This window comes from Drosophila kikkawai, chromosome 3R (assembly GCF_030179895.1).
Source record: "Drosophila kikkawai strain 14028-0561.14 chromosome 3R, DkikHiC1v2, whole genome shotgun sequence".
NCBI classification, from domain to species: Eukaryota; Metazoa; Arthropoda; class Insecta; order Diptera; family Drosophilidae; genus Drosophila; species Drosophila kikkawai.
Genome location: NC_091731.1, coordinates 4,787,942 through 4,860,030, shown reverse-complemented (window position 1 = coordinate 4,860,030; position 72,089 = coordinate 4,787,942). Strand labels below are relative to the sequence as shown.

General features: G+C 38.8%; 2 protein-coding genes and 1 long non-coding RNA gene across 3 annotated transcripts; all 3 read right to left on the bottom strand.

The window, feature by feature from the left end:
• Positions 1–31,125: 31,125 nt before the first annotated feature.
• On the bottom strand, positions 31,126–32,034 carry LOC138928695 (uncharacterized). Its single transcript, XM_070286195.1, has one exon. It carries the CDS (start codon positions 32,032–32,034, stop codon positions 31,126–31,128), a length of 909 nt encoding a protein of 302 aa, XP_070142296.1.
• Positions 32,035–35,515: 3,481 nt separating this feature from the next.
• LOC138928810 (uncharacterized) lies at positions 35,516–36,710 on the bottom strand. Its single transcript, XR_011445208.1, has 2 exons — positions 36,218–36,710; positions 35,516–36,138 (listed from the first exon to the last, which is right to left on the bottom strand). It is a non-coding gene; the product is annotated as an uncharacterized lncRNA (long non-coding RNA).
• A 32,970-nt stretch (positions 36,711–69,680) lies between these two features.
• On the bottom strand, positions 69,681–71,215 carry LOC108073979 (uncharacterized). Its single transcript, XM_017165829.3, has 2 exons — positions 69,978–71,215; positions 69,681–69,900 (listed from the first exon to the last, which is right to left on the bottom strand). Exons 1-2 carry the CDS (start codon positions 70,890–70,892, stop codon positions 69,892–69,894), a joined length of 924 nt encoding a protein of 307 aa, XP_017021318.2. The 5' UTR covers positions 70,893–71,215; the 3' UTR covers positions 69,681–69,891.
• Between the last annotated feature and the right edge of the window lie 874 nt (positions 71,216–72,089).

Genomic DNA, 72,089 nt, shown 5'->3' with positions numbered 1-72,089 from the left:
ATATCGCCATTTACTATTTCATTGAAAAAAAATTGTTTCGTCACGCCAATTGACGCCATACAGGTCCAACAATGGAATGAATCCGGCTTGCTTCACAAATGCATTGAGGTGGTTATTTTACAGGCCGGAATTCAGTCACCACAGCACATATTTAAGTCCATCCAAAACTAAATTGGCTAATTTTTTACTTATATGTAAGGATAAAATCATTCCGAAAGAAAATCGAGTGAATTATAACCTTCTATGCAGATTTTAGACGATCCTTGCTGTAATGTTTGCTTATAAATGGCTGTTTTGATACTACTTGACCTCTTAATATGTGATCCTGCAACATAGGGCGCACCTATTTCACACTACATTTGTTACATATTTCGTGCTCAATATAATGCATCTAATTTGGGAACTGAAAGTATCTCCTGTTCCTTTATTATAAGGATAATACAACACAGCTCACTGAAAAATGTATAAGTATTTGTCTATCTCGACCCCAATCTGCCACGAAACTCCTACAAAAAAATGATTTAATTATGTAATGGAATGCAGTAGGGGTTAAGGAAACCATATCGGAAAAATCACGATGATATTTGTCACTTTTAAAGTGATTTTGGAGTAATTTCCTTTGATCACTCATGGTACATGGTACTGCCACAAAGAATTTCTTATATATCCTTAAATATGTAGGGCCAGCATCTAAAACCAATAAAATATGTATTGACTAGTACTTAAAAAAGTAATATAGAAAAAAAATTTCGATTTTAAAGTCTAAAATAGCTGTTTTTTGTTTTTAAAATATTTGCACGAAATAAGCTTGGGTGTGAGAATTGTCACATTTTTTCTATTTATTTAATTTTTTAATTTATTTTAAAGATTAGGAAAATAAAATTTTGTTAGTTAAATAAACAAAGTGTTTCTCCAAAATACTGCGTTTAAATTTTAGAGATATCTTTGCTAGTTATCCGGCAGGGCCGATTTAAAATTGTTAATAATTCTTGCACGAAATAAGCTTGGAGCCACTGTACATATTTCCACTACAGTCCACACTACTGATCTCCTACTACTTCCTCAACTTCTGAGTATACATAAATATATCCACATATTTATAACAAAAAAGTAAAACAAAAAGAAAAACTACTAATACAGTCCACTTCACTCCGAAACATAATATATAAATATATAACCCAATATATGAATATTCCTAAACGTACGACATACCTACATGCTACAATTACTGTCCGCAGCTACTACAATTATAAATTTATTTAATTCGTACATATATTTGTTTATTTCCACCCTTGCTCTATCCTGAGCTGAACTCCACCTAAGTAATATACATATGTACATATATACATAATCGTCTGCAAGTCGACGCTCCAATATTTGGCAATTTTTTTCCGCCTCTCCTTATCTCCGCTATTTTGCACTTGCATACGACAAGTGCACAAATATACACACACACGTATTGGTTCCGAAATACAGCACCGGTCAATCAAATAAGACCAGACAAATAAAATAATTTTAAATTATTTTATATTAAAATTTCAACTAACCGATTAAGTTAGAAATCCAAGTGTGCTTCCATATCCGCATTAGTGTGGCCGTATTTTCGTAATTCCGTATTTAATTCAAACATTCTCGATTTAAATTCCATACGAGAAAAATACAATTTTCCACAAATAATAATTATTTCGAAAATAATTATTACGAGTCCGATTGGTTCCTAAATTCCCAATCCAACTTCGACCTATAAATTATTTTGTAATATATACCTATTTATAGTAAAAATTATAAAGAAATATCCAGAATGGCTCCTTCAATTTTAGACAAATTTACTTTGATCTGTGACCGTCTAAGTCACTTCGAGTCCCGAGTCTGCAATCCAGCAGCGCCCACTCCATCCAAATACTCTTGCCAAATCCATCTCGACCAAGTCCGAGCGCTATGGGATAAGGTCGAGAAAGAGTACGAAGATTGTTCAGAGCTGATTTCAGTTGGGTTAGAGGGCGCGGAGGACACCTTGCCTACTCTTAAGGCAAAATACGACTACTCCTATTTTATTTACGGAAGGTGTGCCGCCCAGCTCATGGAACAGATCGATACGATCTCCTCCAAATCGTCTCCAGTCCAACCTCCTGCGCCCCAAAATTCCTTTCCGTCTAGCTGTCGGCTTCCTCCGTGCGAAACGGAAGTTTTCTCGGGCGATTATCTTCGCTGGCCGACTTTCCGGGACCTTTTCACAGCGGTCTATATCGACAATTCTACGCTGACCTCTGTAGAAAAATTGTTCTATTTAAATGCCAAGACGAGTGGTGAAGCTCATTCCATAGTTTCAAATTCGCCACTCACCAACGACGGTTTCCGCTCAGCATGGAAAAACCTATCTGAGCGTTTCGAAAATAAACGCGCGTTGGTAAACAGCCAACTGAAGAAATTTTTGAACATTCAGTCCATTGAACGTGAGTCCTCGGCAGCCTTAAAGGAGCTGCAGAATACAATTCAAAACTGCCTCACATCCCTAGCTCTGTCCGGCCTTCCTACGGATAATTGGGACTGCCTCCTGGTTTATTTGTGCTCCACGAAGCTTCCAAAGCTGACGCTTTCCTTATGGGAGCAATCCTTAACAAATAAAACCGATATTCCGACGTGGCTAGAACTCGATTCTTTCCTTACTGAGCGCCATAGAACTCTGGAAACCATCGATTCTCTCCAGCCTCCTACGATATGCCTCCGTTCGTCTAAACCGACAATCTCCAACCAGTCGCCACGAGTACTACAATCCTTTAGTACGCGGATTGTTCACTTATCCAAAAGATGCGATTTGTGTTCTGCAGAGAACCATCCAGTGCGTAAATGTCCACGCTTCCTTCAGATGACGATAGTCGATCGATCATCTTATATCCAGAAAAAGCAGTTGTGCTTAAATTGCTTTGCAAGCGGTCATCCACTCCGTAATTGCACAAGCGCCCACAACTGTCTTACTTGTCACGGTGGGCATCACACATTGGTGCATCCAAGCAACACTTCATCCAGTGTTCCGAATCCCCGTGATGACGCACCACAAATTCCTGCACCCATCCAAAGAATTTCCTCGTTCTCCACACGAGTGACCACTTCTGCCGATTCCAATTACTGGGTTCCGTATGACAACAGCAAGAGCAGACGTTCCCGAGGTATTTTATCTTACCAATGCCGAGTCTGCCAAGGGAACCATCCTCTTCGGAAGTGCCACCGTTTTCTCCGGCTTGATGCGAAGAAACGGCTCCAGACAGTCATCGACAGGAAGTACTGCGTCAACTGCCCGGCCCACCACCATTCCGGAGGATCCTGTCGAAGGAGCGACCGATGCCAGTCGTGTGGACAGGATCACCACACCCTTCTACATGCCGACGAACGCTCAGCGTTATCCTACGCTTTCCAGAGCTAATACTTCCTGGTACTTTTGCTGCGTATCCTTGCAAGGGGGGGGGGAGAATGTTCACGCCAGAAAGGCGCTCAATTTCGGGAGGCAGTGTGATCCCGAACGCTTTCCTTTTCTCTCCCTCTTCCTCCGGACTTCCAGTCCTAGAGCTTCCAATCCGCTCTCCCTAGCTTTAGTTTCTTTTGTATTGACCAGTACCAATTTACTCCTACTACAATAAACATATCGACGCACGTCGCGAAAAAACCCGAAAGTTCTACGTGTTATTATTTATCGAGTGCATTTCAGCTTAAAGCCGCCCCCCTCCAACACCAATAATTTAACGTAGAGTAAACAAAAGAAAACATGATGTAATTCTAAAAGCAAATGTTTGATTTAAATACCTTTTATATTTTTTCCTTTCGTCAACTAGATATAAATAAAATTAATTAATAAGTGGTTCGTAAAGTAAATATCGTAAACTCTTAGGTTAAGGTTAGATTAAACAAAATGTATCGTAATATTATCGCCGTCGTTAATTATATGCAGTTAAAGATGAATTAAACTGATGTCTTTTGGGGCACTTTCGGGTATGTAAAGTAGCGGTTGTAAAAGGGTGGAGTTCGGTGGAATTTTACAGGTAGGGTGGGTATAGACTGAGGCCAACAACATCTGGTCCTCATCTTCGATAGGTGCTCTGTTCTGTCCGATTCCCCAACCGAAGGGTTTTTCTATTTGCCGCTATCGTTTCTGTCTACAACTTTAGTTCTGTGACACTCTTGTTCATATTAACACAAACCCACGCCCATGTTCCCTGAGCAAGCCGGTAAAAAGTAGACAGAGTGTGTTAAGGTGGACAACGCTCAGTGAGTGTGTTCGTTACAATAACAACACGTAGGACTTTCGGGTTTTTGCGCGACGTGCGTCGGAGGTCTTTATTAAATCAGAAGTAAATTGGTACTGGACAATACAAAAGAAACTAAAGCTAGGGAGAGCGGATTAGAAGCTCTAGGGACTGGAAGTCCGGAGGAAGAGGGAGAGAAAAGGAGAGCGTACGGGATCACACTGCCTCCCGAAATTAAACGCCTTTCTGGCGTGAATAGATATATACAGTTTGTCAAGAAATTCTTTGCAAAACGAAAAATTCCCACAAAATTTGGTTTTAAACTTAAAATTTATTAACAAAAACGGGAAAATGTTTCATTTTTCTTTCACATAATGTTTAGGATAAGTAATAGTTATTAATATAAGAAACAAAAATTTAATATTTCAACTTAAAATATAACAAAAACATAAACATTGCAATTATTAGGTTGTCAATTAATTGTTTGCAATTTTCGAGCACTTCGTGAATTTATACCTATAACTTAAAAACTATTTAACAAATTTGTTTAATATTTGGTATGGAGTCCTTTTGCATCCATAACAGCATGGAGACGTCGCGACATCGAATTTATAAGACCTTTTAGGTCATAATACTGAGGTATTTTCTCCCATTCCTCCTGAATGGCTTTAATTAAAGCACTCTTATTTGTTGGAGCCCATTTAGCCACCTTCTTCTTCAACAAAGCCCACAAATTTTCAATAGGATTTACGTCCGGGCTTTGGGCAGGAGTATCGATGACCTTGCTGCAGTTGTAAAGCAACCATGTCCTGCACAGAAGCGATTTGTGTTTAGGATCGTTGTCCTGGTACAGCTTGTATTTCAGTTTATTTGGGTTTTGGGGATCAATGAAGCCAAAGTTGTTCGCGCTTTTTGACAATTCATTTTTTAAAATGTCCAAATAAAACTCCTTCGTCATAATTTCGTTAAAAATCCGCAGCTCTCCAACGCCTTGGGATGATATGCAACCCCATACCATAACAGACAGCTTGCCAAATTTCACAGTTGGTATAATATTCTTTTGCTGGAAAGCTGTATTTGGCTTTCTCCAAACTTTTGTGGGTCCGTCATGAGTATAGAGCATTATCTTCGTCTCGTCACAAAAAATTACATTATCCCAATACTCGAAAGGCTGGTTAATGTTGGCAATCGAAAAATTAATACTGTCTTCCCACACAGCGCATCTGTGAGGAACGTTTGGGATTTTTCGCAGATGCGAAACTCGTGTTCCCACAGAGCTGCATCAAAGTGCATCTGCATCCGAACAGCTGATCGATCAGCTGTGGCTCATGAAAACGTAAACAAAGGCTGTCGAATTGGCAGTTGCAAATTTGAAATGAAGCATTTACCAACTATTTTGGCTGTTGTACAACAGCAAAAGGCACAGATTGCGTCAGAATTTATCCGCAATAAATTTAAATGAATTAAATGACAAGGAATTTTAGTTTTTCTAATGATTTTTCTCTAACAAAGAGCAAATTCCCCGAAGAGTGTCTATAGGTGGTATAGGCATCCAAAATCTTTAAAATAAGGTAGAGGTAGGCGGTTTATATTAAATAGTAACAATTCGGGACATATTGGGGCAAGAATATACAGAAAAAACGCCAACATCTATTTTGGGCATGCTTGTAGCTTTGGCGCCACGTTTTAAATTCCATATCTCATTTGTTTCTCGCCAAGTGTGTATACACTTTCGTAGTGATGGTCAAATTTTCAGAGTTGCACCGAAAAACTATCGCCTAACTATCGCCAAACAAACGGTCGTTACATTTAGATGCGCTTTGATGCAGGGCCAATTGAGAAAATTCGGAACGGCAAAACCTTATGGACCGTTTGTTCAACGGATGCCAGATGCGCTTTGACGGTCTGTGGGAAGACCCTATAAGCCGCCTTTCAATATTTATAGCCGAAAGCATAGGCTTCTTTCTGGCTACATGTGATGAGTACTTGTGTGCATTTAAAACTTTTCGCACTGTCTCATGGCTCACAGTTTTACCGCAATCATTTTTAATGTCTTCTGCCAACTGCCTGAGGGTTGTTTGCGGCTTATTTTCAATCGTTTTTAAAATTTTTGATTGGTCGCGTCTGGTAAGCTTTGATGGACGGCCTGTAGAGTTGTTCAAATTGAGTCTATTTTCACGCTCTGCACGATTTATTATATTGTAAACCGTTCTCAGTTTAATATTAAACATTTCAGAAAGTTCCTTGGCCGATTTGCCCTTATAATGGTTGTTCGGCTGGGGGGAAACTTGTTGATTCCGTTCCGTAGGATAAGCACAAAAATTATTATAAAACACTCCCGCGCCGCAGTCGTGGAAAACCAAAGAAATATCACCGCACCAAAGAAAAAGTCACCACCAAACGAAATTAAGTAGTAGGCCGGGGGGGCGTGGTTAATTTCAATATATATATAGAGTGGACGTGATCCGCTTTATTTGATGGCATAAAAGGAATTAAAAGTACAAGCAGGAGTGGGAGATCAAACAACTAGGAGAGCGAGAGCGGCCGCTCAGCGATGCGACGATCGGCCACAGCCGAAGCATCCGCTAGAAGAGCGAGAGCAAGCGGAGGAGCTTTGGACTGGAAGTCCGGAGGGAAAGGGAGAGAAAGAGAGAGCGCACTGCCTCCCGAAATTAAGCGCCTTTCTGGCGTGAACATTCTCCCCCCCTTGCGAGGATACGCAGCAAAATATTAGAAGTCCTTCGCTCGGGAAAGTGTTGGATTCGCTGAGTGGTCGTCGGCATGTAGAAGTGTGTGATGATCCTGTCCACACGACTGGCATCGGTCGTTACTACGGCAAAATCCTGTGCCAAGCTGTTGACGCAGTATTTTCTGTCGATGACTGCCTGGAGCCGTTTCTTTGCATCAAGTCGAAGAAAACGGTGGCACTTCCGAAGAGGATGGTTCCCTTGACAGACTCGGCATTGGTAGGATGAAATACCTCGGGAACGTCTGCTTTTGTTGTCGTTGTATGGAACCCAGTAGTTGAAGGAGTCGTCGGCATTGGTCACTCGCGTAGAGAACGACGAAATCCGCTGGATAGGTGGAGATATTTGTCGGGTGTCATCACGAGGAATCGGAACACTGGAAGATGAGTCGCTTGGATGCAACAAAGTGTGATGTCGACCGTGGCAAGTAAGACAGTTGTGGGCGCTTGTGCAATTACGGAGTGGATGACCGCTTGCAAAGCAATTTAAGCACAACTGCTTTTTCTGGATATAAGATGATCGATCGACTATCGTCATCTGAAGGAAGCGTTGACACAAACGCACTGGATGGTTCTCTGCAGAACACAAACCGCATTTTTTGGACGTATGTAGAATCCTCGTACTAAAGGATTGTAGTACTCGTGGCGATGGGTTGGAAATTGTCGGTTTAGATGAACGAAAGCGTGTCACAGTAGGCTGGAGAGAATCTATGGCTTCCAGAGTTCTATAGCGCTCTGTTAGGAATGAATCAAGTTCCGGCCACGTAGGAATTTCCGTTTTTTGTTCGATGGATTGCTCCCATAATGAAAGCGTCAGCTTTGGAAGTTTTGTGGAGCACAAATAAACAAGGAGGCAATCCCAATTCTCAGTAGAAAGGCCGGAAATTCTCAGCGATGTTAGACAATTTTGGATTGTATTTTGCAACTCCTTCAAGGCTGCCGAGGATTCGCGTTCAATGGACGCCATGTTAAATAATTTCTTAAGCTGATTGTTTACTAACGCGCGTTTATTTTCAAAACGATCGTGAAGCGCTGACCACGCGGATTGGAAGCCATCATTGGTCAGTGGAGATTTAGAAACAATGGCGTGAGCTTCGCCGCTAGTTTTTGCGTTTAAGTGGAAAAGCTTTTCCACTGGAGTTAACCTTGAATTATTTACATAAATGGCCGTAAACAGGTCACGAAAAGTGGGCATGGCGGAAGACTGCAACCCCTCGAGAATGTCTCTGGAGCTGTTCTTGCCTGTGAAGTGGAGGCGGACACACGGTCGATGTCTTCGTTCAGCTTGGAAGCACATCTTTCGTACACCGCATAATAGTGTTCGTATTTATTTTGAAGTAGCGGAAGATTTCCGCTACTTCCCTCGTGAAGAGCTGCTCTGGAAACGGTCTCATACTCCCGTTCAACCTTTTCCCATAAGGACTGGATCTGATCTAGACGGATCTTTAATGTGAATGAATTGGGCTTGGAAGTGGATGCCGCAAAGATCTGGCTCTCAAATTGGATGAGACGGTTGCTAGTTGCTATAAACTCAAGCATAGCAACATCTAGAGGGCAATTTCAAATTTATTTGTAGTGGAACCAATATTAATTGGAGCAAATGCGACGAGAATTTAAATTTATTTGACCAAATAACTAATTGCTGGACGGAAATGCCAAATTGTTTATTATTTTCGTATTTAATAATAACCCAATAAATGCAAAAAAATATATAGATGGAGTACCCTTGACAATTGCTGATATTTAATCGAGTGCAAAAACTTTAAAAGTATTTAGTGATCAATTAATTGATGAATTATTAATTAATAAAAATATTAATTATAAGGAAAAAATAATTCGATCGGACTGGTGGGATCGGAACACCTGACACCTTTCTTCTCAACTCAATGTTCGTTGGGATGCGCTGCCGGCAATGTAAAAGCTCTTTGTTATGTATGTATGTATGTATGTATGTAGATGTCGCGGCGGCAGCGGAACTATGTAAGGCGCACCAATAAAATGCACAAAAAGACGGACACTAGCTTACAAAATTTTGTTTTAATATTTTATTCTTTATTTATTATGTTTTATTTTCTTGGTTTTAAAATGTTGTATGTAAATGTATGTGGATGGGGAAAAAATATAATATGGAATAATATATGTTTTATCTGGAGAATATATAATATGGATTTATAATATAATAATATATGTGTATATATGGATGTTGGCAGCGGACTGTATAATTTTTTATTATCGGAAACTTAATATATATATATTTTTTTTTTATATTGTGTGAAATAAAATCAATGTCTTTATGTAGACCGATGTATGGACATATGTATGTATGAATTTTAATTTTCTGTCGGAACCGTTTTGTACATTGATGTACGGATGAATGCCAATATGTATAGAGGAAAGCGGACGAAAAAGAATATGGCGACGTTTAAAACGGAGACGGATTGAAAAAAATCTGCCAATTTTATGAAATGGAAAATAGGAAATGGAAATTCCTCAACTGCCGTTGTCAGGAAAACTCGCTCTTGGAGTCGACACGGAAAATTAATCTTGCAGCAGAGTGACCGAAATTAATTGTTTGGACTACTGGTGAAGACCGGCAGTGAGGGGGCGACGGAATAATTCGTACTTATCCTGGAAAATAAGAAACGCCGAGAACTGCTGGTGAGGGGTTGAAAAAATCCGGAATCCAAAAATCCAGAAAAAATCCAAAATTCCGGCTCCGTAGGACCAAATGTTCGGCTGGGGGGAAACTTGTTGATTCCGTTCCGTAGGATAAGCACAAAAATTATTATAAAACACTCCCGCGCCGCAGTCGTGGAAAACCAAAGAAATATCACCGCACCAAAGAAAAAGTCACCACCAAACGAAATTAAGTAGTAGGCCAAGGGAGCGTGGTTAATTTCAATATATATATAGAGTGGACGTGATCCGCTTTATTTGATGGCATAAAAGGAATTAAAAGTACAAGCAGGAGTGGGAGATCAAACAACTAGGAGAGCGGGAGCGGCCGCTCAGCGATGCGACGATCGGCCAGAGCCGAAGCATCCGCTAGAAGAGCGAGAGCAAGCGGAGGAGCTTTGGACTGGAAGTCCGGAGGGAGAGGGAGAGAAAGAGAGAGCGCACTGCCTCCCGAAATTAAGCGCCTTTCTGGCGTGAACATTCTCCCCCCCTTGCGAGGATACGCAGCAAAATATTAGAAGTCCTTCGCTCGGGAAAGTGTTGGATTCGCTGAGTGGTCGTCGGCATGTAGAAGTGTGTGATGATCCTGTCCACACGACTGGCATCGGTCGTTACTACGGCAAAATCCTCCAGAATGGTGGTGGGCCAAGCAGTTGACGCAGTATTTTCTGTCGATGACTGCCTGGAGCCGTTTCTTTGCATCAAGTCGAAGAAAACGGTGGCACTTCCGAAGAGGATGGTTCCCTTGACAGACTCGGCATAAGACCTTTTAGGTCATAATACTGAGGTATTTTCTCCCATTCCTCCTGAATGGCTTTAATTAAAGCACTCTTATTTGTTGGAGCCCATTTAGCCACCTTCTTCTTCAACAAAGCCCACAAATTTTTAATAGGATTTAAGTCCGGGCTTTGGGCAGGAGTATCGATGACCTTGCTGCAGTTGTAAAGCAACCATGTCCTGCACAGAAGCGATTTGTGTTTAGGATCGTTGTCCTGGTACAGCTTGTATTTCAGTTTATTTGGGTTTTGGGGATCAATGAAGCCAAAGTTGTTCGCGCTCTTTGACAATTCATTTTTTAAAATGTCCAAATAAAACTCCTTCGTCATAATTTCGTTAAAAATCCGCAGCTCTCCAACGCCTTGGGATGATATGCAACCCCATACCATAACAGACAGCTTGCCAAATTTCACAGTTGGTATAATATTCTTTTGCTGGAAAGCTGTATTTGGCTTTCTCCAAACTTTTGTGGGTCCGTCATGAGTATAGAGCATTATCTTCGTCTCGTCACAAAAAATTACATTATCCCAATACTCGGAAGGCTGGTTAATGTGGGCAATCGAAAAATTAAGCCGCCTTTCAATATTTATAGCCGAAAGCATAGGCTTCTTTCTGGCTACATGTGATGAGTACTTGTGTGCATTTAAAACTTTTCGCACTGTCTCATGGCTCACAGTTTTACCGCAATCATTTTTAATGTCTTCTGCCAACTGCCTGAGGGTTGTTTGCGGCTTATTTTCAATCGTTTTTAAAATTTTTGATTGGTCGCGTCTGGTAAGCTTTGATGGACGGCCTGTAGAGTTGTTCAAATTGAGTCTATTTTCACGCTCTGCACGATTTATTATATTGTAAACCGTTCTCAGTTTAATATTAAACATTTCAGAAAGTTCCTTGGCCGATTTGCCCTTATAATGGTTGTTCGGCTGGGGGGAAACTTGTTGATTCCGTTCCGTAGGATAAGCACAAAAATTATTATAAAACATTCCCGCGCCGCAGTCGTGGAAAACCAAAGAAATATCACCGCACCAAAGAAAAAGTCACCACCAAACGAAATTAAGTAGTAGGCCGGGGGGGCGTGGTTAATTTCAATATATATATAGAGTGGACGTGATCCGCTTTATTTGATGGCATAAAAGGAATTAAAAGTACAAGCAGGAGTGGGAGATCAAACAACTAGGAGAGCGGGAGCGGCCGCTCAGCGATGCGACGATCGGCCAGAGCCGAAGCATCCGCTAGAAGAGCGAGAGCAAGCGGAGGAGCTTTGGACTGGAAGTCCGGAGGGAGAGGGAGAGAAAGAGAGAGCGCACTGCCTCCCGAAATTAAGCGCCTTTCTGGCGTGAACAATGGTTATAGTAAACCAACTGTATTGTGTTTTCATCAACTCGTTTGCCAGGCATGTTGAAAAACGCTCACTCTAATTAACTGCAAAGTTTTCCAAACGAACTTCTTCACGAAAACAAAAGCTAAGATCACTCCGAAGTGGCACGCGTCCATGATGCAGCGTTGCCATATTCTGGGAATCCCCTTAACTTGTGTTTGCATTTTGCAAAGAATTATTTGACAGCGGAATACTGGCGATTATTTTGTTTTTGTTATTTTTTGTGATGATTATGTTACGGAACTGCATATTCCCTGGGCAATGCCGGACTAGCTCAGTGGATGCCCAGGGGGGGGGGGGGGGGTAGGAACCTATGCCCGCAGTCCGCACAACTAAACACCGATTAATCGGACGTCTCACACAAAACTCCTCACTAACAAATAACACATCCCTAACAAAAAAAGGTAAACAAACCAAAAATAGGCGACTTTTGCGGAATGGTGGCATAAATGGAGTCGCCACGACGCTCCCGCCCAACCTGTGGTGCCTCCGGTGTGTCTAGGGGCACCACCCATCTCCGGCGGACCGGAGTCTAATCCAGGCGGCTTGATGGCCGGCCCATCTCCCCAGGTAAATACTTTTTACTCAAAGTTCATGGCGTTTAATACTTTATAAATTTAAGGTACTTAAGGCTAACATTGGCAGAGTACACTTGAGTTCCTAATGGGCTCATTCCCGGCGAAACGTCACCCTAGCCCGGGATGCGCTCGCGCCAAGACTGCGGCAGCGGAGAAGAAGCGATGGTCCGCTTAAGGAAAAAGCCACAAACTGGCTGGAGTGGTACTCTATATTCCCTTATTTCCTACCTACTATCCCTGCTGGAGCTCCAAGAGAAATAAAGGGGATGGGTAAATATATTTTCAGTCAATATCCACTTCTTCTAATGCCCATATGATACACTAATGCAGTTTTCATTAATTAGCTACTTCATTAGAACCTTGAAAGAGACCACTATATGTGTAATTTTGTGTAATTTGGCTTTGATTTTGCTTGGATTATTTTGGTAATACGACTAGGGTCACACCGACCGTTAAAGGTAAACAAAAATAACGGCCGCCATTCGCGGCGTATTATAGGGTCTTCCCACACACCGTCAAAGCGCATCTGGCATCCGTTGAACAAACGGTCCATAAGGTTTTGCCGTTCCGAATTTTCTCAATTGGCCCTGCATCAAAGCGCATCTAAATGTAACGACCGTTTGTTTGGCGATAGTTAGGCGATAGTTTTTCGGTTCAACTCTGAAAATTTGACCATCACTACGAAAGTGTATACACACTTGGCGAGAAACAAATGAGATATGGAATTTAAAACGTGGCGCCAAAGCTACAAGCATGCCCAAAATAGATGTTGGCGTTTTTTCTGTATATTCTTGCCCCAATATGTCCTGAATTGTTACTATTTAATATAAACCGCCTACCTCTACCTTATTTTAAAGATTTTGGATGCCTATACCACCTATAGACACTCTTCGGGGAATTTGCTCTTTGTTAGAGAAAAATCATTAGAAAAACTAAAATTCCTTGTCATTTAATTCATTTAAATTTATTGCGGATATATTCTGACGCAATCTGTGCCTTTTGCTGTTGTACAACAGCCAAAATAGTTGGTAAATGCTCCATTTCAAATTTGCAACTGCCAATTCGACAGCCTTTGTTTACGTTTTCATGAGCCACAGCTGATCGATCAGCTGTTCGGATGCAGATGCACTTTGATGCAGCTCTGTGGGAACACGAGTTTCGCATCTGCGAAAAATCCCAAACGTTCCTCACAGATGCGCTGTGTGGGAAGACAGTATTACTATGAATTTCTGAATTCCTCGTCGAAGTATTCTTGCATAAATAAATGCAGAATCCTTTAAATTTGTGTTTTTAACCTATAATGCTTAAAATTTTTTAAATTATTACAAAAAAAATAATTTTAATTAATTTTACAGCGCAAGAACCTTGCTACCGCAAAACATATTATTTTTGCTAATTTTCTAATATATTTTCAGTTCAAAAAACAAGCGAAATGATATAAAAATAAAATTCTCATTGTGAGACCATACTGTCAATGAGCTGGCTAATACATTTTTCAATTACAATTTTCTTCATTAAACCCGTATTTTGTTATCGAGTATCTAGTATATAATATGTAGATCTATCGATTATCGCGGCAATGAAGTAGCTAATGCATTATTCTAATGCATTAGAGCGCCATATAGTCGTCTTGCTCGCACTTGTGTAAAACGCTATAGCGCTGTCAAATCTTTAATGAAGTCTCTAATTAATGCGGCAGTGTCATGCCAGTATAAGCTGTTCCTCAATTTTGCAGAACTCGTGTTGCACAAATCCCTGACCCAAGTTAAGAGACGCGGAGAAACAAGCACACGGAACCAATTAGAGTAAGACAAATAAATTAGCCTAACCAAAAAACAACAGCACAATAACTAATTAATTCTATTTCAGCAACTAGAAGTCACTCGGCGACCCGCAAATGGCTTCAGTGGCGTGAGTGGCCAGAAATCGCGGCAACTGATGGCGACGGCAAGCCTGAGGAAAGCAGGGACCTTCGCAGCCACGGCCACGTCGTTTTGGAGAAGGGGCAGAGCCAATCAACGTCCCAAATATGGATACGAAAACCTGCCGGTTCCGGACGGCGCTTAACGGAACGGACTCACCGGATTCCCGTTGGCTTGATAGGTGGCTCCGTCAACGGCTGCTAAGAGGCTCGCTTGAAAATGTTTTTTCATCCCTCTCCTCCAGAAACATCCGCCCAAGAACGTCGGCGGCGGGTAAGATTCAATGTATAATTTCACAATTTTCCAATAAAAAATGGCCGTGGCCAGCGATTTATTCACTGCCACGCTGAAATTAAACGTTTATTTAATACCACGCTTTTCACTTTCACCCACGTTCTTCAGGTAATTCCTAGCCGCCCAGGAGATTAGCTGCTTTTACTTCGACTTTCCGTTGCTACTGCCGGCTTCCATGTTGCCTATCCCTCCCTATATAGGCTTCGGCCTGTCACCCGAGTTCAGACCTAGGAACCGTTCTTTTTTCGGTGCAACGGCCGAGGCCAAGGGTAAAAACCCTTTCTCTTAATTCCCTTAATCAAAGCCCGTTACCCATTCCCGGTTCGCTCTTTCAAATCCCTGCCCCCTGGTCCTAAAGATCCTGCCTCTATCGATCTATCGATAATCCTCCAGCCCATTCCGATTGAAAATGCAACAATTAATAAGGATATTTTATTTTTTCTTATGCATATTAATAGCTAAAACATCATTTTATAATAATTAAAAGAAAAACTAAGGAAAAAAATAGTTTTTGTTGATATATTTCAAGTTTAAAAAATAAATTCTGTGTCGTTTATCATTTTGCAAAGAATTTCTTGACAAACTGTAGGTATATAATACAATAAACAATACAAAAAAAATGACTATTAATAACCTAAATATTGAGTATACAAGAAAAGGAATGAACTTTTATTCGATACTTCTAGAGACTGCAAACTAAACTATCGATACATATTACAAGATTCGAGATTACATTGTTCCAATAGTTTTAATACTAAACAGAATAAAAAAACATAAAAAAAATTCGGATTGAAGCCTTAGCTGACTCCCGTTGCCGCCCCTGTGTAGGCGTGTCGGTCCTACGTAGCCTGTACCATAGACCCGGTGACGTTACTGCGAACAGTCGCGGGTTAAAGTATGTTGCCGTTATGTTGTTTTCTTGTGTTTCTTTCCAAAATTTGTTAATATATGTTAGGTAAAATTGGTGGTGACAAACAATAATTTAGCGGCAAACAAAATTAAGCGGCAATAAAAATATTATGCGGCACAAAAAAATATTATGCAGCACCAACAAAAATTAGCGGCAAAAAAATTTTGCGGCACAAAAACAAAATGCGGGAACAACAAAAATTCGCCAAGCCCGGATCTTAGCCTGGCGTTCCTCAACTGGAACCTAGGTTAGGTCGGCTTCTATATTAAAAAATATATATATATTCTCTCCTATCTCTATCTGCCTTGTCCCTGACCACTTACCTTTTGGGCTCGCCGATCTAGCTTCTTACGTCCTTATTTCCGTTTTTTTTCTTCTGTTTAAATATAAACTACGGATCGCCCCTATAGGCTGACGTCGCACAGAACCAATTGGATGAAATACAAAAAGTATGTGAGTTCCCACATTGAGCTAGCCCCCCAGCTCAATACTGAAACCGACATCGACTCCTCCACCTCCGCACTGGAAGAGGTACTTGTGACTGCAGCCAGAATCTCAACACCACAACAGACGGATGTGCAAAAGATCAAATTCAAAACGAACCAGCAAATTGAACAGCTTATCCAAGAAAAGAGGCGTCTGCGACGGGCGTGGCAAACCAATAGATCGCCATGCACAAAGCAACGTCTAAATAAGGCCACACGCAAACTAAGCCGGGCCCTGAAGCAAGATGCCGAAAAAGCACAATTAAGATATATTGAAAAACTCTCGCCAACCAGCACAAAGCATCCCTTATGGAGAGCTCACCCAAATTTAAGCTCACCGGCTGAAACCATCACCCCGATAAGAATGTCATCTGGTTGCTGGGCCCGCAGCGACAAAGACAGAGCCGAAACTTTTGCCTCACATCTCCAGGGCGTTTTCCAGCCGAACCCTGCTGCAAATCCATTTGATCTACCGAAAATCCACACTGAAACGGAATCTACTCCAGCATCATTTCGTCCGAACGAGATAACGAAGGTCATCAGGGAACTGAAGCCGAAAAAGGCTCCCGGCGTTGACCTAATAACTCAAAAAATGATAATTGAACTTCCGAATTGTGCTATTGAGGTCATCTGTAAAATCTTCAATGGGATCATAAGTCTCGGCCATTACCCAACAAAATGGAAAAAATCTATAATTATAATGATACCGAAGCCCGGAAAAGACCACACGATTCCGTCATCTTACCGACCAATAAGTCTACTATCATGCTTGTCCAAATTATTTGAAAAATGCCTACTAAAGCGCATAATCCCTTATCTGGGAGCTCACAACATTATCCCAGCTCATCAATTTGGCTTCAGAGAAAAACATGGAACTATCGAGCAAGTTAACAGAATAACATCAGAAATTCGCACAGCCGTCGAGCATCGAGAATATTGCAGCGCGATATTTCTCGACGTTTCTCAAGCATTCGACCGCGTCTGGCTCAACGGCCTCATGCACAAAATAAAAACACTCTTGCCGGTATACACACACAAATTACTTGAGTCGTATCTCTACAACAGAGTCTTCGCAGTGAGGTGCAACGCAACAACATCCGGCACCTATTCAATCGAAGCTGGAGTCCCACAAGGAAGTGCACTTGGGCCTACCCTATTTGTTCTATACACAGCGGATATCCCCACAAGCGACCAGCTAACATTATCCACTTTCGCTGATGACACTGCGATCCTCAGCCGTTCCAGATGCCCAGTCCGTGCAACAGCCCAGCTCGCCAACCACCTCAAGGTAGTCGAGAAGTGGCTATCTGATTGGCGTATTAAAATAAATGAACAAAAGTGTAAGCACATAACGTTCACCCTCAACAGACAAACATGCCCCCCGCTCTACCTGAACAGCACACTGATCCCCGAAGTCAACGTGGTAACGTACCTGGGCGTCCACCTGGACAGACGCCTAACATGGCGAAGACATATTGAATGCAAGAAACTTCATCTAAAACTAAAAGCCAGCAGCCTCCACTGGCTCATAAACTCCCGATCGCCCCTGTGTCTGGACTACAAGGTCCTGCTCTACAACTCCACACTAAAGCCAATATGGACGTATGGCTCCCAGCTCTGGGGGAACGCGTGCAGTACCAATCTAGACATCATACAGCGCGCCCAATCAAAAATCCTGAGAACTATCACTGGGGCACCATGGTATATTCGCAACGAAAACATCCACAGGGATCTCGGCATTCCTGCAGTTAAGAACGAAATAGAAAAACAAAAAGCGTCCTACAAGGAAAAACTCTCCACCCATCCAAATCCTTTAGCAAGGGACTTGATAAAAGTTTCCAGAAGAAGCCGCCTACTACGTAACGACCATCCAACCCAGCCATAATTATTCAGGGCCATTTACTCTGTACCAGTCTCATGACTGCTAGTTAGGTAGTATTGTAAGATTTGATACACTTATTGTTAGTCTCATAATTGAGAAGATTCAATAAATAAAAGCAAAGCCTAAAAAAAAAAAAAAAAAAAAAAAAATATATATATATATAATTGTTCCACTTGCTTTGACTTTGAATATTAAAAATATATCTTTTTATCTACGGGCCACTCTTGCTCCCGCACACGTTTTCCACTTTTTTTTACGTTTTTTTAACTGTCGCACTGCCGCACTGTCGTGCGCTCGAATTACTTCTCCACTCAGGATTCAAACCAACAGAGGCAGCAAAGCCCGACAACACGCCATTCGAACTCCGTTAGGTTTTTTTCGGGTTCTCTTTTATCGGGTGCCTTCTCACTAGTGCTGCCCATTCCTACCTATCAATTCTTCCGACCCTTAGTTCATAACCTTACTTTCGATCCTTGATAGGTTCGTTAATCGTTCCGTCGGACACAAGAGATATCAGAAAAAGGCATGGATGCAGCAAAAAGGGCACATTTTGCTGTGTCCAATAAAGGCGTCCATTTGACTGATGTTGTATTCAAAAATTTGTCTGAAGAAATTGTACTGAACCAATTTAAATAAATATATCTCATACTTAAAAATCGGTTGTTTATTTTCAAAGATATTCAATGTTAACATACCGACATAAAATATGGCGCACCCTGTACTAGTGAGAATAGTCAGAAGACTATCTGCAAAGTTTTATTGAAATAAGCTTGGGTGTGAGAATTGCACTCTTTTTATACCCTTGCAGGGTATTATAATTTCAGTCAGAAGTTTGCAACGCAGTGAAGGAGACGTTTTCGACCCTATAAAGTATATATATTCTTGATCAGCATCAACAGCCGAGTCGATCTAGCCATGTCCGTCTGTCCGTCTGTCTGTCTGTCCGTCTGTCTGTCTGTCCGTCTGTCTGTCTGTCCGTCTGTCTGTCTGTCTGTTTCTACGCAAACTAGTCCCTCAGTTTTAAAGCTATCTGAATGAAACTTTGCATATAGTCTTCTATATGCTCTCACTGCTATATATGTCGGAACGGGCCGGATCGGACGACTATATCATATAGCTGCCATACAAATGTTCGATATATTTTTCGAAAAAAATTATAACTTTGCTGTTTTTCAATATTTTTGCACCATTTTTTAGATATTGCCACTTTATATTATTTTAGAAAATTGGTAAAAATTTTATGAAAATCGGACGACTATATGATATAGCTGCCATAGGAACGATCGGGAAATTAATAGAAATAAAATTATAGCTTTGTTGTTTTTCAACGCATTTTTATTTACTCTGAGATATAAGCTTTTTTTATTATTCTAGAATTTTGGTATAAATTTCATAAAAATCTGACAACTATATCTTATAGCTGCCATAGAAGAGATCGGTAAATGTATAAAATATATAAAGCTGGGAATGTAAAACTGTAACTGTCAAACTGTAAACATAATAAGTATAGGTAAAATGTAGTTAAACTCAGTTTTGTGAGTGTTTTCAGCATTTAAATCTATAATATAAACATCAAAACCAATCTGCAAGGGTATACAAACTTCGGCGTGCCGAAGTTAGCTTCCTTTCTTGTTTCTATTTATATGGTTTTATTATTTGTTTTAATTATTAGGAAAATAATTTTATGTTAATTAAATTAACAAATGCTTTCTCTAACATACTGCGTTTAAATTTTTAAAATCCTTATCCTTATTAGTTTAGCGGCAGTGCTAATTTGAAGTTGTTGTAAATTCTTGCACGAAATAAGCTTGGAGCCCACTGTAGCTCAAAAACTGAGGTGCAAGTTTGTCTATAAACGGGCAGCCGGACGGAAAGAACCCTTATGTAATTTATCTAAGCGTGTACCTATAAAGATATATAAATCCATTTAAGATATCAACTTATCAACTGAAGGAGTTCGATTCATTTAAGCCCCTTTTGCATTCTTTAGTAATATTTAAATAATTTAAGATGTTGTGCCCCTCTTTTGAGAATGCTTTAGATAAAGAACCCTACAAACTTCTAAAACTTCTTAGAATTATAAAATTGAATAAACTTATAGCTGAAGTTTATTAAATGTTTAGGATTTTAACAAGTTCCATAGGATTTGAAGAAGATTTTTTTTTAGAAATTAAGACACCTTGTCTAATGCTTCTTGGCTGTAAGCTATACATTTGTACCATACTATGCTTCATCGATCGTATGGAACGAACGCATAAAGCGGAACCTAATTATTTGCAAGTTTTTGTTATAGAGAACTTCTAGCTTGTAGAAGAGAACCAGAATTAGACATAGAAATGGCTTGGACCTTATTTTTTGTAAATATACTTCAATGGCAAACAGTTGTTTGGGCAATCAAAATGGATACATGTTCACAAGACATATTAAATACATCATTAACGCCAAAAGTATTGTTTAACGTGTTTATTAAATGCAGATATGAAAACCAAAATGCAATCGGATTAGATGGAGTTCTTTATATTATGGATTATCACAGGTAAAATGAAGTCTTATATTTAAAAACAAAATCTAATTCGGTTTATTTACAGAATACTTATGCAAAACCTTAAAATATCGAATTATCTTTCAAATGAAATACTGGCTCTAAAGACTACTGGCAAAAAACACTCTTTAAAAAAGAGAATCGCAAGATCGAACAAATACCTCAACGAAAATGAAAAAGTTAGCATATCGATTCCAGAACTTAGTGAAGATTATAGTAGCATATTAGTTCAAAACAGTACATCAAAATCTTGGGTGCAAAGGTAAATATATTTATACAAGCTTACATATATATATTATATATACAAACATACAAACATAGATGTTTATTCGATACAATCGATGTTTCAAAAAAATCGGCCAACATCGATGTTCACTTGTCAAACATCGATTATTTTCAACTGTCACTTAAAAATAGAGCAAGAAGGCATATTTGGCATACTAGATAAAAAACAGGTTTTTTTGTCGAGTCAGAATACCGATCAGGCAGCAATTGCTTTGGAGTTCAAGCTTTATGAGTATTGATTTATCCAAACACTCCAGCGATGAGCAGCCAACACCATTTTCTGAATGATATCAAATAAAATTAGGCAGAACCAAAAAGATTTCCTTTTTTTTTTAAATCGATTATTAATAGATGTTTTTTTATGAAAGTACTCACAAACATCGATGTAAGCAAACATCGATGTTTTTCCAGCACCAGCTTATAGGGACAACCCAGAAGTTTACCAACCCGGAGCAAGGGAATCTGAAGAAAATGACCCGGAACGGAAAAAACAAAAAAAAGTGGGTCCGTTACAAGTGGGACCAAAACTACAATAAATCTCAACCTTAAAAGGCGAACACGGGAACTCGGGCTGTGTTTATTGGCCAAAGAATTATTTAATAATATATCTAAAACAATTATATCATAATATATTTACAACACCACATTATTTATCGAATTATTTATTTGCCAAGATATATTATGTATTCTACTTCTTTATTCGCAAACACATATAATTTACAATATATATAATTTATTTAATTATGTCGGGTTCCTATGCTGTAAGTTGTGAACAATTATTTTTGTGCCACAATTCCAAAAGTAGTAGTAGCCTAGTACTGAGAGAACGTAAACCGCTGTCACAATTGTGACAACGGTCAAACTCCATATAAAAATAACGTGGTCAAAAAGGAAGAAAATTAAACCTCGTCGTTTTTGCGGCTACTGACATAACGAAAATGATGCCTCCGAAAATTGGAAGTTGCCAGTTCAAAAGAGTAAGCAGCTGACAACTTTATTTATCAAGTTGGAAAGCTAAGTTCAGCTCGCAGAAGCTTTTATACCCTTGCCGTTTGCAATTGGATCATTAGGTAAAATTACTATATTTTGAATTTGAAATTAATATTGTCGTTTAATTTTCAAAAATTAAAATCAAAATCCTGACAAATTAAAAAATGGCCATAAACGATGATAATTTACTGAAAAACAGAGAAGTTTGTTTTGAGGGGGCGGCTTTAACCTGAAATGCACTCGATAAGAAAAAACACGTAGACTGTTCGGGTTTTACGCGACGTGCGTCGGGATGTTTATTTAATAAAAAGTAAATCGGTACTAACTATACAAATAACATAACTAAAGCTAGGGAGAGCGGATTGGAAGCTCTATGGACTGGAAGTCCGGAGGGAGAGGTAGAGAAAGAGAGCGCTTACGGGATCATTGGAGGCTGGTAGCGGGATCACACTGCCTCCAGAAATATGGCGCCTTTCTGGCGTGAACAAAGTATAAAATCCTGATTTGGAGCTCCAAGTAGGTAGGGAAAGCCTGAAAGATGAGAGGATGAGCCGGTAGCTATGATAAGGCCAACTGATCCACATGTCAGAGAGATCCGAAGAAGTTTGGGTCCAAGATCTCAGGTAGGGAGGGTGCGTCCGGAAGGCATTTACAGCCATGACCCAACGTGATAGATCCGAGATCAGTAAACAGGTTTTTCCTTGTTGTGCAGTTGTTTTTTGTTTTTAGCGTTTTGATTTCCTTTTTTGTTTTTTGTTTTATGTAAGTTTTTCGAATCAGCTAGAATTTATTCTGCGACCAGTGGGCATCTGCGGAAAAATACCGTCCTGCGAGTAATGCCTAGCAGGCCTTGCGCACTTTTCAACTGTTCTTTTAAATAAATCTTTTTAATTTTATTAAACAAATGATAAAAAAAAGCAGTACAATTTGAGTTGAGATCACTGGAATTAAAAATGCATGGAAATTGTCAGTCCATTATTTAATTTGATTTCATTGGATTCCTAACGCTTTACAATTAAACTTATAAATTAGTTCGCTACTCAGAATGAGTCAATAATTTACATCTGTGAAATGCAAATCGGTACAAGATAGTTTTAATGACAGTATCATTCTCAACTCTGATCTGCAGGATTAAAAATTTTTTGTTTTAAGCCTTTCGCTGAAATAAGGCTGCATGTGGTGCGTAAACTTATACCCAATTGTTCGGTTTTTAGCAGCACACGCGCGTTAGTAGCTATTCTCCAGAGAAATTCACATGCGAAAAGTGGCAAATACAGTGTTAAAAAAAACGTGGCTTTAAAGAACATTAAAATATTTATTTTATTCTAAAACTAAGTTTAACAACTTAATAAAGAAAAGTAACTGAGTATTTAAAAGTAAAACCCCTCATGAAAATATTATTTATTGTCTGTAATAATAAGCATTCGTAATTGCAGACTTGAGGTCTCAGTCGGCTTCAATTTTATAAAAATCAAAGGCGCCACTGTAGCTAAAAACAACAAAAAGATCTTGTCAATAGACAAGTAGCAGCTGTGGTTACCATCGTTTCGTTGGCGCTACCCAACTCATCAGGCCACTTGCTAACTATTGCTAATTTTTTTTAAAACTTTACCTTCAATCCAAGCTTAGACCCGTTGAGAATGCCAAGTTTCGATGTAAAGGTAAAAGCAAACCCCGAAAATCGGCAATAGTTCTTTTTGTTGTTTTTAACCAGTTGTTTGACATGCAAGTCTGTCAGACTTGCCATAAGCCAAGCTTTAAAGCTTCTACGTATGGTGGCGTGGGCTTTTTTGGGGCGAATCTCCCCATTGGTTAAGTTTTGTTTTTGTTAGCATCGACCTATATTTGTTAGCATTCGTAATTGCAGACTTGAGGTCTCAGTCGGCTTCGATTTTATAAAAATCAAAGTCGCGATTGTAGCTTAAAACTGTCTATAACAATTTTGTAAATGTCGAGTTACGTATCATGTAGTTGCCACCCCCCCATTTTAATTCAGGCATAAGAGGTTTAATATCATCTGGATTGGCAGTAGTATGAATAGTAACAACTTATTGGTCAGGGTCTGTCGGATGACTTCCGAAAGTTTACGTTTGCTTCAGCTTTAACTGAGTTTTACGACAAAAGCAACAGCAAAAGAGAAAACAAAAATGAAACAAGGCGACTACTGGTGATTCTTGTTACTTTTTGATTTTTTCAGAACCAAAAGCAGAATGAATTGTTCGTTTTAAAAAGTCATTAGAAGTTGAGGTTGTAAAAATAAAGTCCTTGCTTGTATCGACTCCAGCTATGGCTACTCTTTTATTAATAAAAAGTTCCAATTGAGCGTGCTGCGACGAATGGAACGAGCAAAAGAAAATCGGTAATTGTAAATGGGAAACTCGCAAAAATACCAGAAATAGAAAAAAAAGGTTGAAAAAGCTTCGCTCTGGTGACCAGTGATGTCAATTTTTTTTTAGCAAAAAAAGCTGGACAAACAAAAAAAAAAGCTGAAAAAACGGAATTCAATAAGGAAACAAGAAAGGAAGCTAACTTCGGCGCGCCGAAGTTTGTATACCCTTGCAGATTGGTTTTCATATTTATATTATAAATTATAATGCCGAAAACAGACACTAAACGGAGTTTCATAACATTTTACCTATACTTAATATGTTTACAGTTTGACAGTTACAGTTATACATCTCCAGCTTTACATTTTCTCTACATCTACGGATCACTTATATGGCAGCTATATGATATAGTTGTCCGATTTTCAAATTATTGTTACCAAAATTCTGAAATAATACTAAAAGCTCATGTCTCAAAGTAGATGAAAATACGTTGAAAAACAACGAAGTTATAATTTTTTCTTTTTCTTTTCCTATCGTTCCTATGGCAGCTATAAGATATAGTGGTCCGATTTTCATAAAATGTATACCAAAATTCTGAAATAATACCAGAAGCTCATGTCTCAAAGTAGATTAAAATACGTTGAAAAACAACGAAGTTATAATTTTTTTCGATTAATTTTCCGATCGTTCCTATGGCAGCTATAAGATATAGTGGTCCGATTTTATAAAATTTTTACCAAAATTCTGGAATAATATAAAATGGCTATATCTCAAAAATGATGCAATAATATTGAAAAACTGCCAAGTTATAATTTTTTTTCTAAAAATGTATCGAACATTTGTATGGCAGCTATATGATATAGTCGTCCGATCCGGCCCGTTCCGACATATATAGCAGTGAGAGTATATAGAAGACTATATGCAAAGTTTCATTCAGATAGCTTTAAAACTGAGGGACTAGTTTGCGTAGAAACGGACAGACGGACAGACGGACATGGCTAGATCGACTCGGCTGTTGATGCTGATCAAGAATATATATACTTTATAGGGTCGGAAACGTCTCCTTCACTGCGTTGCAAACTTCTGACTGAAATTATAATACCCTGCAAGGGTATAAAAACTAAGAAAAAAACTGCTTTTTTTAAAACCACTTTTTGTTTGTTTAGGGCTAATCTGACGACGAAAATCCGCTGTACGAATTGTAATAGCGGCCAAACTCCATATAAAAAACGAAGAAGAAGAACTTTTTACCTCGTCGATTTTGCCGGTACTCTGACGACGAAAATGATACCTGCTAAAATTTAACGGCGTTGCCAGATCAAGAGAGTAAACAGCTAATATGGTGCTATAACAATAATTCATTTTATTTATTCTTATACCCCTAATGGAGGGAAAGTTCTAGGAAAAAAGTGGCATTGATAAGGGCTGTCAAGGCGAAGCCCATTATATGGGACTTAGCCCACAAAGGGCATTTTAATGCCATATTAATTAACAAATTTGTTTACAAACAGCTGTTCAGTGTGACCAAAGAAAAGCCTTAAACGCCACAAAAGGTACATTTTCATGGCGTTTCATGGCTTTTCCTTAATTTTTTTGGTCACACTGGTTACAGAGCAAAATATTCAGCGATTCTGCTATAACACATGTTACAGCGGATTTTCGTCGTCAGTGTACTAGCCTATTACTACTAGGCTTTAACTTGGCTGAACACACGAAAAACCTCGGCATTTGACCAGGGAAGGGTCGGCATTTCTAACGCATTTAATGCCTGTTCCTTAAAACGGCAGTTTCCGCCACTATCCCTGTAAGTTAGCACTTCATTCCAAAAGCTAACAGTGTTGTCGACATTTTGCATTGGGATTAGTTTTATGTCATCATACTGCCGTAACGGCATCATGGAAGACGCGCCAAATTTAGGTGTGGACCTTTGGATGATGTTTTTCGATATAGGGTAAGGTGGGGTAAAGCCGACAGTGTGGGTAAACCCGACCTCCCTCTGTTTTCGAAAATCGGAAGCACTACGCAAAATAATATTAGTGTTGTCGTGTAGAGCATCGAAAACAATGTAAATGGTGGTATGACAGCATTTTATTAGTCAACATTGAGATGGTCAAACGACAACAAGTTTGTTTTCACAATTTTGAATTTCATTTTTGTGCATAATTAACTGCAGGATATTTCTTTTTGTCAAAGTTATCGCATGTCCTACAAAGTGCATATAAGTTTGGTTCATTTTTTTTCATAATTTCTTTTTTAATTGCGTTTTTATGAAAAATTACGTGGTGGGGCAAATCCGACCTCTAAATAGTGGGGTAAATCCTGCCGCAAAAAATCCAAAAAAAACAACAATCACACCAAAACCATCAACATCGCAGCCAATCAAACGTTCAACTCGAACCAAAAAACGCCAGCAAGCTATTTGAGCAGCGAATCAGATGATACTGATTAATTATTTTGCTATTTTCATTTTTTAAATTCTATTATCTTTTATTACCATTATATAACATAACATTGATTGATTTATCATTGCAGAACCTATATTTAGGTTATATCTGTACTAAATCAACCAAAAACATAGGCGGTCGGGTTTACCCCATCATTTTTGAACATAGCAAAAATGAACTTTTTCGTAAAACGCTTGTATCTCAAAACTTTTCAAAGGTATGAATAAAATGCTATGCATAGAACGTTGCGCAAAAGTCTAACCTTTAATTTGGTATACATAACGACTTTATCCGATGTAAAATAAACATTTTATAGCCAAAACCATTTACTAGGTCGGCTTTACCCCACCTTACCCTAAGTATATATCGATACTGTTGCAATATAAATCAAAAACACTAAACACATTTAAAACAGCACTTAAAATGTATTAAAATGAAAATTTAAAAAAAGCTGGAATTTCCGTTGCCCGCTGTTTTAAAAATTTTCCCGAAATCACACTTAAAAAACAGCTAAATTTGACGGAAAAAAAAACGAAAATGACATCACTGCTGGTGACCCCTTTTACTTCTCCTACACACACGAATACATCAACCGAGTTCAGTTCAGTTGGAATTTGAAGATACATACAAAGAAACTAAGTTTAAACTAAGAAACTAAGAATAAAGAAATATGGGATCATGTTTACTAGCGTAAACTTATCAGCAAGTATAGAGCAGAATCTGACGAACAAAACAAGAATCCACTTAATATCGATTAATCTCTAATCTTATTAAGTGAGATCAGATCTGCCTAATTTTTCAATCTTAAGGGTAATATTTTTAAATGAATTTTATTCTATACCTGTTTGATTCAATTGTAGTTAACTTGTATGGTCACTAAGTTGGCAACAAGTTCCTTTATTTTATTCAATACCTTCAAATTTGAGCTTGGAATCACCGCACTAATTAGATATAGGAAAATATTTCAATTTAAATCAAAGTACGAGTATATAGGGTAATTTACAATGAACTTTCACTCGCAAAAGCTCGCAACTGCCACAGCTTATAGGCTCTTGCCATTAACCTAAACAACTACTTCTTGTAATGATAGCTTAGCTTAACATTTAGGTTAGGTTTATCCCCTAGTGGGGTCAATATGGGCCCTAGCTATCCGGGAGATTCCTGGATGAACCTAAAGACTATTTATGCTGGTTTCGAGATCCTTGAAGATCAAGATGTTTTTCGCAAAGGTAGAGACTTCGCCTGGCTTCCTCCTGGAGTCATCTTCTAGCGATGCCAGAACCGGAGAGACTACGTATCTCATTTTTGCCCTCGTTAGGGCCGCTCCTACTCCTCCATCTATCTTGGAGACGTCGGTGTAAATATTGAAGTACTCACCATGGTCCTGGCCTGACTTCCAGTCATTCGGTCCCATGAATACTGTCGTGTTTACATCCGGGGACGTTCTGAGTATCGTGTAATTAAATGACCGAATCCTTGTAGCGACAAGTTTCCTGATGCGACTAGGCGTTATTATTATTATTTATTTGAAGATTTCTTCCTAACGCTACAAGTACAAAATACTTATAAGTTAATGCGCTAGTCACACAGGACAAGTTCCTTATCAGATCACATCTATATGTTAAACAATTTTTAATTATTCTTATACTAAAATTAAAAACTACGGTCGCTTTGTTTTATTTTATGTCACATTTTGTTCCTGAAAGTGTGCAATAAGATTTGCCTTAAACTGTGCGGCACTACTTATATTTCTTAGATAGCTTGGTAATTGGTTCCATAATCTTATAGCATAGATAAAGTACTGTCGTTCAGAAAGCAGGGATCTGTGCCTTATTTGTATAATGATATTTGACCTTCGTGAAGTGGAGAATCTAAGTGTTTCATACAAATAAATTGGTAGTTTGGAAAAAATTATTTTTTGTAAGTAAACTAACACTCTCATTTTTATCCAATCTGCCAAGTGGAGTTCAAATATATTGTATGATAGTCTAGTTACGTGATCAAATCGTCGCAAATTAAATACGAATCTTGTAATGCTATTGAAGGCCATTTTAAGTTTGTGCTGGCTGTTTGAGTCGCAGTTAGCAAATAATTCGATCCCATAGAATAGTGTTGGGATCAGGCAAGATTTCGCAAGCAACATTCTTATATTTAGGGGTAGAAAGTTTCTAACCAAATAAAGTGACCTTTGCAATCCATACGTTTTCCCAACCGCGGTGTTAATGTGATCACTCCAGTTTAGCGTATTATTAAAAATAAAACCCAAATTGGTCGCTCTCTCTACGTATTCAATAGGACTGTCATTTAAAAGTAAGGGCCCAATGTTAAGACTGAGTTTCTTTTTATAAATAATTATGCACTTGGATTTTGACGGATTCAGTCCTAGTCCGTTTTCTTTTGCCCAGTTGCTTATTTTGACCAGTTCATTATTACATATGTCTACACACTCATTTATTCTATGTAGGGGACGGCTCACATACATTTGGACGTCATCTGCATACATATGGACATCACAACTTGACAACATGGATGGAAGATCATTTACATAAAGGGTGAACAAAAGCGGACCAAGTACAGAACCTTGCGGCACACCGCGTTTTGTAAACACAAAAGACGACGACACATTTGACACTACGACAGATTGACGACGGTTTTGTAAATATGATGTCATTAGTTTGAGAGCAGTTTTTGAGAATTTGAACTGATTTACTAATTTTGCACATAGGACATTATGATTAACGGTGTCAAAGGCTTTACTATAGTCAAGTAGTACAAGAAGCGTCACATTGGAGTTGTCAGCATATTCTCGTATATCATTTGCTATTTTTAAAATTGCCGAAGTGCAGCTGCGGTGTTTCCTAAATCCTGATTGGTTATTATTCAGTAAAGCGTTATCATGGATGAACGAGTTAATTTGAGATGCCATTATATTTTCAAAGGCCTTTGAAAGGTACGGGAGAATAGAAATGGGCCTATATTCTTTGTTTGCCTTCGGAACAGGGATAATTTTTGCGATTTTCCAGCGGTCTGGAAACGTGGAAGTTGTAAAGGCCGTGTTGAATATATATGTTATGTATATTAGGATTTTTGGTAACAATACTTTTATAAATTTAGGATTCATGTCGTCAAGTCCAACTGCGTCTGATTTGATTTTAAGAATATTGACGAGCACTTCACACTGATTGACACAAACAAATCTAAATCTACTATCACAGAGGTTTCGAGGTACTGATCTCAGGTACATATTGTTTTCGCTGATTTCAGGTACATTGCATTCCGACAGACTTGTGTTTAATTTCTCTATGTCAACAACCTGTTCCAGCGCTGCTGGTTTCCTGCCTATTCCTAATGACTTTATTTCTTTCCAAGTGTGTGAGGTGGATGCTGTTGTTTGGAATCTACTGCTATAAAAGTTAGTCTTTGCAGAGTCAATTAGTTTGGTCACCGTCTTTCTCAGTAATTTAAATCGTCCATAATGTTCTGGCGTCCTATACCTTTTCCACTTTTGGTATGCGTCATTTCGGGATTTTATTGCTAGCTTGATGTCATTATTAAACCAAGATTTGACGGAATGTTTAATCACTTTTGTTTTGACCGGAACAAAGTTTTCGTATAAATAGCTGATGTTGTTTTGAAACTGTGCAAGTTGCTGGTCTACTGTTGGAGATACGAAAATATTATTCCAGTTGCACTTATCAAATTCAGTCATAAGCAAGCCATAGTCAAGGTTCTTAAAGTCTCTAAGTACTATCGATTCGTCATTGTATTGCAGGTCAAAGTTGTAGGTCAAATATATAAGGTCATGTTTTGAGAACGAAGGCACGATGAGTTGGTCAAACAGATATACTTTTTTAGCGTCAGAAACAAAGAAGACATCTAACAAAGAGCTGCAAGTTCTGCTGAAATGTGTTGGAAATACAGAGTTTACCAAGTGCATGCCTATAGATTCAAATTCATTTTTGAGATGTTTTTCCCTCAGCATGTTGCTATTCAGATCTCCAGCTACTATAATGTCTGCATAATTTAGCGATATATCTCCTAGCAAACTAATTATTTCATTATAAGTAATATCACATCGTGGGCGGTAAATGCAGCCAATAAGAATTTTACTTGATGCAAATTTATTGCTTATCTCTAGGAAAATATATTCTATCTGACTATTATCCGGATGCTTACATACGAACTTTGTCTTTAATTTTTTAGACACAAAAATTGCTACACCCCCCCCATGACTGACACGATCCCCACGGTAAACATAATAACCATCACATGAAATTAACGAGTCACAGAAGTCTTGTACAAACCACGTTTCAAATACGCATATGACATCTAACCCAGAATTGACAAACATATATCTGAACTCCTCAATTTTTTTCGGCAGACTTTGAGCGTTTATATGGCAAATTTTAAGGCCAGATCTCTGCTTTGCAAGTATGCGCAGCAAGGTATGGCTATGGGATACATCTACACTGCCTTCCATTTCAAGTATATAATAAGAATTACCTGTTGCACAGATATTATGCATAAATTAAGGCATTGGAAACATACTGAAAAGGACATAAAGTAAACATAGCGACCTACATTAAATTTAAATCTAATAAATATTATAGTTATGTGTAAACATAGGAGATACAAAATTGAGTGAAGCTTCTTATTCTCGAAATGTGCTCTTATCGGCGCCGCCAGCATCGTTGATCAGCTCAGAAAGCTCATGTGAGCTTTGGACATATCGAGGTTCCCCTCCGTCGCTCAGCTTCACGTACACCACACCACGTCGTGTAAGAACACCTGTGAGCCGGTTGTGCTTTTTGCATCGCATGGCCTCTTTGAATATATCGTAGTTGTGCTTTGTCAGCTGCTCATTTAGATATATTAGAGCTGGCGACTCAAACCCGATCAGCTGCAGGCTTAGTTGTTTTTTATTATTTCGCCGGTATGCCCCTATTGCTCGCAGTAGCTCCGCCTTGGCGAGCACGTGCTCGAACTTTATAATTATGACCGGGTCTACAATTGTTTGACCCGATCGACGTGGCCGCGTGCGGAAAACGGTCCTTACAGGAGGAGGCGGGGTTAAGTTCAGCGAGAAGCACAGCTTGTGGTATAGCGTCTTTAAGTTTTCGCCCTCGACCTGTGGGACACCATGCCAACGCAAATTGGTTGCGACCGCAGCTTCCTCTTCTGCGTTGCATTTGGCTGCCAGCCTTGCGTCCAAGTCCACGACTTGCTGCTTCAACTGTCCTACAAGGCCACTGGCAGAGCCCTTTGCTGACAATTGGCTCCCCAATTCCTGGACCCTTTGCTGCAGCTCGTCTACCTTCTTTACCTCATTCTCCAGTTGAGTGACTCTTTGAGTGAGGTTGGATATCTCTGCTGCCATCGCCTGGAACTTCTCCTGAAGGTTGCAGAGAACGCGTGCCTCACTTTCCCGCAGCTCCTTGGAAAGGATATCCTTCTGCTCATCAAACCTAGCATTGATGAGTTGAAGCATTTGAGTCGATGTGGCATCGGGCGCTTTCAACTCCGTGTTGGAACGCTCTCGCAGTCTTTTAGCAGCAGACATGTTGTTGTTGTGTTGTAGATTGAGTGCTTTTGCTGAATTGAGTGATTTTATAGTGTTTCGGATTCGCGTTTATTGCTTTGTGTTTTGGTTGAGTGTTTTAATAGTTTTGTTTTTGTAAAGTGCCGGTGTAGTTTGTTTTCTACTCTTTAACGTTTGTGTTATTGATTTGGTTTGGTTTTAAAGAAATTAAGTTTGTCAGCTTTTAAGAAGACACACTGTCTTAAATGCACAAAATACTTATATTTCACGACTTTATGGAGCTATGTGCTGGAACTCAGCAATAGAATTAGTGTCTTTGAATTGATATTTTAAGTTTTGTGCGGAGGTCGAAATTTCACGTCTTTCTCTTTGCTTTCTCTTTGTAATAGCGTTGTGCCGCCCTTCCTTCAGTTGCGCTTGGATATCAAAGGGATATATAAAGATTATGGCTTCGAGTGCTTTGGTAGGGGTTGACCTCAGCGCCCCTGATATGCAGAACAGTGCCTGCCGCTGGGTTCTCTCCATAAACGAATTATACATGTTCTTCTCCATGGCTTGCCAACACACCAAGACTCCATACAGCAGAGTCGGACGCATCACCGGTGTGTAGACCCAATGCATCAGAGCGGGTGAGAGGCTGCTAAGCATGAGACGCCTTATGTGCTGCTAAGCATCTTCTTGGATGCATATAGCGCTATGGTGACCTTTTTAACTCTGTCTACTACACTGGCCTTCCACGTCAGCCGAGGTATTTGACTTGTGTTTTCGGGGTCAGCATGGTTTTGTTAATTGTTGGGGGGCCATTGCGGTACTTTATATATCTTGGTAAAGAGAATGAGGTCCGTCTTATCCGCATTGATACTAAGTCCTACCTTCTCCGCCCATTCACATTTCTCCCTGAGCGTTGTTTCCATAATCGAGCTGAGGGTTGATGGATAGACTCCCGTGATAATTATGCTTATGTTATCCACATAAGCTGTTATCATTGGTGTTTTTCTCTCGAATCTCTTGATTCGGGGGGGGATAGGACCCCACCTTGCGGCGTGCCTCTGTGTGCTCCTCTCACCATGGCAACGGCGCCCCATGCCGTGCTAACTTTGTTGAATGCCCCGGATATGTCCACAAACACTCCAAGTGCATATTCCTTATTGTGTAGGGGTCTCTCAATGGTGGCTACCAACGAATGTAGTGCCGTCTCCACTGATTTCCCCTTCGTGTAGGCGTGCTGGAAGGTCGACAGTTTTCTCCCTACATCGTTTCTTATGTATAAGTCCAGCAGCTTTTCCAGCGTTTTAAGTAGACATAAGGTGCGGCTTATCGGTCTATAATCATGGAGGCACACATGGCTGCACTTTCCTTCTTTGGGCAGGAAGGCAATCTGAGAGGTCCTCCATTGGATAGGGATATAGCCCGAGCTTAAACAAGCTGTATATCTTGCGTAGAGCCATGGGGTGATCACCTCCTTGGTCACCTGCAGCATGGCTGGGAATATTCCATCATGTCCTGATGCTTTTATCCTCGCAAAGAAGTCTATAGCCCAGTGGATTCTACTAGAGGATACCAGATCTTTTTCCAGTTTGCTAGGTCCTGGTGCTTATTCGCCTCGGGTACCTCAGTGCATACTGGGAAATGCGCATGCATTAGTGCTGTTAGGGCCTCTTCGCTCACCTCAGTTCACTGTCCATTGTCGCCGACTCTGTATGATTGGCTGCTTAGATAGCAGCATCCGGAGTCTAGCTCTTTATGGGATAGCCTCTATATTGGAGCAGAAGTTTCTCCATGAGTTTCTCTGCGCCTTGCGTATTTCCTTCTCCTAGTCTCTTAGTAGGACTTTGTATTCCTCATTGATGATATCATCCTTCGCCTGCTCGATTTTGAAGAATTCTTTGAGTTTGTTTCGTCGAAGTGAAAGGTCCTTATTCCACCAGGGTGGCCTGGTCCTCTTTCTCGTGTCCGATATAGGGCATGATGCGTGGTCATCCGGCAGTTCTTTGGAGAGGGTCTCTAGGGACTTTTCTATATCTTCCGCGGATTTTACTATGCCCGGAGAGATCGCGAGCCGTGTCACGATAGTCTCCTTGAACTTTCCCCAGTTAGTATTCCGGGGGTTCCTGAAGACTGATTGTTTTCGAGAGTGTTCGAATACGTATTGGAACCGTATGTACTTATGATCTGAGAAGGATGGGCTCTCAATGACTTTCCATTCTGATACCTGTAAGGTAGTTTCGACGGCTGGGATATACTCAGTCACGCCAGGGTCTCTTTACAGAAAATATTTATTAAGATCTGGGACAAAAAGTTCTTTGACGAAAATCGGTGGGCTGACGTGAGATGTAGAGTGTCAGCCACCGGGATACTGAGTGAGAGAAATAATTTATTCATTGTTTGCAGAAGAGCGAAAAGGGTTAGCGGTAACGCGTATTGGGTCTGGCTCGTGGAACTCGCCACGAGGAGATCGAGAGAGGCGTCCGATTATGGAGACACCTTTTTCTAAGGCAGAATCTTCGGCCTAACATCTAGGCATCGGATGTGCCTTCGTGAGCACCCGCTGCCGTTTGCCATGGCAAAGCGCTGCGTTTTAATATTTGTGAAATATTTATTTCCTAACTAGCAACGTGTTTCATAAAATTCTGATCACCCATTTCTCTCAGTGTCTCGGCAGAAAAAAATCAAAAGAATCATGGCGGCGGAAATTTTGTGTTCACATGTGTAGAAAATATTCTTTCTTTAATTAATTTGTATCGTTGTGGTTTTCATTTTTATTTCAGGCGTTTTCTCTTAGTGTTCAAGGGGGTTAACAGGTTAGGTCAGGTTAGGGTTTAATCAAGTCTAGCCTACTCTTTGGTAACGCGGCATCGAGGCCTTCGAGAAATTTCTATGTGCACGTAATATTCTCGCTGGCCAAAATGCGGCTTCATTCTATACACTCACCCGTCTCGCTCTCACGCACACACACACGCTTGAATCCGTAAGTGCTCCGCCGCTGGTCCTGGGCCGGCACCTTCTGCTCCTGGTTGACCTTCGTCCAATATATCGGAATATGCTCGCATGATCTCCGCCATGTTGGCCTCGCGTCGATGGCTGGCTTCTGGTGGGCTGCGGCGAGTCTCACTTGGTGGTTCTTTGGTCACAACACTCCTCGTGGAGATCCGCCTGTCGGTCTCGGGTTCTGGTCACTCGATTGTCACTTTTAATCGCAAACTGTTCTCGCACAAAAATCTTTCGCTCAGAAAATCAAATACTCCGCTCGCACTTCTGGTTAATTGCGCCACGTCCGCAAGAGTGAAAAATGTCACGCGCTTTCTGAAGTTTCTGCAGCTCCGTTTTTCGCTTCTCGAAGTTTCGTTTTCGTTTTCTCTCGCTGTTTCCTTTGGCGCGTGCCAATTTGCGGCGTTCGGTCACGTGACCACTTTTTCGTGGTGAGTTGGTCGCCGTTGCGCTGGTGTGTGTGGCTGCTGGTGATGTGAGAACGGGGGGGAAAGAGCAAACAAAAGACTATCGATTAAGTTTAAGATAATATGATTATAATTTCTAAACTTAAGTATTATATCTTACATCTATTGGCTAAGGCTTGAATATTAAGTGAATATAAAGAAATGTACAATGATTTTCGAGTGTTTTGTTTTGTGTCGGCTCTTGGCCGTCGCCGGTTTTGTTTGTTTTGCTGCTGTTGTCGTCGCTCGGCTGCTGCTGTTGTTGTTGCCGCTGGCTCTCCGATAGCGTTTTTGGACGTTGTTGTTGCTGGCTTTCAGCGCTTTGGCTACTGTTGTTGTTGGCTCTCCGTGAGCGTTTTGCTGTTGTTGTTGTCGTTGGTTATGTGGTTGATCGCGGCGTTTTGTGGGCGTTGCGGCTGCTGTTGGTGCCGCTATTTGTGAAGGGTCGGACGACTTAGGTTGTTTGAGAGTATAAAGTCTAAGAGTGACTCGCCTCTGTCGTTTATGTCGCGGCTCCCTTACACGCAGTCGTGTGCATTGGCGTCTGCACCCACGAGCAGTTGCTGGTCCTTCGGGCTGGCTTCTACCAGTCTCGTGAGTTCTTCTGGTGGGGCCTTGACGTGTGCCATGTAGCAGGATGCTACCAAAAGGCGCTTGTTTCCGCTCTCTAGCATCATCACGGTCATCAGAGCTGTAATGAGACATAAAGTTAGCGTGTAGACCATTCCGTGAAAGTGTGGTGGTTCTGAGGCCTGAGGCGATTAATGTACCTTGGACTTAATCTATGCCACCGGATCTTTGCTCCATGGATTTGAGGAGTTCCGCCGACGCGACCTTGCTTTTATGGAGGTTGAGCTGCAGCACCCTGAGTGTCATGGGTACTGGGTTCACCTTCATATGACGGGTTGAATACTAAGGGCAGGGCTTTCCCTGGGCGGCCTCCACGATGGTTTCCAAACCTAGGTCCTTCTCCACCACGTCTGCCTTTAGGGTGTGAGCATGCTTATTCCCGGGATGGCGCTTTTTGATGCGCAGGTATACGCTACCCATGCACCACGCCATCATCCCGTATCTGGGATAGAGGATGTCCTCTGCCTCCTTGTTTATCTGGAGGACTGCACTGCGAAAGGGACATACAGAGTAGTGTTCCTAAGTACGATCTTAATGTGAGAGTGAGTGAGATGTATATATTGTGCTTATAACTATAATATAACTAGCGGACCCGGCAAACTTTATTTCGCCCCAACTTCGACTGATTAAAACAAATGAAATTGAGACGTTCCGTTTGTACTTTGACGTACATGTCGAAACAGTACTGTTGAAACATCATCAATCGATACGCATAAAAATTAGTAGAATCAAAAAGAAGTGATGACTGGTAAACAAACCTGTCGTTAGATTTACCATCTTTATGTTGAAGTGATACCCATCTTCTCCACGACAGAACATCAACGGGTATTGAAGAGCATCATATGACCGATGAGTCTCATAAACTCGCTGGGCTTGGCCATTATCCCGACGCTTAAAAACAATATCGCGTGATTCCACATTCCCGCCAACAATCACCACTGCGACTTCATTGATAGTGGGAGCATTTAATTGTCTTGCAGTGGGTCTTTTGTCAGCGCTGATAATGATTTTGTGTTCGTCATAATGCATTATATCCAATGGGTTTTTAAACAATCTGACCAATTCATTATGCTCATGGAAAAGATTTTGCAATTGTTCGATAATTTCACGTTTAGTTGCAGTAAAAATTGCTCAGCGGTGATTTAGTTCAACTGCCGAATCACCAATGAAATAGATCTGAAGGAATTTATGATCTTTCTTTTGTGGTGGTAACGAAGCGTCCGCTCGGTGGTGAATTTGCCTTGAATCTGAATGTTGGGATGCAATTTCAAAAAAAAATGAGTTGTTCATTTTGATAATAAAGAGACGCCATCACCTTATAACTTGGATTGTAGCCTGATTGATGAACAACCTCTACTCCAAATGACGTCATTTGAAAGCATACGTTATATTTTTGTGCAAGCTTTAGGAAACTGTTTGATTGGGCTGAATTTCCATATAGTAGCGAATACAATGGCTCTGGTGGATGGCCAAAACGGGCAATTTAATTTTGCCACCTGCACAGCATAAGCCGGGGGTTTCCAACCCAAACTTCAGGGCATTGCAATGCTGACATTGTAGCGGCGCACGTAGCGACCTTAAAACCTGTTTGGCCTAAAAGTAGGCTTTAATAAATCATTAGTAATACCTAAAGCTTTACTTAATTAAAGCTTATTATTAAATGCAATTTTTGGCAATCGGTTAAAGCTGAGCAAGCTGCACCAGAGATGCCAACTGGGAAATATGTGCTAATCAGCCGATCCAGGGATGTTTTGGAAAGCTATATATCCAACATGGGGATTTTCAGCTGACCATGATTTCCGTTCTTGGCCTTGGCCAATAATTTTCGCATCCGGATTAATTCTTTTCCATCCGACCGGCGTGGCAACTAGACGTGCCAAATTTTCTTGTTATCGCGGCCTTTTATTGCTGAAGGCATAGTCGACCTAAAGAATCGGGAAAAAATAGGAAAAGTGATTTACCATCGAATTTATATAAATAAAGTGAGTTTTCCGTCGGAAGCAGACAGTGCGAGTGCTAAATTTATTAATTTTTATCTAAGGCGGAAAATTGTTGGAGCACCTTTGGGGTTGCCGCGGCCAGCAGGCCTAAACAGCAAGACCCCGTGCCTCTATCGGCCGGCAATTGTGAGTAGTTGTGTATGAAAATATATATTTTTGTCGTTGCTAACTAAAAGGGCATTCTAGGCCGATCCCTGCATCGTCGTTGTCCAGGGGAGCACCCTGTTGCGCGGCATTTCGCCGCCGGAGCACCCTATTGCAGGGCAATACTCAGCGCTTATCTCTCGCTCTCCTGCTCGTTGCCCCCCCCCGCTCATCAAGTGCCGCTGCATTTAATCCCTTGCGCCCTCTCTTAAATAGCGAAGTACAGTGGTAAGTCGTTACAATGTCCCATAATATGGTCTGCTTCGCCAAAAACTGTAAGAAAAATATTACTTACGGTGAACTCACCATCACCTGTTGGCTGTGTGACAACATAGTACATGCCAAGTGCATTGGCGTTGTTGCACGGACAGTAGATGACGTGGCCAAAAATATCGGCGTACGTTACTGCTGTGAGGCCTGCCGCGAGGTGGAGAGGGAAATGATGTCTTTTATGCGGCAAACCAGGGGTGGTTTTAAAGAGCTATTATTGAGTTTTCGCAAAACTCAAGATATGCTCTTGGCGCTGGATACTCAATTTAATAGCCTCAAGCTGTTAAATGAGTCTCCTAGGCGCAAAAAAACCGCAACTGGTGGGCAGCATATTGGCGGATCCCAGCCACCAGTGATAGGCACTGCACAGCAGCCTCCCTCGACTCTGCCCCCGACCCCGGGACAAATTCCAAGAGTCCTGAGATCGAGCGCTAAAAAAGATTCGGTACCCGAATGCGTCGCGGGTGCGACCGTGCCCCCGGTGTTGCCCAGTTCCGTTTTGTCCACTGGGGGGTCCCAACTGTTGTCTCAGCCCTCTCAGAGCCCTAATCCCAGTCCCTGCCAGGGTATTAGGCCCGGACTACCGGCCGAAAGTGGTATGGCGGCTCAGTCTGCCGTGCCAAAACCCCTTACGGCAATTCCACCAACAAAACAGTTATTTGTTTCTCGGCTTTCCCCTGATCAGACATCGGAAGATGTCATAGCTTTTATCCAAGGCAAAGTAAAAGTCGATAGGGAAAAAATTAAGGTGGAAAAATTTAAATTTTCCTACCCCAGGAACATTTCGTCTTTCAAGATAAATGTTCCTGACGAAGTCTTTGGCACTCTATGCTCGGCCGAAACCTGGCCACAGTATGTGGTTGTCAAAGAGTTTGAGGGTACGAAAAAGAAAAAGCGGCCTGTAGGAATTACTCTTCCTAGGCCAGATTTGCCCAATGCTCCGTCTACGTCTTCCAATTCCGTCCCAAAAAACTAACCATTTCCCTTGGTATTTCCTATCAGAATGCTAGAGGCTTACGCAGTAAGCTTCCTAAATTGTATTCTGACAGCGTCGCATTTGCTTCCCAAGTTATTGTGTTCACAGAAACCTGGTTAAAGCCGGAGATTCTGAGCTCCGAAGTTTTTCCAGCTGCGTTCACAGTATACCGGCTAGATCGGCCTATCAGACGTGGGGGAGGTGTCCTTATAGCGGTCGACTCCACTCTCACGTCCGAATTAATAATTTTCGAGGAATCCAACAATGTTGAATTCCTTTGCGTGAAGCTATCAGTTAATGGTAGCTCCATTTTTGTTACATGTTCCTACATTCCTCCATTGTCGGAACTTCCTATTTATTGGAACCATCTTTCCGCTATTCAGTTGGTCTCCAAAAGACTTTCGGATAGGGACCATTTAGTTGTTCTTGGTGATTTTAACATCCCAGGGGCTATTTGGACCCTAGATAATTCCACAAATACACTTCTTACGACAACACATCATGATTTTATTGCTGGCTTGTTTGACATTTCGCTGTCCCAAGTCAATCATGTTCGAAATTCCTTAGAGCGCTTGCTTGATCTTTGTTTTGTCTCAGATCCTGAAAGAGTTAGTTTAGCTAGGGTGGCGCCCCTGACGCAACCCGAAGATCCCTATCATCCCACTTTCGATGTGACTATCGACATGGGGACTGTTTCACGGAATAAATCTGATAGTCCAGCCCAAGAAGTCTTCTGCTTTAGCAAGACAGATTTCGTACGGCTGAATAATTTCATAATTAATTACAACTGGTCCGACCTATACACATGCACTGACATGGCGGAAGCCGTGGGTATTTTTTATCGTGTTATGAATTCATTTTTTATTGACTGTGTTCCGTTATACTGTCCGTCTACATCAAACAAGCCTCCTTGGTTTACCAAAGAGTTGACCCGCCTCAAAAATAGAAAATCAAATCTATATGCTAAATATCAACGTACCGGTTCTCCGATTGCCCTATCTAGTTATTTATCAGCTCGATCCACTTTTACTGTGTGTAACGCGCAGTGCTACAATAATTATTTGACTCGTTGCAGGTCCCAGTTTTCTGAGGACCCAAAACAGTTTTATAATTTTGTTAAATCCAAGCGTAAATCCATTACTCGTCCGTCCTCGCTCTCTTTTGGTAATTCAACAGCAGAAAATGATCAGGCTATAGCCGATCTTTTTGCTCAGTTTTTTGAAACCACTTACTCCATCTCAATAGACCCAAATCAGGCTTATCCTTACATTATCCCGAAATCGAACCAAATCTTCAGTCCTACCATTAACGAAAGCTCTCTTCTTAGGGATCTTCATCGTGTTAAGCCAGTTTTTTTACCAGGTCCCGACGGAATACCAGGCTGTGTGCTTAGGAATTGTGCCGAAGCCCTGTGCAATCCACTTCTCAAATTGTTTACCTTATCCTTAGAAACCTCCCACTTTCCCCTTATTTGGAAGGAATCATTCGTTATTCCTCTCCACAAAAAAGGTAGCAAATTGGATGCCAACAATTACAGAGGTATCTCTAAGTTGTCGGCCATCCCTAAACTGTTCGAAAATGTTATTACTCCTCATCTGCAGCATCTGTGTAGGTCAATTATTTCTCCATGTCAACATGGTTTTATTAGGCGAAGATCAATTACAACGAATCTGTTGGAGCTTACTTCCTTTATTATAAAGGGATACCGAAATAACTTTCAGACAGATGTAATCTATACTGATTTCAGTAAAGCATTTGACTCTGTTAACCATTCCCTTCTTGTTCGGAAACTCGATTTAATGGGATTCCCGACTGATCTTCTTAATTGGATCTCAGGTTATCTAAATGGCAGGACGCAGAAGGTCCTTTTCGAAAATAAACTATCTAATGTTCTTAGGGTTACATCTGGCGTCCCGCAAGGGAGTCATTTGGGTCCCCTACTGTTTACATTATTTATCAACGATCTGCCCGAAGTTTTGACCAACTCCAGAGTACTTATGTATGCTGATGACGTCAAGCTTTGTGTGCAATATAATGATGCTACTTGTCAATCAGACTTACAGACAGATCTTAACAATTTTCAAACATGGTGCTGCGTAAACCTATTAAACTTAAACGGCTCTAAGTGCAAGCTAATGACATTCTCCCGTGTCACTCCTAAGCCTGCAACTTATACGCTAAACGGCTGCTCTTTGGAAAAAATTAATATAGTTGATGATTTAGGTGTCCGGCTGGATCCTAAACTCGACTTTATCGATCATATTTCGTGCATGGTGAATAAAGCCAGGGGCGTGCTTGGTTTCATTAAACGGTGGTCTAAGGAATTCAATGACCCCTATGTCACAAAAACGTTATATACTTCACTTGTTCGTCCTATCTTAGAATATGGATCCTGCGTTTGGAGCCCTCAGTATGGCGTCCATAGTAAACGCATAGAATCGGTTCAAAAGAACTTCTTACTTTTCGCTTTACGCGGTTTAAACTGGGATGCAAACTAGAGGTTACCGTCTTATTCTAGTAGACTCTTACTAATTAACTTACCCCCCTTATCTGATCGTAGAACCATGCTAGGTATTACATTCATATACAACTTAATCCGTGGTGACGTGGAAAGTACTGACTTGCTCGGTCAGCTAAATTTTCACGTACCAACAAGAAACACTAGATCCTTTTTACCATTAGTTTTGCCCCACTGTAGAACATCCTTTGAACTGCATGAACCCTTTAGAGTCCTCTGTGCAAATTATAACGATTTGTACACAATAATATCTAACGTTGATAGCCTCCCAAAACTAAAAACTTCAATCTTAACCTACTTACGCATGCAAGCAACCAATCCGGCAGTACGCCAGTAGTAGTCTCCCCGCATCCTTTTTTTTTTAAGTCTTCGCGTTTTACTAATTACTAACAGAACAAGCACGTGCTTGGTGTCGCAAGTTCCACTTGATATGTACTGTACATAGTGCATCAACGTCTTGCAATTTCGCCACCTGGCAGAGGAGCACCTCGCCCACGCTGCCCAGGAGCACCTCGCACACGGCAGAGGAGCATCTTGCCACGGCAGAGGAGACCCTCACATATTGGCCAGAGGAGCATCTCGCCTTTTTTGGCCGGAGGAGCGCCCTCGCAACTCGCACACACGGCGGAGGAACACCCTTGCCCTCGCCCTCGCACCTCGCACACACGGCAGAGGAGCACCCCTACACCTTGGCCAAGGAGCCACATAGCTGCCGCAGCAGCTCCCTCATCACAATTTTTTTTTGTTTGATTAATTATAAAGCCAATCGAGTGATTAAATAAGTGCTAAAGTGAAATTTCGATGAGCCGTTAATTTGTGACATGCGTTAGGAAAAACCCCAAAAACCACGTGTACACGGAGAGAAACTTTGGCATGAATTAAAGTTTAAAAAAAAAAAAAAAAAAAAAAAATTGTTATGATAAACTCGCTGTGAATTCAAACAATATAAAAGATTTAAAATGCGGCCCGTGTACACTGGTATAAATTTTGCGAAGCCATTTATAATTTGTTGGATTAATTTAAATTAATTTAGACTGTCGATTCTTTCATTACATTTTCTCTTACCTAAATAATTTTAGCTCTATTATGTGAACAAGAAAAATTTTTTGATTGCTATCATGCTGTTTAGATTCTCAGCGCGGCTTAATTTACCAGCTAAAACAATATTATATTTCTTTTAAGTTAAATTAGTTTTGAATTCCAAAGTGATGAGGCATAGATATATATTTCCAAACTCTGGCGACGAAGCGCCTTAATTTTCGTTTCAGACACCTGCGCCGGAAGATCGATTTTTCGTCGAGGATCAAGTATTGTGAGTTGGTCAAAGCATTTATATTATATTGTATTTTTTCTGGAAATAATACATACTAAACGAAATCATGCACTGCGGAAAATTTATAAATACTGAATACCCTAATTACATAATCTCTTAAATTAAAATAATTAATTAACTTAACTATTATAATTTTATTAATAATGATTTAAGGCCTTTGAGTTGCAGAAATTTAAGATCTTGAAGAAAGCATACAAAAAATATAAAAAAAAAAAAATAAAAAAAATTAATTTCAAGAATTAAGAATAGCAAGTAAATTAAAGTCGAACTAAAAGCTGCATTAAATGAATATGAAAGCAGTTAAAGAAATCAATAAGCAAAAGAACATTTATTTAGTTTATTCCTATTATTATGAAATATTATTAATATTAATTCTTACTTCTAATTCTTAATTTTCGATAGATAATCTATAGAATAAAATGTTACTTGAAAACAAAAAGAATATAAACATGAATACCTAAATTTATAACTATCGAACTCTGCTGATGTCGTCACGGTCTTAGGTCAAAGGGATCACCAGAGCCATGCTCTAGCGGTGGTGGTCATAGGTTGGGTGGGCATATAGCGAACACAATAACACCTGTGTCCTCGCAAAAGTTAGGGATCTCTCTCTGTCCTTTCTTCTTCGGTTCTACCTTCATCCTTTTCCTCTTCTAGTTTTTTTTCTGTTTGAATTTATTTATACTTCTCCCGATTTGGTTCTATTTTATATTTTAGTCGCAAGCACGCTCAATTCTCTTCTTTATTAGTAATAATGTGTAGTTCGTGTCCGAGATCTGAGTAGGCAAGACCTCCACCCCCAAAGCCGACGAGCTAGAGCCGGAAAATACAGCGTGCCCCGCAGCTCAGATCTTCGAAAGCAGCCAGAATACAACGTTACACACTACAACATTCGACAGACAATGAACCAATAACAACGCAGCTATGATCTTTGTAGGATGTTTTAGAATTTTACATACAACAGTGTGTACATCTGTTGAGCCGCTAAGGACTTTTCCTGAAGTTTTTCCCAAAATCTTCTTATGCTAAAACTTTCTTCTGGCAATTACAAACAACTGAAAAAAAATTAAGGCAAATCGACCCAGCCGTTCTCTTGTGATGTGATTGCTAAAATTTTTTGTCTCCATTTTTATATATATAGATTCAGCAATGTATGTACAATAAATGTGTGAATGTATAAGGTAATGTGACTTTTTGCTACATCGGTTAGTGTGGCTGCTTGCTACAATCGGCCATCCTGACCGGAGAGCTCCTGATCTACTAATGTTAACATTGACTTTTGCTTATCCACTCCTTTATAAGGAAGTCTGGACTGTTGGAAACCTTCAACATCCTTCAGAACATATCTATCATTTGAACTTAGGAATTAGTTTTTTAAATACGCCAACGTGCGAGTCGAAATTCTTGATCATCACCAAATCTTCTTTTTCAAATTTACAAGGATCTTTCTTTTAGAGTCTGTTCGTAATTTATTGTATTCTTGCAACTTATCGATGTTTTTAATAGCTTTATCTCTAATTTTTTCCAAATTTATATCTTCGCTGTTTTTATTTACTTCTTCCAATCTTTTTTTCAAACTATCTATAACCAAAGAGTATAGAACTGGTATGCTTTGCCTGCTTTACGCTTGCCGGCGAGGGGACCGGGGAATGATTTGCTTGTTCTATTTTTAAATTTCGTTTATTACGCACACAATGCATAAGTGTAAGTGGATTTTCTGTGTATGTGTGCTTGAACGCGTCAACACATTTTGAGACAAAATTTCATATTTGGCTTTGCTAGGACGAGAATCATATTGGTGTTTGTGCACCGTACATTTAATTGGTCCTGTGATCGTGCTGTTTAAAGCGTTGGTCGTTAATGAGTGGATAATCCCTGGCAATGACAGCGTTAGCAGTAATGTGTTTTTTTGTTATTAATAATTTATATTATTTTATTTATTACCTTATTTAAAAAAGTTTTGAATCTTAAGAACTTTTATTAAACAAAAATGTTTCTTCGCTATGGGCTTATAAAATCAAAACATAAAAAGTATATATAATTATATTTTATTATCAGTTTTCTCGACTGTATTTAATTTAAAACATTAATCTAACACAATAATTTAAAACATAAAACGAAAAAAAAAATTCATACAACATGTAATATTTTAAAAACACCTACAAATACCCACAAATCGTTGTCTATATTGGTTTTTATTTGTCAAACCTGGTAACACTAAAATGGAATACAAAAGTTTCTTCTCTCTTCTAAAGAAAAAAAAAAACAAACAACAAAAATTTTAAAAATCCTTAGTCTAACCAGGATATGAACCCATGCACTTCAGGGTGGCAGTCGGATGTCTTAGCCACTAGACCAAACGGCAAGCAGGCCTCGGGGTGCCCAGATTCAAAGTAAAATGGAGCTTTGCGGGTTCCACGGTGAAAATGCGGGTTCTACCGCTGGAACACGCCATACGACACATTTTTTTGTATGAGATGCCCGCTTAATATAGTTCTGTACTCTTTGCTATAGCTCTGCCTTTTTGAAATACTCAATACAAAACGTTACTTGGGTGTTGGTTAATTTATCTTTGCATTGTATTGTTTAAAGCGTTGTTTCAAAGACTGTGTCCCAGTACAGTAGGGTTTTTGTTTTTTAAAAAAATATCGTATTGATGATATGTGCTGTTAAAAAAATATCACTCGATGATATTTGAAAATATCATAAAAAAATATCGATATATTGATTTTTTTTGATATTTTTTAATTTTTAGCAAAACTTGGATAAAGATTTCCTGTTTCTGAAAATTTGGGTAGATTTTGAGCCTAAAAATCGTTATATTTGATTTCATCAATCATTAACATCAAATAAGGGCCATTTGAGACATAATAGACTGTTTTGAATTTAAATTGTGAATAAAAATCGTCGAACTTAAAATGCAAATATTATACCCGCTCTCATGCAACTCTTATTTACGACCCTTGGTATAGAAAAATAATAACAACATTTTGAAGGATATGGTATAGACCAATAAGTGGTTTTATTTAACAAAAATCAGTTTTTAATGATTTAAAAAAAACTCGTTCGGTTACATGCTGGTCTGTCATAACAAAAATTAAGTTGTCACTAATGTATGTATAAGCTAGGATGTACATAAATTTCTGTGTGTGTGCATTCTTTCCCGCGAAAATTTACATTATATGTCTGTTTACATATGTATGTATGCAAGTTTGTGCGTGTATAGACATGTCTATATGCCTGCGCATTTTGATTTTAAAAGATCTGGAAAACACGCACAAACTTGCATACATACATGTGTAAAACGACATACACCGGTAAATTTCGCGGAAAAGAACGCACACGCTGTATGTATGTATGTATGTATGTCCATATGCCTGCGCATTTTGATTTTAAAAATTCTGGAAAACACGCACAAACTTGCATACATACATGTGTAAAACGACATACACCGGTAAATTTCGCGGAAAAGAACGCACACGCTATATGTATGTATGTATGTATGCTTCCGTAAAGCAAATTTTCAAAGGCTAGATATCTTGATTTCCCAATTTAATTGGTCTGAAATTTACAGATGTACTGACATGGCGTCCGCCGTGGATATTTTTTACAGTGCCATGAATTCGTTCTTTGCATTGTGTGTTCCTTTAGCCTATCCGTCGGTTTCTAGTAAACCACCTTGGTTCACCAAAGAGCTGACACGCCTAAAAAACGTTAAGTCTAGGCTTTATAATCGCTATAAACGCACCGGATCTCCTACTGTTCATTCAAGATATCTTAGTGCTCGGTCGAATTTCACCGTGCTTAATGCGCAATGTTATAAAAGTTATTTAACTCGCTGTAGGGTGCAGTTCACGCAGGACCCGAAACAGTTTTATAACTTTGTTAACACTAAGCGAAAACCCAATTTACATCCTTCATCGCTTTCGTTCAGAAACGCTACAGCAAACTCTGATCAGGCCATCGCCGATCTCTTTGCCGAGTTTTTCAAAACTACGTATTGTTCCTCGAATAGCTTAGATCAGACTTACTCTTTTGATTTGCCCAAGTCGAACCTAATTTTCAGTCCTATTTTAACCAAAAGCTCCCTTAGTTCGGATCTTCATCGTGTAAAACCAGTTTACTCACCGGGTCCCGATGGAATACCAGGCTGCGTGCTCAGGTATTGTGCCGGAGCTCTGTGCAATCCCCTTCTGAAATTGTTTACCTTATCTTTAGAAACCTCAGAATTTCCCCTTATTTGGAAGGAATCATTTATCATTCCTCTCCACAAAAAAGGTAGCAAATCGGACGCCAGCAACTATAGAGGAATCTCTGAGTTGTCGGCAATTCCAAAACTTTTCGAGAATGTTATTACTCCCCACTTGCAGCATTTATGCAGATCCGTAATTTCACCATGTCAGCATGGTTTTATGAGGCGAAGATCGACCTCTACAAATCTCCTGGAACTCACCTCTTTCGTTATTAGAGGTTTCCAACGTAACTTTCAAACCGACGTGATTTACACAGACTTCAGTAAAGCCTTTGACTCGGTTAATCACTCTCTTCTTGTAAGGAAGCTTGACTTAATCGGGTTTCCTGTCGATCTACTTAAATGGATTTTGAGCTATTTGAGTGACAGAACTCAAAAGGTTCTGTTTAAGGGGGTCTTCTCATTGGGCAACTTTTTTTTTTGCTTTTATTTGGGATGCTTGGGATGCTGTGTATATGTCCCCAAAAGGATTTTTAGAAATTCGAAATACTTTAGAAGATACAGCCTTTTTTGTGAAGCAAAATCTATGCAAAATGAGCTTTTTTCAAACTTCAAACGCGTTTATCTCGAAACCACGTTTTTCGAACTGGCGGCCATGATATCTCCAGTTCAACTGAACCGATTTTCATGAAACAAAGTGGAATCGACGCAGAATTGTCACCATTTTTGGCTGACGGAACAGATTTTTTTTTTAATTTTTTTTTCTATTTTTTTTTTACACTAAACTACAAAAAAACGCCCTAAATCGAAATTTTTTTTTTGAATGGCCGCCATTTTGTTTTAAAAATTAAAAAGAAAATCTGTTCCGTCAGCCGAAAATGACATCTATTCTGATTATAACCCCGTTTTTATTTTTCATTTCGGACGCTCTGGAGACCCTGAATCGTGGCCGCCAGGACGACACCTTTTTTTTCGACCACCAAGTTTGAAGTCTCATTACTCTTTGAACAACCCTCGTATCGAGGCAAGAACAACTTTTTAGTTACTTTGAACATTTTTGAATACAATAAATAAAAAAAGTGTTCAATTATTCTTTGCGTTTTCAAAAAAGAATTTTTTTAAAAAGGGTCCAAAAAACGGCTTTTGAATGAGAAGACCCCCTTAAAAATGCTCTATCCAAATTCCTCAGAGTCATTTCTGGCGTCCCACAGGGTAGCCACCTCGGCCCGCTGCTATTTACATTGTTTATCAATGACCTCCCGCTGGTTCTAACGAATTCTAGAGTACTTATGTACGCTGATGACGTTAAGCTATGCTTGCAGTATAAGGACAGCTCTTGCCAGTCAGACCTGCAATCGGATCTTAATAACTTTCAAGCATGGTGTCGTGCTAATTTATTACATCTCAACAGCTCTAAATGCAAGCTGATGACATTTTCACGTGTCACTCCCCAGTTTGCCACTTATATGCTAAATGATTGTGCTCTTAAAAGAATATCCCTTGTTGATGATTTAGGCGTTCGCTTAGACCCTAAACTTTCGTTCTCTGAACATATTTCGTGCACGGTTAATAAGGCCAGAGGCATGCTAGGTTTTATTAAGAGGTGGTCGAAGGAATTCGATTCCCCTTATATAACGAAGACCCTTTTTACTTCGTTAGTTCGCCCTATATTGGAGTATGGTTCATGCGTCTGGAGTCCTCAATTCGGAATCCATATTAACCGTATTGAATCTGTACAAAAGAACTTTTTACTTTTCGCCCTCCGGGGCCTATCTTGGGATGCTGATGAGAGGCTACCGTCCTATACAAGTAGACTCCTATTAATTAACTTACCCTCCCTAGCTAACCGTAGAACAATGCTTGGTGTCGTATTCCTTCATAACCTTATAAATGGTGTTGTTGAGAGCCCCTTTCTCTTAGGGCAGCTTAACTTCCACGTTCCCCGACTAACATCTAGAACCCTTATCCCTTTAGTAGTAAATCAGTGTAGGCGGGAGTTTGAAGTACATGAACCCTTTAGGGTTTTATGTACGGATTACAACCGCCTCTCTGATATTATAATTCGTAGCGATAACCCTTCTATATTAAAAACCTTAATACTTGTAGAGTTAGCTCGTAGTGTAGCACCGTAGTCTAATTTTGCATGCGTTTTTACTTTTTATTTTACCTATTTATTTATTTTTGCATGACTTGTAGTAGTTATCTCGTAGAGTAGCACTAATTTTGCATGCGTTTTTATTTTTTATATTTTGTTTATTTATTAAATTATGGTTATGGTTATGGTTATATATTTTTATTATTAGTTCATTATTTTGCATGCGTTTTTATTTATTTATATATTTATAGTTTATTATATTTATATTATCTCCTAATGTTTCCTCGTTCATTTCGTCTGTCCTTCTAACGCGTCTATCTAGTTCGCGATTCGTGCCGTACGTCACAAGGCTGCGCCCTTCGGTCGGTTGGGCAGGAGGTGGAAGCGGGACCCCGCGAGAAAAAAAAAAAAAAAAAAAAAATATATATGCCTGCGCATTTTTTGATTTAAAAAATTTTTTGATTTTAAAAATTCTGGAAAACACGCACAAACTTGCATACATACATGTGTAAAACGACATACACCGTTAAATTTCGAGGAAAGGAACGCACACACACAGAAATTTATGTACATATGTATGTACATCCCAGCACATTGCATTTTGAGCATTTTAAAAAAGTATCTTGGTGCTTGTTTTTCAGGTGGGAAAGTAAGTTGGAAGAATTCCCACTACTTTTAATTATCTTTAAGCACAATGTGCATTTCGCTGTAATTCCATTGAATTCAGAATAAAATTCTTTTGCCGCACTCATAATCACACGCGTCTCTTTTTTCATGTTTGGCTTAAGAGTGACCAAATATAAAAATATCGGAAAAATCATCTCAAAAAAAATATCATTATCGCCTTTTTTTGACCAAAAAATATCGCGATTATAAACGTCGATTCTCAATTGATTGCTGATATTTCCACGATTTTATTAATAATTCTTCTTGTATTTCGCCAATGTGCGTTCTCGAACAATCGTAGAGTGACCGTATCTTCTTTCTCTTATAATCCTAATCTTCTTATATTAACATTCTATTAATTGGAACAACGGAACTGAAACATAAATGCTAATGGTAGAAATACTAAATGCTAACAAATGCTAAATACTAAATGCTAACAGCTCGGCCATCCTGACTATTAGATCGTCCTCGATCGTGAATTTCTTTATGTACAATACTGAAATGTTTAGAAATTTGGCTACTTAATATTATTGTTTAGCTAAATAAATAGTAAAATTTGTATAGATTAATGTACAAGGTAATTAAAATAAAAAAAAATTACAAATATATATGATAGCAATATTAATCAATAAATATGTTAATTTACTAGTAAGGAGTTATTTTCGCACTGATTACGCCAATCTGCCCATTTTGGCAGTTTTCTATGTCGGTTAACACGTATCTATCGTTTGGTAAAATTTTCTTAATGACATATGGACCTTTGTATTTCGGTACAAATTTCTTATTTGTGCCGATTGTGGTGTCAATGTTTCTCATTACAACAAAATCTCCCTCTGTAAATTCTACGTGATCTTTATGATTTTTCTGATAATATTTCTCACTTCTTCTCTGACACTGTTCTATTTTATCTAAAGTGTTCTTACGGACATTTTCTAAATCACACTGTGCTATATGGATTCTATCATCTAAATATTCTGTTAATGCATCAACATTACAACCTCTCTGTTGAACTCCGAATAATAATACTGAAGGCAATTCTTTCTTAGTTGAATGCACGGAATTATTAATGGCATATTCGGCTTTTATAAGTAGCTTACTCCAGTCTTCATGTTTAATTGGTTCTGTTATCTTAGCTAACATTGCTTTTACTGTTCTATTAACTCGTTCTACCTGACCGTTCGCTTGAGGTGATGCAGTGGCTACTTTCACATGTTCAATATTGTTCTCTAATAAAAATTTCGCAAACTCCAATGACGTGAAACATGTACCCCTATCACTTATAATTCTACGTGGTCGACTATAATACTGAAAATATTTTGAAAAGCAAATATTAACTTCTTTTGTACTCGTTGTGTTTACAGGAAACAATTTAACAAATTTAGTGAATCCGTCAATAATAACTAATAAATGTTTCTTCTTTGAAATAACCGAGGGTAGTGGTCCGAAATGGTCCACATGTAATGTATCAAACGGAATTGGTCGTTTAGGTATATTATGCAATGTTCTATTATTAGCATGTGTGGGTACTGTAAACATAATACATTTTAAACAATTTCCAATAAATGATTCTATCTTAGCCTTCATATCCGGAAACCAATAATGTCTCATTATTTCATTTACACATTTGTCTGTACCTAAATGACATAAATTTTCGTGAACTCTCCTGATTACATGGGTTTCCATTTCAGCTGGCACATATAACAATTCGATATCATTATCACCTAATCTATAAACAATTCCATCGCTCAATACAAACTTCTTCACATATCCCTGTTCTAACTTTTCTTTTAACTTTACAATAAGACTATCTCTATTTTGCGTTATCTGAAGCTGAAGGTTTATGTCATCACTATCAATCACTGAAACTATTTTATCTTGGTTGTCACACTCTTGTATTGCTACTACTGGTTCATACTCAAAATCTTGATTAAGGGCTGAAGGGTATCTACTCCATGTATCAACATGGGTCATATATTTCCCACTACGATGCTTAAGAGTATAATTATAATTAGGCGTCCCTTTCCTAAACATAAAACTACAGCATTACAATCTGTTACTATGTTAAATGGTTATTTATTTATTTTATTTATTTAATGCTAACTAATAGTTATAAACTAAAAAGTTAACAAAGGTTAATGAGCAATGGCTACCGAGGCCTTCCGCTCTACAGTGTATTAACAAAGATATGTGTGTGGAATATGTTATAATTAAATTTTATGTATGAGATTCATTTTGTGTAGAAAGTATATAATTTTATTTGAGTTTGCTGCTGTTGGATTCGCAAGGAGATGGATTGGGTTATCATTGGAAAAGCAAATTGTTCTAACATGTGAAAGTGCAGTGCAGTCTATTAAAATGTGTTGGATGTCTATCGCTGAGGTGTTGCAAAAGGGACAGATACTTGTTAGGGATCTATTCATATAATGGGCGTTTGTGAGTTGTGTGTGTCCTAGTCGTAGTCTATTTATTATAATTTGTTGTTGTCGGTTGAGGTTTGTGGTTTTGAAAGAGAAGTTTGCTGGGGTGTTTAGTAAGATCTGTTTGTACCATTGGGTAGTTTGTGCTTGAAGACTGTTCAGTTTATCGGTATAGTGTTTTTTAAGGAGTTGTGTGATGTCTTTGGTGTTGAAGTTGTCTGTAAATATTAGAGGGTATTTGTGTGTTTCTTTAGCTGCTGTGTCTGCTCTCTCATTGCCTTGTATACCTATGTGGCTAGGGATCCAAATTAGTCTGATTTTGGGAAAGAGTTTGGTAATAAGTGATCTTATTGTATTAGGGTAGTAAGAGTAATTGTTTATGTTTGAAATGGATTTGATTGAGGAAAGGGAGTCCGAGCATATAGCATATTTGCCGGGTGAACCAGAGCAAATTTTTATAGCTTCATGGATTGCAATTAACTCACTAGAGATTACAGAGGAGTACTGGGGAAGGAGGCCATATTTGATTATGTCAGTATTGTTGGTTACACTGTAGCTTACAGTGTCATTTGTTTTTGAGCCGTCTGTGTAAATGAATTTGTGATCGTGTAGGGAGTTTTTAATAGAGTGGAAGAGCTGGTGGTATGTTATAGGTGAAGTTGTGTTTTTGTTGTATAGGGAAAGGGAGGTGTTTGTGGCTTTAAGAATTATTCCCGGATTGTATTTTTTTGACGTGTAGAATTTGGCGGGAGAGAATGGAAGGGAAAATGATTTGCAGGTGTCGATGGTTCTGTCTAATGTGCTAGGGTATCTGTAGTTTCTTTTTGTTTTGGCTATGGATTTGGATAGTTTGCCTATTGGGGAGTTATGAGAGAGAATAAGTTTTGTTCCGAGCTTTCTTGTTAAAAGTTTACATCTGTTTTCTAGTGTATTAATTTTAGCTTCAATTAGCAGGTTATAAATTGGAGTTGTTCTAAAGGCCCCGAGGGCTGCTCTTATAGCAGAGTTTTGGGTCGATTTAAGGCAGTTTAAGATGGTGGTGGGAGCTTTCCCGTATATAGGTAGGCAGTAATCAATTTTTGAGATGAGGATAGAGTTTACAATTTGTATGAGGGAGGTTGTGTTGCAGTTGTATTTTCTTGAGGAGAGGTGTTTTATGATATTTAGGGGACGGGAGAGGGATGTTTTCAGGTTAGTAATGTGATGATTCCAACTGTATCGTTTGTTTATCGTGAGTCCTAGGATTTTTGTATGATCAGTGGTTGGGATGTTGATGGAACCAGTGATGATGTTTGCACTGCAACTTCTTTTCCGGCATATGTGGAGTAGTTGACATTTATCAATTGAAAGTGAAGAACCTGAGTAAGAACACCATTCTATTTGATGGAAAAGAGTTGAAAGGTTGACTTGGGGATTGTTGTTACGGTTATGTTGCAGTATTAGATGAAAGTCGTCAGCATAGGCTGTAAAAGAAAGATTATTTGAGATGAAGATAATGTTAGTTAGGGAGTTGTTGGCGATAAGGAAGAGGATAACGGATATAGGGGATCCTTGAGGGATACCATTATCTAGTGGGAAGTTTATGGAGAGAGATGTGCCGTTTTTAACTATTATTTTTCTGTTCGTCATGAAATTCCATACGTATTTTATAATTCGGGGACCAAGTTTCCATTTTTCTAGTTGGTGAATGAGAGAATGAATGCCTATTTTATCAATAGCTTTTGCAAAGTCGAGAGAGATAATAGAGATGTGTTTTTTTAGAGACAATGATCTTGTTGCAAGGTGGTCCAAATAAAGTAGACTGTCTAGAACTGATCTGCCACGCTTAAAACCAAATTGATTATTATGAATTAGTTTATTTGAAAGGACAAACCACCACAATCTATTTGCTACGACTTTGTCTAGGACTTTGGCTAAGCATGGGTTAAGGGAAATGGGACGGTAGGAGTTGGGGTTGGTTTTGGGTTTATTGGGTTTAAGGATTGGTAACACAAGGCTGAGTTTATAGGATTGGGGGATGTGGGAATCAAGAATGTCGTTGAAGTGTTGTAAAATTCTAAATTTAAATGAGATGGGAGTGTTTTTAATCATGGAGTAAGAAATACGGTCTAGTCCTCGTGTGTGTCCCTTAAGTGAATTAATGGCAGAGTTTAGTTCTATTAGATTTATGTTTTTTTCTATTTCTATGGCTGTTGGGGTTGGGGCATATGTATTGTGGGGAGTAATAAGCATTTTGTTAGTGCGGAGTTCTGGGGAGAAGTTGGAGTCTTTTGCCTGTTTTGACCATAGGTCTCCGAGTGTGTTAGCTATCTCAGCTGGGTCTATTGTTGTTGTTAGTGTTATGGGGTTGTGGATGCTGTGTATATGTTTAGTTGGATAGATACCGCAAAGTCGTTAAATGTTTGCCCACATTTTTGCAGGATCAGAGTTAGGCTGGATTTCGGAAGTGAAGATTATAATAGAGGCTTTTTTAGCATCCCTTATTGAACTCCTGAATATGGCATTAGCTCTTTTATATTCAATCATGTTTTCTGTATTGATATTGTTTCGAAGGTTTCTCCATTTGAGGTTTTTTAATTTTTTTAAGAGGGTTAGGTTTTGGTTCCACTAGGGAACTGTACGCGGGAGAGAGAATGTCGTGTTTTGTGGTATGGATAGGTGAGCACTTTGGATCAGTGTTTTTTTAATATAAGCTGCTTCTTTGTTTGTGTTGTTACTGGAACGTCTGAGTGGGGATAGTTTTGTAATGTGCTCTCTAACGAGGTCCCAGTTTGCATTTTTTAGTTTGAATGACGGTTTGGATATGAATGTTGGGGGGGAAGGGTTTGGGAATATTGAGATTAGGATAGGGAAGTGGTCGCTTCCGTGTAGATCGTCTAGGATTTTCCAAGATATCTCTGGGGATATGTTGGCTGTGGCAAGAGAGAGGTCAATATGAGTTAGTGTGTTGTGTGTTGAGTAGTGTGTAAATTTGTCATTTAGTACGGTATAGACTGTTCTGTCAATGAATTTAGCTATTGTGTTGCCTCTGGTATTGGCTCTAGGGGAGCCCCAATATGGATGCCAGCTGTTGAAGTCGCCAAGGACGATAGCATATGGGGTAGATGGGGCTAAAACATTTTCAAGATTTTTTAGATTAAATTGTTTTGAAGGAGAGATGTATGCTGATATGAGATCTATATTTGTTTTTGTTTGAATTGAGATTCCAACGGCTTCAAAGTCCGTGTTGAGAGTTTTTTGTGAGTGGGAGATAGAGTTACAGTGTGCCACTTAATTCATGATACAGCACACGAATTATACTTTAGCTATCTATAACTCCTCTATAAAAAAATTTAAAAAAAAGTAAGGATGCCATGTTGTTTATTTTAATAATATTAATCATATTAAAAATTAATTTAACAACTTTTCTTCATAGTTTACTTAAAAATTAGAAAAAACTTAAAAACTTTATACATTTGCTTCCACAAAAGTGATGATATACCTTCTTTAAAGTTAACTAAAAAGTTAATTTAACAGTTTTAAATTAAATTTAATATTTTGTGGGGTATCCCTTCATTTTAATGACTTCATTAAGTCGTCTTGGCATGGATGAAACTAGTGCTTCCAGATAAGATGGGTCCATTTCGTTCCACTCCTCCTGTAGCGCTGCCTTCAGATCCGTTTTGTTGTGAATCTCGCGTCCTCTTATGTTTTTTTCGAGTTGATCCCATACGTGCTCTATGGGGTTTAGGTCGGGACTCTGCGGAGGTGGTTTAAGCAGGTGCGGAACATTGTACAGCAGCCACAGACGAGTATTAAAGGCCGTGTGTTTTGGGTCATTGTCTTGGTAGAAGTAGAAAGATGACCCAATTCCAAGCTTATCTGCGCTTTGCTTTAAGTTTCTTTTAAGGATCTCGATGTACATTTTGTGATCCATAATGCCGTCGATAAACTCCATGTTCCCGACGCCTGCAGAGCCCACACAACCCCAAACCATAACTCCTCCTCCACCGTGCTTTACGGTTTTAATGGTATATTTTGGTTTATAGGCATCTCCAGGTCGCCGCCAGACCTTAAAACGGCCATCTGATCCAAATATGTTATATTTCGACTCGTCAGTGAATATAACATTTCTCCAGAACTCAACAGGATGATTTTTGTAGGTTTTCGCGAATTCCAGTCTCTGAAGGCGATTTTTCTTCGACACGTGTGGCTTCTTGCGTGGTGTATATGAGCCAAATCCGAATTCTTTTATTGTCCTACGGATTGTTTCTGGGTGGACATCCTTATCGAGAGTTGTCTTTCCAACTTCACTAATTTTTACGGCACTTTGGAAAGGTTCCTTGTCCACAATGTGTTTTATAGTGCGTTTGTCCCTATCATTTAATTTTGGTGGACGGCCACTTCTTCGAGTATTTTCAATCCGACCCTCGTTTTTAAAACGCCCTATCACATGTTGTATTGTGGACCGACTTCTAGACACAATTTTCGCTATTTCAGCATACGATTTCCTTTCCTTGACGTGTAAATTTAAAATTATCTTCCTTTCTTCAACCGTAAGCTCTTTACGCGACATTTTCGTGGCTCCTACCCAAGTTGGGAATTCCAAGAATTGCACCAATGCAAAGGAAGGCGCACAAAACATTCGAAAAAAGCCCCGTTACAATATTCAAAACAGAACAGATACGATAGCGATTATTCTTAAGTGTATCATCACTTTTGTGGAAGCAAATGTATAAAGTTTATAAGTTTTTTCTCATTTTTAAGTAAACTATGAAAAAAAGTTTTTAAATTAATGTTTAATATGATTAATATTGTTAAAATAAACAACATGGCATCCTTACTTTTTTTTTAAATATTTTTATAGAGGTGTTATCGATAACTAAAGTATAAATCGTCTGCTGTATCATGAATTAAGTGGCACACTGTATGTACTAGGAGGGCTGTTCCTCCGAAACTATTGGTGGTATTGCTGCAGTATAGGGAAAAGTTAATGGGGATTGGTAATGAAGTTAAATTGTTAAGGTGGGTTTCTTGAAGTGCTATGATTTGTGGGTGGTATTGATTAATGAGGATTTGTAATTCTGGGTAGTTGTTTCTATAACCTTTGATATTCCATTGGATAATTTTTAACATATTAAATTAAAGATAAATGAGTTGGATGTAGATTACGAAATGTCCATCTCCTCTGAATCGCTTGAAGTGTCAGGGTTTAAGAGTGTTTTGAGTTTTTTTGCGTCTTTTTTTATGGAAGAAGTTATTCGTTTTGATATGTCTAGTGATAGTTTTTTGGTGGTTTTAGTTGGGGAGTTCTTGGTTGTTTGTGGAGAATTGTTGTCGGTTAAGGTTTTCCTGGTGCTAGGATAAAGGTCCGCATATGATGTGGGTGCTGGTCTGGAAGTGGATTGATCATGATTGGAGTTACCGGGTCCGGGTCCTTTGAGTAGATGAGGTCCTGTTGTATTGTTCGATTTTTGAAGATTTGAAAGCTCTTGGTGCGTTTTTCCGGGTCCTTTGAGTTGTTGAGGTCCTGTTGAATTGTTGAGTTTTTCAAGAATAGATTGTTCATGGATTGAGAGTCTGGGTTCTTTGGGTTGTTGAGGTCTTGTAGAAATGGATTGTTGGGAATTTGAATTCTTGGCGATGGATGAGTATAATTGTGAAGTTTCCTTGGAGAATCGAGCGTTGAGGATTGTATTTGCCGTTTTGTTGTCACATCTGTTCGTAGTTTTAATGGCTTGGAGTTCTTGTTGTTTGAGAAATACGGGACATTTCTTGCTGGTGGAGTTGTGAGGGTTTGCTAGTTGTTCAATGTTGCAGTTAATGCATTTTTGCGGTCTATTGCATTTGATGTTAGAGGTCGGGTCGATATGGTGTTCTTCTCCGCAGTTGTAACAAATTTTACTATTTTTACAGAATTTGTGGAGATGGCCGTATTTGAAACAATTGTTACATCTCATGGGCAGTGGGATATAAACTCTGACGGAAGTCCGCTGGTAGCCGATCATTATGTACTCAGGAAGATTGTGTGTGTTCAATGTAATAATTAAGAGGCCTGTTTCCTTTAGTGCGCCGTTGTCTCTTTTAAGAATTTTACGAACTTCTGTTACTTTTTGGTTTGCTAGTTCTTGCAAGTTCTTGTAGGCGGGAGTTTGAAGTACATGAACCCTTTAGGGTTTTATGTACGGATTACAACCGCCTCTCTGATATTATAATTCGTAGCGATAACCCTTCTATATTAAAAACCTTAATACTTGTAGAGTTAGCTCGTAGTGTAGCACCGTAGTCTAATTTTGCATGCGTTTTTACTTTTTATTTTACCTATTTATTTATTTTTGCATGACTTGTAGTAGTTATCTCGTAGAGTAGCACTAATTTTGCATGCGTTTTTATTTTTTATATTTTGTTTATTTATTAAATTATGGTTATGGTTATGGTTATATATTTTTATTATTAGTTCATTATTTTGCATGCGTTTTTATTTATTTATATATTTATAGTTTATTATATTTATATTATCTCCTTATGTTTCCTCGTTCATTTCGTCTGTCCTTCTAACGCGTCTATGTAGTTCGCGATTCGTGTCGTACGTCACACGGCTGCGCCCCTCGGCCGGCTGGGCGGGAGGTGGAAGCGGGACCCCGCGCGAAAAAAAAAAGAAAATATGCCTGCGCATTTTTTGATTTAAAAAATTTTTTGATTTTAAAAATTCTGGAAAACACGCACAAACTTGCATACATACATGTGTAAAACGACATACACCGTTAAATTTCGCGGAAAAGAACGCACACACACAGAAATTTATGTACATATGTATGTACATCCCAGCACATTGCATTTTGAGCATTTTAAAAAAGTATCTTGGTGCTTGTTTTTCAGGTGGGAAAGTAAGTTGGAAGAATTCCCACTACTTTTAATTATCTTTAAGCACAATGTGCATTTCGCTGTAATTCCATTGAATTCAGAATAAAATTCTTTTGCCGCACTCATAATCACACGCGTCTCTTTTTTCATGTTTGGCTTAAGAGTGACCAAATATAAAAATATCGGAAATATCATCTCAAAAAAATATCATTATCGCCTTTTTTTGCCCAAAAAATATCGCGATTATAAACGTCGATTCTCAATTGATTGCTGATATTTCCACGATTTTATTAATAATTCTTCTTGTATTTCGCCAATGTGCGTTCTCGAACAATCGTAGAGTGACCGTATCTTCTTTCTCTTATATTCCTAATCTTCTTATATTAACATTCTATTAATTGGAACAACGGAACTGAAACATAAATGCTAATGGTAGAAATACTAAATGCTAACAAATGCTAAATACTAAATGCTAACAGCTCGGCCATCCTGACTATTAGATCGTCCTCGATCGTGAATTTCTTTATGTACAATACTGAAATGTTTAGAAATTTGGCTACTTAATATTATTGTTTAGCTTAATAAATAGTAAAATTTGTATAGATTAATGTACAAGGTAATTAAAATAAAAAAAAATTACAAATATATATGATAGCAATATTAATCAATAAATATATTAATTTACTAGTAAGGAGTTATTTTCGCACTGATTACGCCAATCTGCCCATTTTGGCAGTTTTCTATGTCGGTTAACACGTATCTATCGTTTGGTAAAATTTTCTTAATGACATATGGACCTTTGTATTTCGGTACAAATTTCTTATTTGTGCCGATTGTGGTGTCAATGTTTCTCATTACAACAAAATCTCCCTCTGTAAATTCTACGTGATCTTTATGATTTTTCTGATAATATTTCTCACTTCTTCTCTGACACTGTTCTATTTTATCTAAAGTGTTCTTACGGACATTTTCTAAACCACACTGTGCTATATCGATTCTATCATCTAAATATTCTGTTAATGCATCAACATTACAACCTCTCTGTTGAACTCCGAATAATAATACTGAAGGCAATTCTTTCGTAGTTGAATGCACGGAATTATTAATGGCATATTCGGCTTTTATAAGTAGCTTACTCCAGACTTCATGTTTAATTGGTTCTGTTATCTTAGCTAACATTGCTTTTACTGTTCTATTAACTCGTTCTACCTGACCGTTCGCTTGAGGTGATGCAGTGGCTACTTTCACATGTTCAATATTGTTCTCTAATAAAAATTTCGCAAACTCCAATGACGTGAAACATGTACCCCTATCACTTATAATTCTACGTGGTCGACTATAATACTGAAAATATTTTGAAAAGCAAATATTAACTTCTTTTGTACTCGTTGTGTTTACAGGAAACAATTTAACAAATTTAGTGAATCCGTCAATAATAACTAATAAATGTTTCTTCTTTGAAATAACCGAGGGTAGTGGTCCGAAATGGTCCACATGTAATGTATCAAACGGAATTGGAACTACAGCATTACAATCTGTTACTATGTTAAATGGTTATTTATTTATTTTATTTATTTAATGCTAACTAATAGTTATAAACTAAAAAGTTAACAAAGGTTAATGAGCAATGGCTACCGAGGCCTTCCGCTCTACAGTGTATTAACAAAGATATGTGTGTGGAATATGTTATAATTAAATTTTATGTATGAGATTCATTTTGTGTAGAAAGTATATAATTTTATTTGAGTTTGCTGCTGTTAGAATCGCAAGGAGATGGATTGGGTTATCATTGGAAAAGCAAATTGTTCTAACATGTGAAAGTGCAGTGCAGTCTATTAAAATGTGTTGGATGTCTATCGCTGAGGTGTTGCAAAAGGGACAGATACTTGTTAGGGATCTATTCATATAATGGGCGTTTGTGAGTTGTGTGTGTCCTAGTCGTAGTCTATTTATTATAATTTGTTGTTGTCGGTTGAGGTTTGTGGTTTTGAAAGAGAAGTTTGCTGGGGTGTTTAGTAAGATCTGTTTGTACCATTGGGTAGTTTGTGCTTGAAGACTGTTCAGTTTATCGGTATAGTGTTTTTTAAGGAGTTGTGTGATGTCTTTGGTGTTGAAGTTGTCTGTAAATATTAGAGGGTATTTGTGTGTTTCTTTAGCTGCTGTGTCTGCTCTCTCATTGCCTTGTATACCTATGTGGCTAGGGATCCAAATTAGTCTGATTTTGGGAAAGAGTTTGGTAATAAGTGATCTTATTGTATTAGGGTAGTAAGAGTAATTGTTTATGTTTGAAATGGATTTGATTGAGGAAAGGGAGTCCGAGCATATAGCATATTTGCCGGGTGAACCAGAGCAAATTTTTATAGCTTCATGGATTGCAATTAACTCACTAGAGATTACAGAGGAGTACTGGGGAAGGAGGCCATATTTGATTATGTCAGTATTGTTGGTTACACTGTAGCTTACAGTGTCATTTGTTTTTGAGCCGTCTGTGTAAATGAATTTGTGATCGTGTAGGGAGTTTTTAATAGAGTGGAAGAGCTGGTGGTATGTTATAGGTGAAGTTGTGTTTTTGTTGTATAGGGAAAGGGAGGTGTTTGTGGCTTTAAGAATTATTCCCGGATTGTATTTTTTTGACGTGTAGAATTTGGCGGGAGAGAATGGAAGGGAAAATGATTTGCAGGAGTCGATGGTTCTGTCTAATGTGCTAGGGTATCTGTAGTTTCTTTTTGTTTTGGCTATGGATTTGGATAGTTTGCCTATTGGGGAGTTATGAGAGAGAATAAGTTTTGTTCCGAGCTTGCTTGTTAAAAGTTTACATCTGTTTTCTAGTGTATTAATTTTAGCTTCAATTAGCAGGTTATAAATTGGAGTTGTTCTAAAGGCCCCGAGGGCTGCTCTTATAGGAGAGTTTTGGGTCGATTTAAGGCAGTTTAAGATGGTGGTGGGAGCTTTCCCGTATATAGGTAGGCAGTAATCAATTTTTGAGATGAGGATAGAGTTTACAATTTGTATGAGGGAGGTTGTGTTGCAGTTGTATTTTCTTGAGGAGAGGTGTTTTATGATATTTAGGGGACGGGAGAGGGATGTTTTCAGGTTAGTAATGTGATGATTCCAACTGTATCGTTTGTTTATCGTGAGTCCTAGGATTTTTGTATGATCAGTGGTTGGGATGTTGATGGAACCAGTGATGATGTTTGCACTGCAACTTCTTTTCCGGCATATGTGGAGTAGTTGACATTTATCAATTGAAAGTGAAGAACCTGAGTAAGAACACCATTCTCCGATTTGATGGAAAAGAGTTGAAAGGTTGACTTGGGGATTGTTGTTACGGTTATGTTGCAGTATTAGATGAAAGTCGTCAGCATAGGCTGTAAAAGAAAGATTATTTGGGATGGAGATAATGTTAGTTAGGGAGTTGTAGGCGATAAGGAAGAGGATAACGGATATAGGGGATCCTTGAGGGATACCATTATCTAGTGGGAAGTTTATGGAGAGAGATGTGCCGTTTTTAACTATTATTTTTCTGTTCGTCATGAAATTCCATACGTATTTTATAATTCGGGGACCAAGTTTCCATTTTTCTAGTTGGTGAATGAGAGAATGAATGCCTATTTTATCAATAGCTTTTGCAAAGTCGAGAGAGATAATAGAGATGTGTTTTTTTAGAGACAATGATCTTGTTGCAAGGTGGTCCAAATAAAGTAGACTGTCTAGAACTGATCTGCCACGCTTAAAACCAAATTGATTATTATGAATTAGTTTATTTGACAGGACAAACCACCACAATCTATTTGCTACGACTTTGTCTAGGACTTTGGCTAAGCATGGGTTAAGGGAAATGGGACGGTAGGAGTTGGGGTTGGTTTTGGGTTTATTGGGCTTAAGGATTGGTAACACAAAGCTGAGTTTATAGGATTGGGGGATGTGGGAATCAAGAATGTCGTTGAAGTGTTGTAAAATTCTAAATTTAAATGAGATGGGAGTGTTTTTAATCATGGAGTAAGAAATACGGTCTAGTCCTGGTGTGTGTCCCTTAAGTGAATTAATGGCAGAGTTTAGTTCTATTAGATTTATGTTTTTTTCTATTTCTATGGCTGTTGGGGTTGGGGCATATGTATTGTGGGGAGTAATAAGCATTTTGTTAGTGCGGAATTCTGGGGAGAAGTTGGAGTCTTTTGCCTGTTTTGACCATAGGTCTCCGAGTGTGTTAGCTATCTCAGCTGGGTCTATTGTTGTTGTTAGTGTTATGGGGTTGTGGATGCTGTGTATATGTTTAGTTGGATAGATACCGCAAAGTCGTTTAATGTTTGCCCACATTTTTGCAGGATCAGAGTTAGGCTGGATTTCGGAAGTGAAGTTTATAATAGAGGCTTTTTTAGCATCCCTTATTGAACTCCTGAATATGGCATTAGCTCTTTTATATTCAATCATGTTTTCTGTATTGATATTGTTTCGAAGGTTTCTCCATTTGAGGTTTTTTAATTTTTTTAAGAGGGTTAGGTTTTGGTTCCACTAGGGAACTGTACGCGGGAGAGAGAATGTCGTGTTTTGTGGTATGGATAGGTGAGCACTTTGGATCAGTGTTTTTTTAATATAAGCTGCTTCTTTGTTTGTGTTGTTACTGGAACGTCTGAGTGGGGATAGTTTTGTAATGTGCTCTCTAACGAGGTCTCAGTTTGCATTTTTTAGTTTGAATGACGGTTTGGATATGAATGTTGGGGGGGAAGAGTTTGGGAATATTGAGATTAGGATAGGGAAGTGGTCGCTTCCGTGTAGATCGTCTAGGATTTTCCAAGAGATCTCTGGGGATATGTTGGCTGTGGCAAGAGAGAGGTCAATATGAGTTAGTGTGTTGTGTGTTGAGTAGTGTGTAAATTTGTCATTTAGTACGGTATAGACTGTTCTGTCAATGAATTTAGCTATTGTGTTGCCTCTGGTATTGGCTCTAGGGGAGCCCCAATATGGATGCCAGCTGTTGAAGTCGCCAAGGACGATAGCATATGGGGTAGATGGGGCTAAAACATTTTCAAGATTTTTTAGATTAAATTGTTTTGAAGGAGAGATGTATGCTGATATGAGATCTATATTTGTTTTTGTTTGAATTGAGATTCCAACGGCTTCAAAGTCCGTGTTGAGAGTTTTTTGTGAGTGGGAGATAGAGTTACAGTGTGCCACTTAATTCATGATACAGCACACGAATTATACTTTAGCTATCTATAACTCCTCTATAAAAAAATTAAAAAAAAGTAAGGATGCCATGTTGTTTATTTTAATAATATTAATCATATTAAAAATTAATTTAACAACTTTTCTTCATAGTTTACTTAAAAATTAGAAAAAACTTAAAAACTTTATACATTTGCTTCCACAAAAGTGATGATATACCTTCTTTAAAGTTAACTAAAAAGTTAATTTAACAGTTTTAAATTAAATTTAATATTTTGTGGGGTATCCCTTCATTTTAATGACTTCATTAAGTCGTCTTGGCATGGATGAAACTAGTGCTTCCAGATAAGATGGGTCCATTTTGTTCCACTCCTCCTGTAGCGCTGCCTTCAGATCCGTTTTGTTGTGAATCTCGCGTCCTCTTATGTTTTTTTCGAGTTGATCCCATACGTGCTCTATGGGGTTTAGGTCGGGACTCTGCGGAGGTGGTTTAAGCAGGTGCGGAACATTGTACAGCAGCCACAGACGAGTATTAAAGGCCGTGTGTTTTGGGTCATTGTCTTGGTAGAAGTAGAAAGATGACCCAATTCCAAGCTTATCTGCGCTTTGCTTTAAGTTTCTTTTAAGGATCTCGATGTACATTTTGTGATCCATAATGCCGTCGATAAACTCCATGTTCCCGACGCCTGCAGAGCCCATACAACCCCAAACCATAACTCCTCCTCCACCGTGCTTTACGGTTTTAATGGTATATTTTGGTTTATAGGCATCTCCAGGTCGCCGCCAGACCTTAAAACGGCCATCTGATCCAAATATGTTATATTTCGACTCGTCAGTGAATATAACATTTCTCCAGAACTCAACAGGATGATTTTTGTAGGTTTTCGCGAATTCGAGTCTCTGAAGGCGATTTTTCTTCGACACGTGTGGCTTCTTGCGTGGTGTATATGAGCCAAATCCGAATTCTTTTATTGTCCTACGGATTGTTTCTGGGTGGACATCCTTATCGAAAGTTGTCTTTCCAACTTCACTAATTTTTACGGCACTTTGGAAAGGTTCCTTGTCCACAATGTGTTTTATAGTGCGTTTGTCCCTATCATTTAATTTTGGTGGACGGCCACTTCTTCGAGTATTTTCAATCCGACCCTCGTTTTTAAAACGCCCTATCACATGTTGTATTGTGGACCGACTTCTAGACACAATTTTCGCTATTTCAGCATACGATTTCCTTTCCTTGACGTGTAAATTTAAAATTATCTTCCTTTCTTCAACCATAAGCTCTTTACGCGACATTTTCGTGGCTCCTACCCAAGTTGGGAATTCCAAGAATTGCACCAATGCAAAGGAAGGCGCACAAAACATTTGAAAAAAGCCCCGTTACAATATTCAAAACAGAACAGATACGATAGCGATTATTCTTAAGTGTATCATCACTTTTGTGGAAGCAAATGTATAAAGTTTTTAAGTTATTTCTAATTTTTAAGTAAACTATGAAGAAAAGTTTTTAAATTAATGTTTAATATGATTAATATTGTTAAAATAAACAACATGGCATCCTTACTTTTTTTTTAAATATTTTTATAGAGGTGTTATCGATAACTAAAGTATAAATCGTCTGCTGTATCATGAATTAAGTGGCAGACTGTATGTACTAGGAGGGCTGTTCCTCCGAAACTATTGGTGGTATTGCTGCAGTATAGGGAAAAGTTAATGGGGATTGGTAATGAAGTTAAATTGTTAAGGTGGGTTTCTTGAAGTGCTATGATTTGTGGGTGGTATTGATTAATGAGGATTTGTAATTCTGGGTAGTTGTTTCTATAACCTTTGATATTCCATTGGATAATTTTTAACATATTAAATTAAAGATAAATGAGTTGGATGTAGATTACGAAATGTCCATCTCCTCTGAATCGCTTGAAGTGTCAGGGTTTAAGAGTGTTTTGAGTTTTTTTGCGTCTTTTTTTATGGAAGAAGTTATTCGTTTTGATATGTCTAGTGATAGTTTTTTGGTGGTTTTAGTTGGGGAGTTCTTGGTTGTTTGTGGAGAATTGTTGTCGGTTAAGGTTTTCCTGGTGCTAGGATAAAGGTCCGCATATGATGTGGGTGCTGGTCTGGAAGTGGATTGATCATGATTGGAGTTACCGGGTCCGGGTCCTTTGAGTAGATGAGGTCCTGTTGTATTGTTCGATTTTTGAAGATTTGAAAGCTCTTGGTGCGTTTTTCCGGGTCCTTTGAGTTGTTGAGGTCCTGTTGAATTGTTGAGTTTTTCAAGAATAGATTGTTCATGGATTGAGAGTCTGGGTTCTTTGGGTTGTTGAGGTCTTGTAGAAATGGATTGTTGGGAATTTGAATTCTTGGCGATGGATGAGTATAATTGTGAAGTTTCCTTGGAGAATCGAGCGTTGAGGATTGTATTTGCCGTTTTGTTGTCACATCTGTTCGTAGTTTTAATGGCTTGGAGTTCTTGTTGTTTGAGAAATACGGGACATTTCTTGCTGGTGGAGTTGTGAGGGTTTGCTAGTTGTTCAATGTTGCAGTTAATGCATTTTTGCGGTCTATTGCATTTGATGTTAGAGGTCGGGTCGATATGGTGTTCTTCTCCGCAGTTGTAACAAATTTTACTATTTTTACAGAATTTGTGGAGATGGCCGTATTTGAAACAATTTTTACATCTCATGGGCAGTGGGATATAAACTCTGACGGAAGTCCGCTGGTAGCCGATCATTATGTACTCAGGAAGATTGTGTGTGTTCAATGTAATAATTAAGAGGCCTGTTTCCTTTAGTGCGCCGTTGTCTCTTTTAAGAATTTTACGAACTTCTGTTACTTTTTGGTTTGCTAGTTCTTGCACAATAACGCTTTCTTCTAATCCTCTTAGATCGTTAGAGTAAATAACTCCTTTAGATGAGTTTAAAGAGTTATGTACAGAGACAGTAATGTTGGGAGCAAATGCTTTAAGTTTCATTAGTTTACAAGCTTGAACAGCAGTTTTAGTTTTAACTAACAGAGTGCCATTACGAAGAGTCTTGCATTCTTCTATTTCACCATCACACGTAAAGTCGATTTGTTTTTTAACAAGGAATGGATTGATGTTATTCAGGTCGAGTCCAGGGTCTGTTCTGGAGATGGTTAGATACTTTGGTCCGGGAGATGTTAGTATTTGGTCTGTTATGGCTCTTAGTCGGCCACGGTCAGGGGGGTCCCCCATCACTACGTTGCAATGCTGATCTTCTTTTTTATTTTTATTTGAACTTGATATTAGTAATGAACGGTAAGGGTGAAAAGGGTTAAATTTTGTCCAGAATAAAATGTGGTTCTTTGGAAAACAAATTTATATACTTTTCAGAGAGCGAAAATAATTTTTATTATTTTTTTTTTTTTTCAGAGAAAAAATTTCAGTACACGACTAGTCCGTATGACAGAAAATTCGAGACTGATGTTAAATGGTATTCCTTCTAGATATATTCTGAATTTTCGTAATGAATAGACAACAGCTAATGTTTCTAATTTAAAACTTTCATATCTTGCTTCAAGTTTTGTTGCTCTTTGTGAAAAATACGCAATTGGATGAAACTTATTATCGTCTTGTTTCTGTAATAAAATTCCACCAAACCCTTCACTACTTGCGTCACAAAGTAATTCTGTTTCTCTATTTGGATTATACAGAGCTAAAATCGGAAAAGAGATTAATTTCTCACGAAGATACTCAAAGATTTTTATGCAATTTTCGTTAGGTTCATACTTAAAACCTGCTTTGGTTAGGTCTTGCAATGGTTTTGCTATTTTTGAATATGCCGGAATAAATCGCCTAAAATAAGAAAATAATCCTAAACACTTTTGCATACCATGGCGATCTTTTGGTATCGGAAGGTGTTTAATTGTCGACGTATGTTCATGATTCGGACTTATTCCTTTCCCACTGAGAGTGTATCCTAAAAATTCAATGCTTTGGTAAGCGAACTGACATTTGCTCAACATAATTTCTAGTCTATATTCTGCCAGGATTCTCAATACTTTTCCTACAGTTATAAAATGATCACTAAGTGTCTTCGAACCTATCGCAATATCATCTATATAAACTACTACATTTCCTTCACATATCAATGGCTGTAGAATAAAATTAATAAATCTCATAAATACTGCAGGTGCATTCATGAGTCCGAAAGGCATTCTTGTATATTCATATTGACCGGAGGGTGTCACAAAAGCTGTGTACTGCACTGAATTTTCTGCTACTTTCACTTGGTGGTATCCACTTTTTAAATCTAAAAGTGTGAAATATTGGTTCCCTTCTAATCTCTCTAAACAATCATCTATCAGAGGTAATGGGAATCCATCACGAATAGTTATCTTATTAAGTTGTCTATAATCCACACACATCCGTTTTTCTCCCGATTTTTTCTTAACAAGTACAATAGCAGAACTATAAGGCGAATTACTTTCTCTTATAAATCCTTTCTTCAATAATTCATCAATTTTACTATCTACTTCCTTCTTTTCCTCATATGAAAGTCTTCTTGGAACAGTACGTACAGGTTCTTCCGACTTAAGTCTTAGCCTCATTTCATAATTATGTTGGATCGCTGGAATGTTGGCTAAATCCAAATAATTTAATCTTATTATTTTATTGAGTTCACTACGGTCCTTATCATTTAACTTCGGATCTATGTCAAAATTTTCATCATCCCTTAATATGTCAATACTATATATAAATGGTATGCTATCATCACTGTCTCTTCCGATATCCTTATATAATTCTACTGTATCATTTTCAATGTCAAAACTATTCTCTGATTCATTGTCACTATTCAATTCATTCAATAAAATCTTCAATCTATGCAATGGATCACTTTTAATATTTAATTGGTCACTATCAATATTCAAAGGGTCACTATCAATATTCAATGGGTCACTATCAATATTCACTGCAATAATTTCTTCTCTTCTTATTTTATCCTTAAAAATCAACTTTATTCCAAATTTTTCCAAAAACTTACGCCCTAAGAGTACATTAGTTGCGACATAATTGTCGGGTACAACAAATAAATCAATTTCTTTTTCAATGTTTTGAAAATAAAGTTTAACAAAAATTTTTCCAAATGTTTCTATTTGAGCTCCATTTACACCACAATATTCTGTTGGGGTCAACACGTCATTAAACTTTTTGTAGGGTATAGCTGTGCGCTGGATTAAATTAATGGCGCTACCGGTATCGAACATGGCAGAAAGGAATATTTTTTTATTAAGTTGTCTACGTTCAGTGCAAAAATATACTCCTACCTGATTGAAAATAGGTATAAACATCTCGTTCTGCTGCTCATCTCGTCCGCTCTGATTGTTGGTCGCTCCCACGACTCTCGGAGTAGTTGCTGGCTTCTGTTGGCAGTCCTTTAACATGTGCTGAAGGGATCCACAGCGGAAACAGGATCCTTTCTCGCGCTTCGGCGCAGTGCAAGACGAAGCGTAGTGTCCATGTGCCGAACAATTAAAGCAGCGTATCAGGTTTCGGCTCCCTCCAGCGATAGTGCCTCCTGTGCGATAGGACACATTTTGGGAATTTTTCCGTAGAATCGCATATTTTCGTGCCATTTCCTTTAGTTGTTCGATTGTGGTTGCCGAGTACAACAGTGCGATATTGGCTGAACGATCGCGAAAACCATCGATGATGAATTGTATGGTTAGTTTTTCATCAATATGAGCACGCAGCGCAATTTCCTCCATTTTGAGAATGTAACCTATGACGGTGCTCTTGTCAGGGTTAAAAATGGTTTCCTTCAACAACAATACTATATCGGCTGTTGAATTGCCGCGGCCAAATGTTTTCACAAAGTTTTCCTTAAATTCGCCAAACGTATTCGATCGGTCGACACGCAGAAACAAGTCGGCATCTGTCCCTGGTTTCATCAGCATACGAACACAACGTAATTGAAAAGTTGCGTCATCATTTACACTTCTGCAAGCTCTTTCAAAATCCAAAATCCACTGAAGTGCTTCTTCGTTTTCAGTAGCAGAGAACGGAACCATGAGCTGCTTTACCATTTGGACGTCATCCGTCACCTTATTGTCATTTTGCATCAATCTGGCGAGTATTTTCTTCTTCTCAGCTACTCTTATTGCGGCGTCAAGGGCTTCTTCTTCTTCTTCCAATGTGTGCTCGACATGTTCGCTCGCGGTCCCTTGGCTCATGAGTTCCATTTTGGTGTCTTCTTCCTCCGATATGGTTTCAGGAACCTCATGAACATCTTGGCAACCGGCATCTAAAGCAAGCTTACGCAGTTGTCTGAGTGTTGCGCTTGTTGTTCGCCAATGTGCGTTCTCGAACAATCGTAGAGTGACCGTATCTTCTTTCTCTTATAATCCTAATCTTCTTATATATTAACATTCTATTAATTGGAACAACGGAACTGAAACATAAATGCTAATGGTAGAAATACTAAATGCTAACAAATGCTAAGTACTAAATGCTAACAATATGATAATATTTTTTTTAAGAGAAAAAATATCGATATTTTGATATATTTCCGACATCCCTACAGTACAGTCCTTTGTCTGGTTCCGTCAACTTAGCGATCATAGAACCTATGCTTCTATTTACCCTTTCTACCCGACCATTAGCCTGTGGGGATCCTGTAGCTATCTTAAGGGGCTTTACTTCGCTTTCCTCCAAGAAGTCCTGAAATTCTTTAGAGGTAAATCACGTACCGCGGTCTGAAATAATACATTTCGGGCTACTGTAAGCCTTAGGGTAGTCCTTTAACGCTAGTATTGCTTCCCTGGATTTCGTTGTTTTTGCCGGATAGAGTCTTACGAACTTTGTGAACGCGTCTATTATCACTAATACGTGTTTGTTCGATCTACTTTTATCAACAGGACCATAATGATCTATATGTACGCCATGAAATGGAATGCATGCATTTTTCTCTTTAGGAAACAGGTAGTTTTTTTAAATCACTTCTATCATTTTGTCTATGCAAACGTGTCCTAACTGATCATGATAATTAAACAAAACATGGCTTTCAGTTTCATTTGGTACGTAAAACAAAAGAGCTTCCTTATATGCATTTCATAATCTTTGAGCTTTGTTCGTTGAAGCTGCTCAGCTATAGCTTTGATCTTCTCATCTCTGCTTTGACAAATAATTTAATTTTCCTCAAATGAGTTAGAATCGATTGTCAGTATGTGTGTGTTTCTACTAAGTGCATCCACGTGCTGCATGCGCTTACCGGCTCTATATTCTAAAATATAGTCGTTATCTTGCAGAAAGAGCGCCCATCTGGCTATCCTTGGGCATAACTCTTTCTTGTTTAATGCTAGGGTAAAAGCGCTTTAATCTGTGACTATTCGAAACTGTGACATTTCGCTTCAACATCGGTCGTTCGTTTGGAGAAGTAA

Excerpts from the sequence above, each read along its gene's own strand:
- LOC108073979 (XM_017165829.3), bottom strand. The coding sequence starts at position 70,892 with ATGGAACTCATGAGCCAAGGGACCGCGAGCGAACATGTCGAGCACACA.
- LOC138928695 (XM_070286195.1), bottom strand. The coding sequence starts at position 32,034 with ATGTCTGCTGCTAAAAGACTGCGAGAGCGTTCCAACACGGAGTTGAAA.